Source organism: Amborella trichopoda, chromosome 8 (genome assembly GCF_054954075.1).
Source record: "Amborella trichopoda isolate Santa Cruz 75 chromosome 8, AtrichopodaSantaCruz75HAP2 v2.0, whole genome shotgun sequence".
Taxonomy (NCBI): Eukaryota; Viridiplantae; Streptophyta; class Magnoliopsida; order Amborellales; family Amborellaceae; genus Amborella; species Amborella trichopoda.
The window spans coordinates 12,124,884-12,186,652 of NC_142343.1; the positions used below are offsets into that span (position 1 = coordinate 12,124,884).

General features: G+C 34.8%; 4 protein-coding genes and 1 long non-coding RNA gene across 9 annotated transcripts in view; 4 read left to right on the top strand and 1 right to left on the bottom strand.

Moving 5' to 3' along the window:
- The window catches only part of LOC18435984 (putative histone H2B.3), a 6,375-nt gene extending 155 nt beyond the window's left edge, over positions 1 to 6,220 (bottom strand). The window contains exons 1-2 of one of the 4 annotated variants that reach the window (XM_020668373.2): positions 5,551 to 6,220; positions 2,117 to 2,180 (exon numbers count right to left, since the gene is read on the bottom strand). In XM_020668373.2, coding sequence (XP_020524032.2) covers positions 5,555 to 5,974 — 420 coding nt within the window. In that variant the 5' untranslated portion in view covers positions 5,975 to 6,220 and the 3' untranslated portion in view covers positions 2,117 to 2,180; positions 5,551 to 5,554. Of the gene's footprint in view, positions 1 to 2,116; positions 2,181 to 4,259; positions 4,991 to 5,550 lie in introns of those variants that run through there. The other 3 variants (XM_006846016.4, XM_020668372.2, XM_088873566.1) reach the window with 3 other exon arrangements.
- Positions 6,221 to 13,345: 7,125 nt separating this feature from the next.
- MEE40 (Pentatricopeptide repeat (PPR) superfamily protein) lies at positions 13,346 to 16,535 on the top strand. The gene has a single exon (XM_006846015.4). It carries the CDS (start codon positions 13,544 to 13,546, stop codon positions 15,959 to 15,961), a length of 2,418 nt encoding a protein of 805 aa, XP_006846078.2. The 5' UTR covers positions 13,346 to 13,543; the 3' UTR covers positions 15,962 to 16,535.
- A 22,006-nt stretch (positions 16,536 to 38,541) lies between these two features.
- On the top strand, positions 38,542 to 40,651 carry LOC105420783 (uncharacterized). Of its 2 annotated transcripts, none has more exons than XR_016060551.1 (3): positions 38,542 to 38,751; positions 38,901 to 38,991; positions 39,972 to 40,651. It is a non-coding gene; the product is annotated as an uncharacterized LOC105420783 (long non-coding RNA). The 2 variants fall into 2 exon arrangements; XR_016060552.1 differs by having other exon boundaries at positions 38,587 to 38,751; positions 38,901 to 38,954.
- Positions 40,652 to 42,745: 2,094 nt separating this feature from the next.
- LOC148780792 (histone H2B-like) lies at positions 42,746 to 43,480 on the top strand. The gene has a single exon (XM_088873567.1). It carries the CDS (start codon positions 42,779 to 42,781, stop codon positions 43,223 to 43,225), a length of 447 nt encoding a protein of 148 aa, XP_088729693.1. The 5' UTR covers positions 42,746 to 42,778; the 3' UTR covers positions 43,226 to 43,480.
- A 9,220-nt stretch (positions 43,481 to 52,700) lies between these two features.
- On the top strand, positions 52,701 to 53,438 carry LOC18435981 (putative histone H2B.3). Its single transcript, XM_006846013.4, has one exon. It carries the CDS (start codon positions 52,820 to 52,822, stop codon positions 53,237 to 53,239), a length of 420 nt encoding a protein of 139 aa, XP_006846076.3. The 5' UTR covers positions 52,701 to 52,819; the 3' UTR covers positions 53,240 to 53,438.
- Positions 53,439 to 61,769: the final 8,331 nt, after the last annotated feature.

Sequence of the window (61,769 nt, forward strand, 5' to 3'; positions counted from 1 at the left end):
TATACTTGGATCATGATTATCTTACCTCCTTCAGGTGCTATTGCTTTACTCGATTCCTCTGATCACCCTCTGGCTCTCTCAAATGCTTAGCATTTTCCTATTCCATTGTACTGCTGTTTTCAATATGGTCGGTGAATTATGAACATGCCTATGAAATTTTATGGCACCATGTTGGCGCTAGGTGTTCAAACATATAAGTTTCTTTTAAGTTTTGAAAGTATATCTTCAACATTTAAGCTGGCAATTAAGGAAGGTCGCTTTTTTGCGGAAAAGTTTATGATTGGCCTACAATAATCTGTGCTCATGTGTCTGTTACATATGATACAAATGGTCATTTATGCTTGATCTTGGTGCTTTGAAAAGGAGAAATTGGATGCAACTACTAGCAAGTTTGGTGTATTGATTTCTACTCACGAGGTTAAGGTGGGAAGGAAAAGTTAGTGTGCAAGTATGGTTTTAGCTTAAAACATGAGTCTACGCTCTTTATTTTAGGTTATCTTTAATCTTTATCATTCACTCACTTATCTTAGAGCTGAGGTTTTGTCCATCCCTTCATTTCGTTTGTAAACTTTCGACCGGTGATGTTGGAACGACACCCGATTGGGATTCCTGTACTTCTTATCTTAACCAATCCCATTTAGGAGTATTTTGATATCTGCTTTCATCCATCCCAGTGCCCAGTGTTGGCCTAGAAGTTAAAACTAGGTTACCCTTAGGCAGATTTTTGGTTCATTACTGGCTGGTTACAAACTGCCAAAAAAATGATAAAGCAGCCTGTATGCTCAACTCAACCCTCCTCCATGGATCTCCATTAGGGTAGGCTTTAAATCTAAAAACCATAAGAAACCTAAGGAAAATTTAAAGAATTTTTAAGTATTGGTGAGAGAAAATCTTTTAAAACTAAGAAACCATCAAGAAAATAAGAGTACGAAATATCATAAATAGAACACCCAATAGTCTAGATGAGGGTCTATAGGATGACGAGTCCTAACAGAGATTCGACAGGCAATCATCGGCCACTGACAAAGAGACGTTAGATTTCAACAAGTGGACAAAGAGATTCTAGTGATCTTCAAAATTGGGTGTGAAGAACGGGGGGATAAAATGATCTGAATAATATCGGGATGTATTTGTTTGTTCTTATGGTAAAAGAAATTTGAGACTTTGTTTCCTGAAGAACGGGATAAAATGATCGCATTCCTTAAATAATATTAGGATGTTGTCTTAGAGCGAAATATTAGGGCTAGACCCTAGTCTAGGAGACGATCATCCAATTCTAACTAGTGAAAGAGGACCGCGACTATAGAAAGCATTACTCGTACTATGAGACCATTTATTTTCATTATAAAGAGGTCACAATTAGTGCTAGCCATTACATATCAAATTTATTAGTTTGGGGTGAGTCACAAAATTTAAGAAGATTTTTTAAAATTTTGGGCCTAATCAATATGCACTCTTAGTCGTCAATTTAAAATCTGATGGACAAAAATGATTGACTTCCTTAGACCAACAGTAAATGGTTGCTTGGTATATATTTCCATTACTGTGCATACTTAATGTTGATGATCAATAAAGAATTGGGGTGGCAACTTGTCGGATCGGGATTGAGTTGACTATGACTCAACTAGGTTCTACATGGGCTTTAGACTTGATTCGAGTAGGTTCCACACAGACCTAGACAGGACCAAGTCGCGTCCAAGTGACTTGGTTTTGGACCTTACTTGGGCCCGGGTGTCCAGTCGAAGTCATTTGACCCTTGACTCGAGTTTAGAAATTAAAAAATAACAAGTAATTTTACATATATATATATGTTTCAGATCAAATCAAGTTGACCCATACCCAACCCACTAAGATCCAAGCCGGGCTTGGCCTCAACCGGCCAGGTGCAAAACATGGATTTGGACCTGCTTCGGGTCCTTGCAGGTTGACCCAACTTGATTGTCACCCCTAAAAAAGAAGTCAATAAGCTTATTATATCCATCATGTCAATTGATCATCTAGAATGACTAGCTAATATTGGTTATTTTGCACAAAAAGGACCAAAGAATTGCGCATCAAGTATATGAGTTTCAATAAGGTAAGTGTGAGGATCGACTTTCACTTAAAAAAAATTCCATCCTTCAAGAATTCGGGCGATTACTTATATTTTATCACCAAGAAATATTACAGAGATTAGAGGCCTGCAAAGAAGAATACAAGTCGTAAGGCATTTCAGTTGACTGGCAAGTTTGCTCCGCCCAATTACATACTTAAGAACACATCATTCATGTGGCACGTTAAATGTGAAGAAGCCTTTGATCAAATCAATAACTACTTGTGCCTACTTGGTAAACTCACAAGTTTTTAACCCTCCTTTCCCGGATAGGCTCACCTTCTTATACATGTTTGTTTAAGGAGAGAACCGTTCCAGCAATGCTGATGAATATGATGATCAAAGACAAGAGCAAACCACATATTATACCACGGTTGATTACAAAAATCGGTAGATGGCCATATAAAAGCATTATTTGACGCTTGTGTGAGTCATATAGACATTGAGATATTACATTCTAGCTCATTTCATTAGGATCAGATCCACTTCAGTTCGTAGTCGAGAAACCAGTCCTTATTAAACACCTAGCTAAGTGGAGAATGCTTATAGATGAGTGAAGATCGATTATGTTCCTTCATGCCCCCTTACATGCAGTATTTAGAGTTGAATTTTTCAAAAGTTGGGTATATGTATTGTACATACAATATTTGGAGTTGAATTTTTCAAAAGTCGGGTATTATGCATCGTGCTTCTTAGATTGCATAAGGACATCTTGCTCCAGCTTAATTTTGATGGATTACGGAAAGTTGGAAGGATAATTTCGGAGATTGTGAGGGTAGCTATTTTATGAGAGGTATGGTTGGAGAAGAATAGGAGAATGTTGGAAGAGACTATATTGAATTTGGAGTTGATAAGAAGTACAATAATTGATATGTTGTGGAGTTGGTGTTATTTCTTCTCAGTGAGCCTGCATTTTCGTTCGTTATGAGGTGCAAAAATAGTGGCGAATGTGGTGAGGATCGGCCCCTTTATGCATAGGTGGGTCTTTCTCGTGGCTTTCACATCTGTTGTGATTGCTGAGTTTTTAATAATCCTCTCTACATCTTTCGTCATGGCACGATCCATCCATATTAATGGTGTCAATCTATGGTTTAAAAAACAGATCGGTGATCCGGATCCGATACCTTAAAAATGGATTCGGATAGACGAACCGGCAATCCGGATCGGCAAATCGCCGATCCGGATCGGAGAATCGACGATCATGATAAAAAATCGGCTGAATCGGTTGGATTAATGCTTCAAAAAAATCCGAAAAAAGTATTAAAATTCATTATAAATGTTGTTTTTTAAGAATCCAATAAGAAATGAAGGTACTACATTAATAACTTTCATTTTTTTCACCAATTTGTGAATATTGAGATGCTCTTTCCTTGTATAAACTTAAGTATTAAATTTACATCACATAAAAGAAAAATCTTAAAATTATCATAGATAAAATATATAATTATACATGAACTATAATAAAAAGTAGACTAAATCAATGAAAGAATGGGCATTACAATCTCGTTTTAACGAAAAACCCTAATCTGCTAAAAAACCCCAAATTATTACAACCAAACTAACTATAATCCAAAATTATTAAAACTTAACTAATTATAATATTATATACTGAAATTATAATTATTAGTTTATATTTTATAATTATTTTATTAGGCAAATAACAAAAAATTTAAAATATTTTATAATATTATCTAATTTAAAATGTATTATTGACAACTGTAAGAAAAATAATACATTACATGATTTATAATGTAAAAATTAATAAATAAAATAACATATTTAGTTATCAATGTAAAAATTAATAAAATGAGTACAAATTTTGAAAATAACACTTCGATTTTTCAAAAATTTAATATTTTAAGTTTCTATAATAAATTTAGTGACAGAGATTATTAGATGAAAAAGGGAGATTTCAAATAGAATAAACTTTTTATTTTTTATTTTTTTATGCCTTTCATATTATTTACAAAAATAATTATACCACTATATATAACAAAAATTAACTACTATACAAAAAATTAACTTTTTTTTTTCATTTTTTTATGGCTTTTATATTATTTAAAAAAATATTTATACCACTCACTATATACAACGCCGAAAAGGATTCGACCTTGGGACATCAAAGCCAAAATCAAAGATCATAACCATCCCACCTTCCCACCATATGTGATTATTAATTCATGATTAATAAAATATATTTACATTCCTTTTTCATTTTATGATGTTTGAGAATTATCCCACATCGAAAGATGGGTATTCAACATTGCTATAGAAATACTTATATAATATGAAGTAAAGTATACTTGCAGAAACATTGGGGCAACTTCACACGTGGTATGTGGCACATGTTTGCTTGTCGCACGTGTCCGTGTGTTCTTGTCGGAGTGGTGACATCAGAACCATCGATTCGTGTCTGTGTGTTCGTGTCGAAGTGGTAATGTCAGAACCGCTGGTTGATGATGTTAGGGTGACGTGTCCGTGTCGAAGTGTGACGTCAGAACTGCCGGTTGATGATGTCCGGACGACTAGTCCATGTGTCGATGTCGAAGTGGTGACCAGAATCGCCGGTTGATGATGTCAAGGTGGTTAACTGTTTAAGAGGTTTCGGTTATGATGCCAGGGCATGTTCATGTCAGGGTGGTGATGTCAAAACCGCCGGTTGATGATGTTAGGGCGACATGTCCGTGTCGAAGTGTCGAAGTGGTGACATCAAAACCGCCGGTTGATGATGTCAGGGCAGTTTACTGTTTAAAACCGCCCTTGCAGCTCTAATGTCAGGACGGTTTACTGTTTAAAACCGCCCGTGCAGTTCTGATGTCAAGGCGGTTTACACATTAAAACCGCCCGATTGGCGGTTCCTGAATCGTGACTTAACAATGACAAGGCGTTGTGGAAATTCTTTGCAAATCGAAAATTAGTAGAATTAGTCAAGAGTCCTTATCCTAGCGAATCGTGACTTAGCAATGAAAAGGCGTTATGGGAATTCTTTGCAAATCGAAAATTAGTAGAATTAGTCAGAGTCCTTATCGTAGAGATGACTCGTGACTTAGTTCTGGAAATTCTTTGCAAATCGAAAATTAGTAGAATTAGGAAAATTGGTGGTGGGAGTCAATTAGGATGGGAGAGTTTATATTAGTTGGGGTCGTTGTCGAATTGAAGTATTGGATTCGACAAGGATGTAAAGTTTTCAAGGCCCTATTGTTGTTGATGATCAAAAAGCGAACCGTGATGAGGGGGAATCAGGAAATTTACAGCTGAAAGAAAGGCCGCTTTCTTTTCATTTATTTTCTACCTTGCTACTTTACTTTCTCTTATGCCTGGAGGACCCATTTGGTGAGAATTCAGATATTTGTCTCTAAAATTTCCTTGCTTCATTTTTTTTTCAAAATACACAAAAGAGTTCTATTTTTTAAGAAAAACCTTTGAGGTTCATTTTTTAGGTTACAGAGTTTACTTACATTCCTAAGAGCTGGTGAATTTGGTAACAGCCTTGGTCCCTTCTGAAACAGCATGCTTAGCAAGCTCACCAGGAAGAACCAAACGAACAGAAGTCTGAATCTCCCTGGAAGTGATGGTGGGCTTCTGGTTGTAGCGAGCAAGCCTGGAGGCCTCCTGAGCAAGCTTCTCAAAAATGTCATTGATGAAGCTGTTCATGATGCCCATGGCCTTAGAGGAGATACCAATATCAGGGTGAACCTGCTTCAAGACCTTGAAGATGTAGATCTTGTACGTCTCGATGCTCTTCTTCGACCTCTTCTTCTTCTTATCTGAAGCTCCTCCCTCTTTTGAAGGAAGGCGTTTCTCAGCCTTGGGCTTCTTCTCAGCGGGGGCTTTCTCTGCAACTTTCTTCTCAGCGGGCTTCTTCTCGGCTTTGGGCGCCATTGATGAATTTCGCAGAGCTTAAAGAGAGATAATGGACACTATAAAGAGAGAGAAAGTAGAAAGGAAAAGAATGGGCGAGGCGAAATTGCAGAGAGCGAAGAAACGATAATAAGAGGAAACGAATGCGCTTTCAATATATAGTTTCAATAGACGGGTTATTATTGGGCAGAAGGGAAGTGCGAGGATGGCTGACATGGAATGTTTTGAACCGTCGATTTGGAGAGCATATATCGGAGGTTGGATGGTGTGGATGGTTTTGTTGAAACTTTAAAGTACTGGGATTTCTTCGGTTTGGACTATGGAAGCATCTGTTATTTGGTTTTGGATCCGGTTTCGATGCGGCCAACCCGTATAATGTAGAAATATGTAGAAATGCGGACGTATAATGTAAAAATATGTAGAAATGCGGGCATGATAGTAAATATATTTTTTAAAATATAATTGATCATAATTTTTAGAAAATATATAATCATGAAGATCATGAATTTTTTTTAAAAAAAATTAATAAATAAAAAATTAATTATATTAAATAACAATTATTTTTAGATGGAACACCTAGATGCTTTATACCTTTAGACCCAGTATTGTAGAAATGTGATCCAGCCTGCATGAAACAATTTTCTTATGATTTTTGACCCGGTTTATACGGGCTATCATTGGTAAAGGATTAAGGACTATAATCCGAATTTTTTAAGGAGAAATTATAGATGACAAAAGATGTTCTACTCCATGGGAGTAGAAAGCGCATTTACTCCCTCGGATAAGGAAACCCAATTTTGGAGATTCAACCCATGGATTAATCTCAATAAAAATAAAATTTTCAATTGTATCATTTATGCACTCGAGATCCGTATCTATGACATGGCTCTATCTGATCCGTTCATAGGGAGTAGAACGAACGGGTATTTGTCAGTTGATATTTCGTGTTCCACTCATTCGAGTTAGATTTCCTACTATGATGCTTATTCTTGGAAGATACGCAGATCGAAATATGAATACCATATATTATTTGAAAATAATATTTTTAAAGTTTTGGTATTTTCTGAAAGTTTTTACCTCATATAGGAGAGAGAAAGGCAACCTATGTCCCTTGCTCACGCTCAAGGAAAACATGCTTATATTCGAGAAGATGGACGTTTTTGTTTTTTTTTTTTAAAAAAAAAAAAAAAAATTTTAATATATCGAAAAAATATACAATAAGGTTATTTATCTTTTGTACAAAGTTTATCACAATTAATTTGACTGTTAGATGTGAAATTGGGTGGCGTCATTTATTTCATCGACCAAACTCAAAGTTCAAACAAAATATTTCCCAAACTTTGTGATACACCCAAACTATTAAATGTTATATAAGATGTTTAGAAGTACTTCCAACCTCTTTGTATAATAGGTAAATGGTCTGATGGTATATAATCCTCTTTTTTTTTTTTTTTTGGTAAATCAAATGGGGAGGAGAAGATGATTTTTATGGGTGGCAATAGACCAGGACCCGCCGGGTATACCCGAAAGGGTCTGGATATAAGTCCAACATTTGGAGCCACACAAGCCGGGTTTGGGTCTAAAACCTGGACCCGAAGACTATTCGGGTCCTGATCCGGGTTCGGTTGGGCCTGACCCGTATTCGTGAACTGTTGAAGATAAAATACTTCAAGCCCTATTCGTTTTGGTGTATTAAGGATCATATACAATAAGAATTCATAAACATCTTTAGCTATTAAACGACAAATAAGACGGTTTGAAATCTAATGGCGAGTTGTAACCTCGCCAATAATTTGGGTATATGATGGTAAAGAAAGGGAAAAATAAAAATAAAAATAAAAATAAGAAGCTCATAATGAAGGTGGCAATGGACCTGACTAGACCCAAGACCTGACTGGTCGGATCTAGATCCAAAACCTCGACCCAAATACATTCAGGTATGGGTTCGGGTCTAGCCACACCCAACCCATACCCAACATTACCAACCCCTAACAACTTTGACACAATTGAACCAAGGAAAACAAGGCTTATGCTGATTAGGTGAAGCATGTCACATCTTCCACACTCAGTCATATATATAAAAATTTTATAATAATATTGAAAAAAACGTAATGCTTGCGCCAAATTTTAAATATTACCCTTTCTTCATTATGAAGAACGATCTCGGAAAAAAAAAATGGAATGACGACCTTGAAAAGAATTTCTCTAACCCAATAAATTATAGGTCATCCATATGATTAGGCGATTAGATCTAAGCCTTAGAGGGAAGATTTTTATCCCAGCCTTATCAGCAAGATGAACAACTGTAAAGAATAAAATTTTGAGTTTTGAACTATTAAAAGGTTAGATCTTAAAATCCACCAAATGGAGGATTTTGATTCATTGTCTAAGAGAGACTCATTTTGACCTTTGATGGGGTGCAAATTCAAATTTTTTTATCTTAAAAATAATTATTAGGATATAGAGAGTATTTGTAGAAATTTTAATTTCATACAAATGCCACAAACATAGTTTTTTAAAAGAGTAGTTTCAATATATTATAATGAAGGGTGCGGTTTCTATATTACATAGCCATTTCCCTTAGCACCTTAAAAATTTATCAACATGTAATTTATTGTAAAAAATTCTTAATATTATCTTAAAATATATTTTCATACCTAATTAGAAAATTTAAAATTCCAAAAATGGTTAAAATCAAGTAGATCTATAAATATATGAAAATATTGAAAATGGACGGTCTAGATAATGTGTTGTAAGATGCACTATTTTCGAGATTCAAATTTTTTTTTTTTCATATTCATAGATCTCGATGTTGAGATGATTGATTAGAAGGCTTTTTCAACATTAAAACAACATTTTCGATAGATTTTTGAAGTGCATCTGTGATTCTATATTTTAAGGTTGCAACCTTATATAAACTTTTCCCTATAATGAAACACACAAAGGCACATACATATAGGTTGACAGATATATAGAATAGATAGGAATAGCTTAAGATGGGTTGACCCCTACTCAGATGTAAGGACCCCAATTTTTTGGACTTAGATACTCACGGCAATAGAGACTAGGACACTCACGACAGTAGAGAGAAGGAAGCGCGTGCCCGGTGCTAAGGGAAAACGCTAACGTCGCGTGCGTAAGGATATCGCCGTGAATGAAAAAGAGGTAGCGTCATGCATGAATGGAGGCATCACCATGCGCGTGAATGGAGGCATTGCCATGAGCGTTAGGGGCATTGCCGCGAGTGTAAGGGATAACGTCGTGTACGAACAGGAAGAAGTGTCGTACGTGAACGAGAGGGAACGCCATGCGCATAAGAGTACCGCCGTGAGTGTTGTGACTAGACTGTCGGGACTGTTGGAGTAGGGTAGTCCATGAGGTACTTCCTTTTCTTTTCTCCTTTTTCTTTCTAACTCCAAATGTCACCCTCTTACTTACCACTTGGAGGTGGCTTGTTGCCACCTCACCCCTTTTGCTTGCCACTTAGAGGTGTCTTATTGCCACCTCTTCTCCCCTTCTCTCACTACCCATTCAACCACCTCAGCTGTCATCCTCCAGCTCTCTTTCTCTTCCCCACGTTTTTTGCCCTTTGAACATTTAGAAATTCCAGCCCTTTGTGCCCATTGTTGAGAGACTTTAAGAGTGAGCTGTGTGAAGGACTTGGGATCACCATTGAAGCACAAGGTAAGTAGAATATGTTATTATGTGTCCCTAGTATGAAGTATGATTCTTATGTATGAAAATATGAGATTTAAGTATAAATTTTCATGAATTAAGCATGAATAATGTGTGATTTAAGCATGAATAAAGCATGGATTAGGCTTGAAGTTAAGCATGTATGTTTGTGTTCTGTTTTTCCAAAAATTACGTATTTTTTGTATGATAAGTTGGGCACTGTTATCATTCTTGTGGATCCTGAAATTATGTGGAATGATGCTTGTGTGAGTCTAGTTTAAGATAGAAAAGATTTCATGTTGTTATCTTGTATGGATTTGAAGTTATGGAATAGTGTTTGGAAAGTGTCATGTTTGTAATGTGATTTTCCAGGGAATTTACATGCTACTGTGACGAGATTTTGATTAAGCAAATGATATCCAATTGGCCTCAAATTACCACCATTTGAAAGGGTTGTGTGTCTACTTTGAGTTTGGTGTTTATGACTAGTTGAGATCATTGATAGTTTGGAAGATATGTTTTGTTTTGTGTATATATGTTATTGTTAGCAAACTGTGATAATTTTCAAGAATGTTATTTCTATTGTACTAAAAGTTTGACTAAGCAATTGAAGTCCAAATGACACAACATCACCTCCATTTGAAACACTTTTGAGTTTATTTGAATGTTCATGTTCACATATTGCTCTAATTCTTTATTTATGTAAAGTTACACTTCAAAACATGCCAGTACATCGTTGTGGACAGTTTTGGTAAAAATACAGAGTGGATGTCTCTGATGTCAAGGGTTTTGACCAGCCAAATAAGGTCTATTTTCTTCCAAACCACTGCCATTTGAAATATTTTTTAGTAAGCATAAGACTACTTGTTTAGCACTTTTCAAAATTCTCCATAATTTGAGAAATGTATAATTAATTGTAACAATATGACACTGTGGACAGCTTTATAAAACTCAAAATTTATGCCTCTATCGCTATGTATTTTAACTAACAAAAAAGGGTCCATTTTGTTCCAAACTACTGTCATTTGAATGATTCATGAGAAATCTTACATTCACATGTTGAGCATTTTTTGAAATTTTTTCTTGATTGTGAGTTATGGAGTAAATTTTATAGATATGTCATTGCCTTCACTGCACAACAGATTTCAGATGAAATATCTCCATTCTTTTGAACTTTTGATAGTTCAAACTAGGTCTAATTATTTGCAAACCACCTCGATTTGAAAGATAGTTGTGTCTAGTGAAAAATTGATTTCGAAACCGACTTCAAATTCCAAACGAATCAAAAGTTATGACCCTATTTACAACTAAATGTCACGGCTTGAAATTACAGCTGTAACACACATTCTGTGATATGGACACCGTTATTGTGTGAATCTGATACTGCTATTCTGTGATATTAACATGACCATTATGTGACACTGATACTGTCTAATTCTGCTTTATAAATACTGTGATATGTGCTATGACCACTATGCAATGGGTCCTCCATTGGTAGTGGAGTATACTGTGCTGAAATATATGACTTCTGAGTGCACATGGGGTGATATGTAACTGTTGACATACTGTGAATGTGTGAGCAGATGTAATATTGACCATTACACAATGGGCCACCCATTGGCAGTCTGATACGGTGATATTGTGACTGTTATGTGATTACTTAACATGCTTTGAGCGTATCGCATGGCCATGACTGACACCAATGACGTGCGCACGAGGTGATATGTGACTTCCCGGCCATGCCTTGTGCAAGTCGCATCACCAGAGATGGGTAATCGCCTGAGTTATGTAATTGACTTGAGATGTATGGTTGACCGAAGTTATGAGATTGACCTGAGATATATAATTTACCTGAGTTATATGATCGATTTGCGAGATATGGGAGTGGCCTGATGAATAGGGCTAGAAAGTGGGTTGTGTCTGTTGATTTTGTTATGCTCTCTTGTTAGTACGGATATGTTGAAATCTGATAAATTGCTACTGTATATGATATCTTATATTTTATATTGTGTCTGCTCTACTATGAAAAGCATCATCCTATAATTGTGACATAATTGTTATGCATGACTTCTGTTTTATGAGCATAGCTTAAAACCTTGATCTGTGTTGTGCGATAATATTCATAAGCAGGGAAACATGATACTATGATCTACTTACTGGGCTTTTCAGCTCATTCATATGCTTCCACCCATATAGATTGACTGCTGCTGGTCGAAGACGGACGGGTGGTGATTGTGTTTGGTGGACTGAAGGCCCACGCGAGACTAGAAGATCTCCTTGTTTTTGTAGTTGTCAGCTGGCCGTCGGCTGTACTGTGTTGTTTGTAAAGCTTTGTAATTTTGTTAATAGGCTTTGGTGCCTTGGATGCATTGTAATATTCTGGATATTGTTGAAGACCTTGGAGACTGTTTATGGATAATTTAATGGTTTTAATTTATTTTAGTTTTTAGTGTTTGGTGGATGAGTTTTATTGATTTCTTATAGTTTGCTTTGATTCTACACTCTCAACACGTGTTGATGCCACTCCCACCTAAGTGACGTACGCGATCTTCGGTCACGATCCCACACTCTGTCGCCTTCTAGTTTGGGATGGCAGGGGTTAGGGGGTAGGGTGGTGATATCAGATCCGACCAAAACAGGTCCAGGTCCACTCCAAACCCAACCTGTCGCGTTTATTGTTTGGGTCCAAATCCAGGTTAGGTCGTATGATCACACCATTATATGTCTTCAATCAATTAGAAAATGATTTATCATTTGAGGAATGTTCTAGATTATCTCCCTATTTAATACCAATAATCTAAGGCTTCAAGCATTCAAAATCATTCATTATCATCATTCGAGCTTTATCTTAACTATTTAAGTCCGCTATATGAATCTTATTAGGATGCGGCTTGCATAGAGCCGAGGCTCTAAACAATCAAATTAAAGCACACCTTCAAATAGTATCAAGAAATGTGGTTTCAAAATTGGAAATCTTTGTGCAAGCCTTAAGATATATTTTCATCTTTAATTATAAAATTTAAAACTGAAAAAATAGTGTAGATCAAGTAAATCTGTGAAAACTTCAAAATCTTGAAGATTGATGACCCAAAAATAGGTTACAAAAAGTACTATTTTAAAACTTGAAATCTATTGTTTTCTCATGTCCATGCATCTTGATGTCGAGATGCTCAATTTGAGGATATTTGGACATCAAAACATCCTTTTATAATGAAAATTTTGAGGTAGGCTCTAATTTAATTATTTAGAACCTCGGCTCTATGTAAACTTTTTCCATCTTATTATGCCATTAACCTCATATTATACATAATTAAATTTTTTCTCACCACTTCCACCCATATCATATCTTTTGGAGCCTTGTCTTGTCTTTTTTTAAAGCTTTCTACTTGAACCAAATCACTTCTCTTAACCGACATTACTATAGGTTGACTAAAAATATTGTTGATAAAATATAATAATAATAATAATGCAAAAGCCTAAATATATGTCTCGGGCCTTAATAAAATATGATAACATGGTTCATAACAATCATGGCTTTATCACCGTCCACTAAAGTAATGGGGAAGTAGATGGAGAGAAAACGGCGACCTTTAAGTCCATTAAATTCAATTGCCTGTTAACACCACTCTCCTCCATCACCGTCAAAATGTTAATCAGACGGCGATAACCTTAGAAGATGCTATAAGGGGCCTTTTCCAAACCAGATATGTCATTTGTAACGCCTCCTGTTCTTGTTTTGCCTGCGCCTCTTCTCTCTCTCTCTCTCTACCTCACAGTCCAGGGTTTATCCTCATCACCACGCCATGGCCTAATCCTCTCTCTCTCTCTCTCTCTCTCTCTCTCTCTGCGTTTGAGGCTTGAACTTTTACTTTCATCAGAGCTTCTCTCCAAACCTCAATCTTCCTCTTCGTCGCCATGTCTCTTCCTCTCTTTCACTCTCTGCAATTTCACACCTCCCAAAACTTTCTCTCTCTAAATAACAAACCCAGTTGCAGTCATTCCCTCTCCTCCATCGAAAACCAAGAGCTCTCCTCCGTCTTTGCAAAACCCACTTCTCTCTCTTCCCCTGGAGCTCACCCTTTGCAATCCACTCCCCCCCAAAAGTTTCTCTCTCTAACAGAAAGACCCAACTTTTCACAGTGTCTTGCATCGAGCCAAAGCCAGGGCCTCTCCATCTCTTCAAAACCCAATTCTCTCTCCCCCTCTTCAATCCACCAAATCCCTCCTGATTTCACAACTGAGGACCTTCTCAGCATTCTGAATCGGCAGAAAGATGCAGAAGCCACTCTTCAAATCTTCAATTTTGCTTCGAAGCATCCAAGCTTCATCACTGAACCGTCTATTTATGAAGCTGTTCTCAAAAGCCTTGCGACTGAAGGAGCTTTCTGCCATGTCCAAACCCTTTTGAATGAGATGAAAGGGCTCCCATCCTGCAAAATTAGCCCAGGTACAATGCATATTTTACTAGAAAACTACTGCAGATTTAATCAGGTGGAGGAAGCAATTGATTTGTTTGAAGAAATGGGGGATTTTGGGCTTGAACAAGATACATACATGTTCAATTTCTTGTTAAATCTTCTTGTTGAAGAGAATAAGCTGACAAGGGTGGAAACTATGTATTCTGAGATGGGCAACAGAGGGGTTAGACCTGATGTTTCCACCTTCAATATTCTTATTAAGGCTCTCTGTAAGGCCCATCAGGTGAAGCCTGCTGTTGCCTTAATGGCAGAGATGCAGAGCTTGGGTCTTACCCCAAATGAAATAACCTTCACAACCATTATGCAGGGGTTCATAGAGGAGGGAGACATGGATGGGGCTATGAGAATCCTCACAAAAATGGAGGAATTTGATTGCACCATTGGCCCTGTGACAGTAAATCTATTGCTTCATGGCTTTTGTAAAGAGGGTAGGGTAGAAGAAGCTCTGAAACTCACAGAAGAGATGTGGGGCTCTGGTTTTCGACCTGATAAGTTCACCTTCAACACATTGATAAATGGCCTTTGTAGAGCTGGTCATGTGACTCATGCTCTGGAGGTCTTAGATTCAATGCTTCAAGAAGGCTTCGACCCCGATACATTCACCTATAATTCACTGATTTCAGGACTATGCAAATTTAGTGGAACCCAAGAAGCCATGGCTATTCTTAGAGAGATGGAGCTCAGAGGATGTGAACCCAACATTGTCACATTTAACACTCTCATAGGTTCACTATGTAAAGAGAAAAGGCTCGAAGAAGCCATGGAAATCGCAAGTGGGTTATCAGAAAAGGGCCTCTTACCAGATGCTTGCACCTTCAACTCTCTGATTCATGGGCTCTGCAAATCAAACAAGCTTGCAGAAGCCATGAAACTATTTGAAGAAATGCAGAGGCTTAAGATAGCACCCGATGAATTCACGTATAATATGTTGATAGATAGCCTCTGTTCTCGAGGAAAGCTAGATAAAGCTCTCAGTTTAGTGAGAGACATGGAAGCTGATAACTGCCCTCGAAGTGTCGTAACATATAATACTCTCATAGCTGGCCTCTCCAAGAACAAGAGAGTGGAGGATGCTGAAGAAATCTTTGAACAAATGGAAGAGAGAGGGATTTCTCGAAACTTGGTAACCTACAATTCTCTGATTGATGGCCTCTGCAAAATTGGAAGGCTCGAAGAAGCAGCTGAGCTAGTGGACCAGATGATAGTAGAAGGGCTCAAACCTGATAAGATAACCTACAATTCCTTGCTCACTTTCTTTTGCAGAGCTGGTAACATAAAGAAGGCAGCTGATGTTATGACCACAATGACCTCTAATGGATGTGAACCTGACATTGTAACTTATGGGACTCTAATCAGTGGTCTTTGCAAGGCTGGAAGGGTCGATCTTGCTAAAAGAATGCTCAGAACTATTCCTTCGAAAGGAATGGTTCCAAGCCCTCAGTGCTATAACCCAGTGATTCAAAATCTGTTTAGGCAGCAAAAGACCGGAGAAGCCATGAGATTGTTTAGAGAGATGATGCGTGAGGGTAATCCTCCTGATTCTCTAACTTTTGCAATAGTGTTTCGAGGCCTTTGTCGCGGGGGAGGACCTGTTGTAGAAGCTGTTGATTTCTTGAGAGAGATGCTGGATAAGGGGATTTTGCCTGAGGCTTTGTCCTTTTCGATGCTTGCTGAAGGGCTTGCTGCTCTTTCAATGGAGGAGACTTTGATGGAGCTTGTAGATAGAGTAATGGATACGGGGGACTTCTCGGAGAGAGAGATTGCCATGGTTAGGGGGTTTTTGAAAATTAGAAAGTTGCAGGATGCCATGGCCATTTTGGGTCGTGGCTTGAAGAGCCAGAGATTTTATAGATGAGCTTTGGTCGAATTTTAGATATTCTGGGATGGTTAATGAGAACTCTGCAAACAAAAATTTTGAATCATATACAGTCCAGGGATTGACCGACCAGTTTTGGTCCGGTGCTCACAAATTCCAGGTTCTTCAGTGTCCACCAAGAAGCACTATTGCTATATTGAGTTTTCGACTTTGGATGCTTGGGGAAACAGGGTGATAAATTTTAAACTACATGGCACTGGAGATCAAATAAACAGTTGCTTATCCCAAGTTTTAGAAATCAAAAAGCAGTATGCTGAGAATTCATCTTTTCAGTCAAGCAGATAGAAATTGCTCTGTCTTGTATTTCACATTATTGGTTATTCACACAGTTTCCCTTGCAGGTGGGATGAAGCTGCTGGCCTCATGGATGATCAAAATAGAACATGAACTGGTAGCCTTTTCTTTGACAGATTTCAAGAGAATCAGTAGGAATCTTTGATGAAAAAATTTACAAAGTGATACAAAAGGTAGCTTTGCAAATTTTTCTGAGAATGTACTCAGAACTCAAATTGTACTGATAAATTGTTCTAAATTTGTCGCTTTGTCGCAATAACTTGTTTGTTACAATCTAATACAGTAGAGTACACAAATAATATTCGAGAGCCTGTTACTAAACAGTAGAAGCCATTGTTGCTAGAACAGGCTATCACGACATAGAGCGTGTGGTTTACGTGAGGTTGCAACCTTAAACAATCAAAGTAAGGTGTACCACCATTAATTTTGCTGTAAAAACTTCTGAGGACGTCCTGAGAATCTTATCATTAATAATAAAATTTTAGACTTCAAAAATGTTTCAAATCAAGTAGATCTACAAGAGATATTGCCAAATAACAAATAATTCATTATCAGAATTAATTCTAGGGGTCTGTTATTTCAAAACTAGTTATTTTGGCTCATAAATCTCTGAGAAAAGAACTGCCCACTCAAAAAGCCCAATTTGGAGAACCATCAAAACTATAGAATCAGAATCAAAATTAGAATCCATAAAAAATTGACCTGAAGAATTGCATATTGGAGTTTTAAATTGAAAAACCAGTTTATTTGAAGAATCAACAAAAATCGCAGAAAAAATTGCATATTTGGAAATTCACAATAAAAAACTAGTTTGCCTTGTGGATTGTAGCTCGAAAGCTATTGCAAGAAATTGTAGAATAGTTTGAGTAATTTCTGTAGTGTTTTTATTGGTTTCTCTCTCTAGAAAACCTCACTTTACTAGTTTTTTTGGGATCTGGGAGGTAATGAAGTTTTTGGGCAGTTTTAGGGTGAATTTCTGTTAAAATACATTAAAGTGGATTCTTGGGGATGTTTTATATCAGAATTATAGTGTTTTTTTTTTCCCAGTGGAACGTATTGGACTTAAAGAGGGATGCAAATAGGTGGTCATCTAAAAATAATCGAAACAAATATTTTTTTAATATAATTGTTATTTTTAATTTTCAAAATTTATTTGTTTTTCATATTAATGATTTTCATGTTAGAGATTACATGTCCTTAAAAATTAAGTCCAAGAATCCATCTCAAAAATAGATTTTTAAGAGGTGATTCATTTCTACGTGGACTCGTAGAAACTTGTCCAAAGACCGAGAAGCATAAGTTTGAAAATATAAAAAAAAAAACGTGTTAAGGCCAAAAGTTCTAAAACTCCCTAGTTTTTATTCTTGCTTCGACCAAAATGCGTCTTTAATTTCCTTAGGGATTCCCTTTTCAAAGTATGGATAAGTTTGTATTAGGTTGTAACCTTACTGTTGAGGAAAGGTGCATCTCAAGAATCCTATGGTGGAGAATATTTTCACATAAGAGATAACTCTCCAATTGATCATCTCGACCTTGACATTAATGGACATGAATAAAAAAAAATATTTTAAGTTAAAAAATTAGTACATCTTGTAAAATGTTATCTAGGCAATCTGATTTCAAGATTTTCAAATACTTATTGCTCTGTTTGATCTGTAGTATTTTTTAAATTTCAAATTTTCTATCTGGATATAAAAACAGATTTTGAAGTCATCATAAAATTTTTGATGTCCAAATGACATCTCTACAGTATAAGGAGGCAACCTTTTACAAACCTCACCCTTGAAGTACCTATGAAATATCTACGTTTCCTCGCAAGGTGTAAAACGTATACTATACTCCCGTGGGAGTATATTGTGGGTCTACTCCCTCATGCAAGACAGCTATTTAGAAAGATTATTTTCGTCTAAAATTTTGGAAACCAAGTTAGAACCAATAGATAATTATTTTCAAAAGAAAAAAAATTTGAATTTTGAGTGTAGTTAGATCTAACTCGTCAAAAATTGGATGGTCTCTCTTCAATTTGATCATTCGAACTCAAAAGTATGGACAAGAGAAAAATAGATTTCAAATATTGAAAATAGTACATCTTGTAATGTATTAACCCATCAATTTTTAAGATTTTCAAGTGTTCATAGATTTGTTCAATCTACAGTATTTTTTAACTTTAAATTTTATATTCATACATGAAAATAAAATTTTCATCATAAAGATTTTTTTTATACTAAAACAACGTATTTCGATACTATTTGAAGATGCACTCCAGTTTGATTGTTTAAAGTCTCGGCCTTATACAAACCACACCCTTTTAAGGGACTGACCGGGGCTTGTTCGATCTAGAGAGAGACAGCCATGAGAACCAAGCGATTTGGTCACATATACTCATGCTCTGAGCCAGAGAATTGAACGATTCTCATAGAACTTAATTTTTAATATTTTAATTTTTTTAAAAAATTTGACCATGGAGAATTGGTCGATCTGAATCGCCACTCGAACTCATTTTCATTGGAGGGGCAAAGAACCGATTATGGATTTTGATGCACGCATTATGTATACATTATGCATTCATCCTTTTCTAATCTTTGAGACTAATTGGAGGGATATACTAATGTGCAATCTCATGCTTAATCTGAAGCCAAAATCGACATCAAACTATTATTTGAATGCGTAGATGTATGTAATCAAATCATGCATTTTTCTCAAAATTGTACATTTGATCTTGCCGTCAAAGCACCTAGTTATAGGATCTTATGACAAAATTTTCGGATCATCTTTTGTTCACTTTGTTATCGATTTCAAATAGGAAAGAGGGAACTTTGAGCTCTTGCGAATTTCATATTTTCCAAGACGAGCAATCCATATTCTATCTCAACAACGGATTCGGATTCGAGGCACTTGCACTTCCAAATTATTGTTATTTTTTAAATCGATCTCAGATGGAGACAATGAAAGTATAGGATTTTGTGGGTCCAATAATGCTCCATTACTCTGTGGGACCAATAATGACATAGGGAAGATGGGAAAAAAATAATAAAAATATTGATAATAAAAGGATGAAAAATTATATATCTCTCAAGTCTACCTTAAAAAATCTCTTCATAAAATTCGAACTTTTATTCGCTCTCTTCTATCAATTTGACATAAATCTCTCCCTTATCTATTAAAGTCAAATGTAGAATATCCTAACCAATCTAAGAATACTAATCCCTCTCCTTCATCTTTAAAAAATAAAAATAAACTTTCAATTCTACCTCTCAAATCTTTACAATTAAAAAAAAAAACAAAAATAACTTTATAAGAATATTAGATAAGCCAAAGCCTAAATTTCAATTTTATAAAAAAAAAAAAATTAAAAAATAAAATAAAAACATTGTCTGCATCACTAGGTCATTTTAACTAGGTCCAATATGGCTCTTGAGCCAATCTATGTTGGGTCTAAGGCAATTGCACACAGTCCTAATCCACCGAATCTAATATTGAAGTGAAGATGTGGACCCAGGTCCCACATGGTTGCCACCCTATCCCCATATACTAGCTTGTTAGCAATGCAATGTTTCCATTTTCATCTAACAAGCCATCTTTCGAACTTTACCAATAAATAATCAGAAGGAAATTTAGGTGAATCGCATCAATATTATTGAATTGTATCGATATTTATGAAATAATCAATTCAATACATTTGTTTTTACCCATAAAAGCGAGAGAAAATTTACATAAGTACAAGGCTCTAAACAATCGAATTAGAGCGCAGCTCAAAAATTTCACTAAAAGAGGTTGTTTTGATGCCCAAATTTCTTCAAATTGATTATCTCGACATCAAGATGCATGAACATGAGAAAAAAATACAATTCAAATTTGGGATATAGTGCATCCTTGTAATGCATTTTTGGACCCGTCAATTTTCAAGATTTTCATAGATATGCTCGATCTACACTATTTTTGAAGCTTTAAAATTTATAATTAGTGATGAAAATATATTTTAAGACTATCATAAAGATTTATAGTATTGAAACCACATTTCTCGACACTATTTGAAAGTGCATTTCACTTTAAATATTTAAAGCCTTAGCTCTGTACAAACTGCACCCTAAAAACAAACCCACTGTCCTTTCTCTATCATTGAGGGGGCAGGGGGAGGAAGTGATTGTGGTAAATATGTTCAAATATTAGCATGGAGAGAGAGAGAGAGAGGGGTGATGATGAGAAGAAGAGGACAACAGTGGGGGGTTTCTAGTTCTCTGTGTAGATAAACATCCTTAGAGAGACCCCAAAAGGTGTTTTGTTGTTGGTAGCTGGCTCTTTTTTCCTCCTTCAAATAATTTGTATGGCATTGGTATTTGGGCTAAGAGAGCCTGGGATTTATCTTATGAACCTATGGCTAAAACGTTTGGAGATAACATAATTGCTTTCTGCCTTAGATCCCATGATGAAACTAAAAAATCCTTAAAAAACATGCATTGGAGAGTTCATGGGAGATTGTTGCCTTTGAGGTGTTGATCTCCAAGTTCTCATGTCTCTTCTATTTTCAACGAGGGATGTTGGATGAGAATTTGAGGTATTCCTTTCCATGCTTGGAATTTGGGGATATTTCAAAGGTTGGTAATCTATGTGGAACTTTCAAAGACGTAGATTAGAGTTCGGTTAATGGTTCAAATTCATCCCTTGTTTGGATTAGGAAAAAAAGGAAGTACTTTCCCTCAATCCAAAGAAGATTTGGCATAAAATAGGCAATGATGATTTCGTTGTTGATGTCACTTTAGGGCATTAAGGTTGACAAAACATCTGATCAACCTCCCACTGTTATTCAACATAAAGAAGATTTGTTGATTGTTCGAGGAAAGCAAAGGAGTGGAGGTGTAGGTAATAACGTCCGTTATAGGGAGGAGAGAATGAGTCCACAAGGCTGCCCCTTCGTCCTCAGCAACATAATCCGCAGTACAATCTACTTGTTAGTTTTTTCAGTTGGACGTTTCAAAAAATTCTAAAAAAATCTGGCAAACTGTCAAACATCCTTCTTCAATTTCAAATTCCTCAAGGATTTTGACTTATAATATTTCTCCTTCTGGTTGTGTTTCGGCTAAGAAGGTCATATGTTTAGATGTTTCTAAATCTATGGAGTTTCATAATAAAATATTATACAGAACTCAAATATTTGAGGGGATTCGAATCGATTTAAGGAATTTGTTAGAGACGAACCTTTCTTTGGGACATCAACTTTTGGGGACTTGCAGCTATTTGTGGGCCCAGGGAAATTTAATTCATCTTTTGTGGATAAAGCAACTTCCCAATTGGGGTGTAAAGACCTAGAGGTACGGAGGAGTCGATTTGACTATTTAGAAGCACAAAATGAGATCCTTAAAAAGAATTATTCTATGAGAAAGGTCACTTGTATAGGAAGTCTTATTTTGAAGCACAAAACTATTGTTTTGTCCCTGACTTGGTGCATACTGCAATTTAACTTGAAAGTAATTTGGGTATTCTCTGCCTTTCTTGTTAGATTGTCGTCAAAGAGATTTCTTCCTTTCTGAACTATAGCGTGTAAGTTGTTCCCTGGTGGTTCTCAAGGCAAAGTTCCCCCAGAAGCTCAAGGTATACTCATTATTGTGTTTTTTATTTCTTAGTTCATCATGGTGTTTGGTCGTAGCTGAAGATAGCGGTTTGTTATGGGGGGTCTATTGTTTATTTTGTTCTGATGCTTGTTACGGTTGGTTGGGCTATGTAAATTGTCTTTGCTTCGCTATATAAATGTACTTTTTTCTTTTATTTCAAATAATAATGTTCTCCCAGCGTACTTTAGAGAGAGAATGATAGATAAAGCGATAGAAGGGCAGGGCCTTGTTGCCCTAAGAGAGACAGAGAGAGAAGGAGAGAGGAGTGCAGGGGCCTATTGCCCCTGAGAGAGAGCGGAAGCTAGAGAGAGAGGGATAGAAGGGCAGGGGGATTGAGAGAGAAAAAGAGAAGGGCATGGCCTTATTGCTCTTGAAAGAGAGGAAGCTAGTGAGAGAGAGAAGGGCATGGTCCAGTTTCCCTGCAAGAGAGAGAGGAGAGAGTTGATTGGCCAGGTTTTCTTTAACAGAAACAAGGTGGTTAGAAACTGCCCAAGAGGCCTACCGAAACTACTCAAGACCCTGGCAGTTGGAGTGTTAGACCCCATAACTGATCAAAACCCAGCTCGCCCAAATGGCAAGTCCGAGTAACCCGACCCATTCTGGTTCAACCTGGTCGATTTTGTTTTTTGTTTTGTCCTTCAAATAGCTTACTATTGCAGTATCTCCATTGTCATATTGCTGCTTCATATCCCAGTCAAGCACCTACACCTGCTGATCGTGTACCTCATGTGCACCATAGTACGGGTGTCTCTGTTTTGCCTTCTCAATTTGCTAATTATAAAGCCTGCTTACCTCGGCATTAAGCCTTTCTTACCTCTAATCATTCTTATTCTGAGCCACAAACCTACAAAGAAGCTGCCAACCAGGTGGAATGGCAGCAGGCAATGATAGAGGAACTAAATGCTCTTGATCGGATGCACACTTGGGATCTGGTCTCTCTTCCAAAAGAAAAAAATGTGATTGGTTCTCGGTGGGTCTATAACATCAAAACAAAAGCAGATGGTAGCCTTGAAAGATATAAAGCCCGTTTAGTTGCAAAAGGATACAATCAACAATATGGAATTGACTTTGTTGAAACCTCTTCGGCCTAGTAGCTCATATGATAACTGTTCGAACACTTATTTATGTTGCTTCCATCCGACAATGGCCTTTTTATTAGCTAGATGTCAAAAATGCATTTCTTCAATATGATCTAGACGAAGAAGTATATATGAAGCTACCTCCTAGAGTTACAAATTCTCAGAATCCGGTATGTCGGCTGCGCCACGCCCTATATGGACTCAAACAAGCACCCCGTGCTTTGATTGAAAAATTTCATCATGTAGTCGTGTCAGCAGGATTTTGACAAAGCCATCATGATCCAGCTCTATTTGTGTCTGACACTACTACTGGCCGAACACTTACGTTACTTTATGTGGATGATATGATAATATCTGATGATAATAAGGGCACCATTCATAAAATTAAACAGAAACTCAATCAAGTATTTGAAATGAATGACTTGGGGCTCTTGCGATATGTTCGTGGCCAAGAGGTTGCTTATTCTCCTCGAGGCTATCTGTTATCTCAACACAAATATGTCACAGAAATTGTCTCCCAAGCTTGCCTCATGGATGATTCTAAGAGAGTTGATACTCCCATTGAATTGAATATCAAACTTCGTGCAACATATGGGGAACTACTCCATGATCCAACATTTTATCGACAATTGGTTGGTAAATTGATATATCTTACTATCTCTCCCCTAGATATTGCATATATTGTGCATCTAGTTAGCCAATTCTTAGTGCTCCTCGATCTGTTCACCTAGTCGCAATCTTATGAATCATTTGTTATAGAGATACTTGACACAAGGCTTTATTTTTCTCTTCATTTTCCTCTTTTGAACTTCGGGCATATACATATTCAGATTTTGCAAGAAACCCAAGTGATCGCAAATCAACTAAAGGATTCTGCATTTTTCTTGGTGACTCACTTTTATCTTAGAAATGTAAGAAGCAAAAATGTATTGCCCTATCTACAACAGAAGCAGAATATAGAGCAATGACGCAAACTACAACTGGAATCATTTGGCTTCGATGGTTGCTTGCTGGTATGAGTGTTATTGTTTTCACTTTCACACTACTTACTATGATAATAAGAGCGTCATCTACATTTTTAAAAAGAACGCACCAAGCATACTGAACTTGATTGTCACCTTGTCCGGCAAGAATTTTTGGCAGACACCATTTCCCCTCCATATATTGCATCCTTCGAACAACTTGCTGATTTCTTCACCAAAACACATACTGCACCTCAATTCTCTCGGTTTCTCTCCAAACTCTCCATGATTTATATCAAACCATCTAGAGTTTGAGGGGGAGCGTGAAATTATAGTAGCATGTTTTGTGCAATATGTTCTTTGTATTTTTTTTCAAATTATGTATACTCATATTAAGAAGGTTATTGATTCTACATTGCATTGTAACCTTATAAATTAAGGGTCTTCTACACAATATTGGATTTATAGAAATATAGAATACATCAAAATATTATCTTCTCTACAACTTAAACACCTTTAAAACACTTCTTATGATCCATAATCAATAACAAAATCAACCTACAATAGTTTACAAAAGGAACTAGGAAGATCTGATTAGAATCAAGCAAGGTAGAGCAAAAATATGTACCTTGAATGTTGAGTATAATAAATGGATTGCATGTAAAAGTGTGAACTTTAGATGATTCAAAGAGGTAATAGATCTCTGGAATTTGAATGTTGAGTATAATAAATGCATCAGAAACATCATGTAGAGAAAATCGAAGTTAAACTATGCGCACTGAAATGATCATCAAGGTATGAAGCTTGTAGTCAAATGGATAACTACCCTATAAAAGGCAATCATAAAGATCATATGAAGCAAGGGGTAAAAGGTTTACAAAGATATTGTAACTAAGAATTTACAGCAAGCTTTGAAGTAAAAGAGGATAAATAACAATAGAGAAAACTTGATGGAGGGTTATCTTGATGATTGCTTAAAATGAACTTAATCTCATACAGTGAAGGACCACCTTTAAACTTCAAATATGATCAATAGAATAAATTTTACAATGGCTGGTACATGGAGCTCATGGGAGTTCTTGCTCTCTCTCTACGTTCCTTTTGCTTGTAAAATTCACTTTTTTTAAAGATAGGGCTATGTTGAACCTAAAAATTGTATTTATATGAAGTGTTTAAGTAAAATTAGATCTCAACCCTTGATGCATCTCATCAATGACACATGAGAGGTTAATGTTTTTAGTCATTCATCCACATCCACTACCAAGATGAATGGATGAGATTTTCCACCATTATCACTCACTAAAACCCTAGGTCAAAGCCACATTTACCTTCTTATTCTTAGTTCCATACTTTTATTCAAACATGTCCAAGTGTACTTATAAAAATGCCATTAACATTTCTTTAATTTAAGAGAACTGAGAATGTTCAAAGGCAAGAGGAAAAAAATTAAATGATGCCATTGCATGGGAAAGGCAAAAATGAGGGTTATGACACCACTAATGAGATCAACTCTACTAACACCCTTCACATGCACCCCACACCTTCACATGGGCCACACCAATGAGATGCATCCTCATGAATTATTTACATGCAATATAACCTATGTGGATATTAATTTTAACAATAATTTTTATCTCAAAAATTTCCTTGACTTCACACAAGCTAAGTGTGTCACACGTATGACAACAACCTATGTGATTAAAATGTAACTTTAAGTTATAGCAATATAACATAAGGTTTGGAAATCAATTAGATAATTAAATATCAAAAGGGTCTATGCTCAAGATAGAAGTGGGTCCAATGTGAGGGGCTCATGGTACCACGTGGCCACCCTATGGGCACTCGGGTTCCACGTGGCATCTGCATGGATGTCTTCATTTTGAATTAAGGTCAAACAATTTTGAAACACGTTTTTGTGCTTTAAAAGTTCGAAAAAAAAAACTTAAAAAATCCAAATAAATATTTGAAATATGTTTGCATATTTTTTACATCATTTCTTATCATAATTAAATCGGACTAAAGATACATGTGAGATCTCAAGGTTTTGACTTAGTAACGTGAGTACTCCATTGGGCTAGTCTCGAAGGATGTTCCCCCCGCGTCTCAAGTTGATCCAACGGACATGGACACATAATTGATCATATAAAAATCACTGAGCTGGAGCTTCCCACCATCTGACTTCTTAATAAATTACAAGTGTACCACTGTGGGACATATTACTACTCTATTACAAGGGTCATCTCAAAGCACATATGTATAAGCTCTTTTTATGTCAAAAAATACATATGAAAGAGTGGCTTCCCATGCGAATGTATGTGCACATGCCATGGAACGATCTCGTTTTAGGATACATACTCATGTCCCTTAAGTCTTAACCATTTCATACATGGTCAGCTCTCATCGCAAGACACTCAGGTTCTTTTACACTCGATTGGTAACTCCAAGCCCTAGCTAATCATATCAATTATGAGGCATTCTAACTTATATGGTCCTGACTCTGAGGTAACCCTCATACCTTCTAGAGAGATTACTCTCTTAAAGTGTAAACTCTCAATGCCTCATACGTACTTGAGGTATTAGAACCTGGGCCCCAGTTCGCAAAGCACCTTGATTCTATCTCTCGCTGAATCCCACTGAGCGAGAGACGTTTTGCATTAAGGCCCTGAAATGTCATATTACCAACATACATCTCATCGAATAGAGATGATTAGATAATTTAAGAAAAGAAAAATAATGGTGTTTTCTCGGTGAAATCAGCTTATAGACTCACTTATCATGACAGATTGAGATAAACTTAGTCGAGCTTGAAGTATATTTGGAAAATTACCATCCCACATAAAATTCAAGCTTTTATGTGGATTCTGCTACAAGGTAAATCACTAACTTTTGATAACTTCATAAAAAGGGATAAAGTGCTGGTAAATGTTGTTTATTGTACAAAGAAGATGAGGAAAATGGTGATCATCTCCTTTTGCAAATTAATGGGAATCCATTTATTGTTGCCTAGAGGACACGAAGAAATTTTTATGCACATGGAATTATCTTGCTTACCAAAATCTGGGCATAATATTTGGCGGATATTTAGAGCGGCAATATTGTGGGCGATTTGGAAGGAGAGAAATATGACTTTTAAAGGTATGCTTAATAATTAGGAGGCAGTTAGAGAGAGGATTGTGCATGACTTATGAATTAATTTTTGGCTTCAAGGGAGGGGCCTAGCATTTCTAAGATGGATATTAGGTTGAATCCCAGTAAATTGTCAAGCATACCTCTATCTATCTAAAGCCTAAGAGTAGATAGATTCGACCTATGCCTGGAAGTATTTACTTAAATTTCGATGGTAGTTCGGCTAGGAATCCAGGCCGTGCAGGGATAAGAGGTGTGGTGCGAAACTCGGAAGGAAAAGTATTACTTTCTTTTGCTGGTCCTTGTGGCTTAATATTATGAATAAGGTGGAATTTTGTGCGGTATGGCAAGGCTTTAAGTTGATAAGGCATAGGAATCATGGGAGCTTTTGTATTGTAGAAGGTAACTCTCGATATGTGATAGATATATGAAGACTGTTGCCACTTTGGGTTGAGGTGTTAGATATATGTAGAAGATGGAAGTCTCATATCAGCATGTGTGTCGAGCTGCTAATGAAATTGCCAATGCTTTGGCAAAGAGGGTATTTCTTTGAATTCTTAAGAGGTTTTTGGTGTAATTGCTGTTTGATCTTGTTTTCCTCAATTTTATGAATAAAGATACATAAGATTACGAAAAAAACAAAGATCTAAGTGACAAAAAAATTTTATCGTGAGCACTATCACCGTAGTGGTGAGGGATTGGGACCTGCTCTGATCGAAACAGGAGGCTTGGAATCCACTGGACCCCAACATTTATCATATCGTGTGTTTAAGATCGCTATCTCTCCATCACCGTTCTTATACCATTTTGATGTTTTTTTTTAATGAAAAACAAAACTTGAATTTGGTATTTCATGAATCACACATATCATAGTTTATTTCTCCTTACGAAACCCTTTAATCATTTAATGCTGGCTACTCCTAATTTGATAAAATTTCAAAATCCAACCCTAAAAATTCAAAATTTGAACTTATGGAAGGAAAAGTACCATGTGTGTTGGGGGACACATAATTACATTTTTATCCCTGAGTTATATTATCATCATCAAAGCTTTTTTTCAACTATTTGGGGACAACTACATGAATCTTGATCTGTCATTTTGCTCTATTAAGGGCCATACTATCAATAAGGCCACAAGTCCCTAGATCTTTTCTCGCAACATCTTAAATATGGATGTAGAGTGGTTGTCATTTCCAAAAAGATAAAAACTAAGGGATTGTATACTATAAGACCATTTACTTTTAGGGCGTGTTTGATAACAGGAAGACACCTCCTGGAAGTTGAGAAATTCTCAGTACTGTTCAACTTCTGTGTTTGATAAAAAAAAGAACTTCATATGAAAAGTTTCTGTTTCCCATCTCGCATTAAAAAATAGTTCCGACCTTTCTCAAAATAGGAAGTTTGATACTTCCTACCTTTTCGATAACCCTAGCCGCTGAGCACCCCTTCGCCTCTGAGCACCTTTGCCGATGAGCACCCCTTCGTCAAGCACCCATCTCTTTGTGGCATGCCCCTCAAAAAAGCTCGTATTATCTTCTTCATCACTTAGATCCGGCATAACAGATCGAGGTAAGTGGTCACTGATCTCATCTTCTTCATCTCTCAGATCCGACATAACAGATCAAGGTAATCAAATAAATATCTTGGAGAATAACTCTAAAATGGTGTTTTGTTCTCTGTGAGAGTTTGGATTTTGGCTATTTGTGAAAAAAATTTGTTGTATGGCATTTATGCATCAAATCTCTTGAAAACCATGGCTAAAATGCTTGGATTTTCACTTTGTGCTTAATGTTATTGCTTCTCTGTCACTGCAATATTTCTTTTGTAAAGAATTATTAAATCTAGGTTTGAAATAACATCTTATGAGGTCTATGGCACCTTCTCACCTTTGACTGTTCACATGTCATTGTAGTTTAGCACAACAGGCTCTTGAAAACTATAGGTCTAAACAGTGATTTGTTCTCTCTAGGAACTCAATTTTGAATCATTTGTACTAAAATTACATATGTTTTGTTTTCATGTGAAATCTTTCACAAATGAGCTCTAAAATTGGTGTCATGCTCTTCTTAGGGTTGGGATTTCCTTTGAAATTGTGGCTATTTTTTTTTATGAATTAGAGTTTTCCATCAAATTATCTTCTATGACAAAATCAAAATTGTGGTTTATGTTCCGTAAGGTTTAAATAATTGACTTGAAATTCGTGTAATTTTGTCAATGCATGCATCTGCAAAGTATCTTGGAAAAAGTGTTCTTAAATGGGTTTTGACTTGCATTATCGATATCTTGAGTGATGATATTTCTTTTGACTGCGTGATTTGAAAAATATCCTCATTTCTTAAATGGACTTGGTTTGAAATAGAAGGATGTGATGGCTAATATTTGGGTTTTTATGTATTTTATCGTATTCTATATGTACTATATAATTGAAACACAAGAATTCAACTACCATTTTTTACTGTAACTTAAATCTTTACATATCTTGATGCATATTGGTAAATCAAGATGAATATTCTTGTCCGATAGTTTTCCTTGAAGGTTGTGTGTAACAATCCTAAACTTTCAAAAAAATAAATAAATAAATAATTCTTTATAGTGCGATGGTCCATATAAGTATTATGGTCCTTAGGGACCATCACCACTTTTTTTTTTTAACTTTTTCCTTTCATATACCACGTCCTTAGTTGACGTGGACCTTAAACGTTTCACATATAATATTATTGTCATACCTCATGTATGAGGTGGAGCTTAATAAATAATATAATAATGTGTCTTAAGAATTTAAATAGGAGAGGTGATGACTCCCACCCAAGAAAACTTTTGTATAAGCTCTACCAACACATTGAGATCTTTCTCTCTCTAGTCGAAACGCGGTGAGCTCTTCCTCTCTCTAGCCAAATTTTACCGAAAGTCCCACTCACATACTCAAATATAATGGGTAAGTGACTTCATTATCTTGAAAAATAATCCGTTCTTTTTAAAAATGAAATGAAATAATTACTTCTGCTTATTATCATGAATTTTAGACGCGATAAATTTTATGCGCAAGCGACCTCATTATTTTGAAAAATATTCTTTTTAATAAAATTGTGATATTTTATCTATGTTAAAAATTTTAAATGCTGTAAATTCATATAAATAAATTTATTTATATTTTCTTGTCTGTTGTTAGAAAATTTTAGATACTGTACAATTATTAGAAATAAATGTGATATTTCTGCTTTTAGTAAAATTGTGAGATTTCTTTCTACTGTTTTTGAATATTTAGACATTGTAAAATTCATGTGCAAATGACTGCCTTATTATTTGAAAACTGATATTTTTGCAATTGATTATAGCATTGTCTGTGAAATGTTTATTTGCGAATTGACATCCCATAAATTGTGATAATTCCGTATTCTTGAATTTCTATAAGAGTTTTTTTATACATATTAGATTGGTAATTATGCTAAAATGTCTTTACGAACTACTACCTTTCTAAATTTGAGCCCAAAATATTTGACTGGTTATTTTTGAAATGTTATTGAAAGTGACTGTTATTAATGGTTTCAGTGAAATTCATATTAATAATTTCAGTGATATGTTGAGTACATGATATTGTTGCTTTTGAATGTTTAAAGAGATTTAGAAATACTTTAAGTATGCAAGTGGACTCATCCGGTGCCCCTGAGGTATACGTGGACCTATCCGGTATACCGGTAGGGATTAAGTGGACTCATCCGGTACGCCGGTGAGGTATAAGTGGACCTGCAGGGATTAAGTGGACCTATCTGAGACATCGATAGGGATTAAGTGGATCCATGGGGTATATAAGTGACCTACTTGGGATGTCAGTAGGGTATATCCATGTAGGTGACCTACTTGGGATGCCAGTAGGGTAATTTGTGAAATCCTTTGAATTATGCACTGCCGTTAAAATGTTATATGCATTTCAATTATTCGGATTATACTTAATTATGCATTTTTTAAAGTGAAATTGTTAATGCATTTATGTTAATAGATCTCCCTTTTGAAAATATTAATATCTTTCAACCATGATTATTTTTAGGATTATGATGATCACTTACTGAGTAGCCAAACTCATCAAATTTTGGTAAACATTTTTTCAAGATAAACGCGGTTTCATTTTGAGTGCTCGTCAGGATCAACTCTGGAAGATATTGACTTTCACATCTCAGGAATATTAGTATTTTAAATTCTTAGGGCGTGACAATTATGGTATCAGAGCAATAGGTTTAAGATTCTTTGAAAATTTAAAAAGAATGTACTTAAAATCACATTTATTGCGTGTACAGACCGGGACGAAGTCAAGATCCGTAATAGCTAAAGCTAATATGGAAGGAATTCAAAAAGCCTTGAAAAATATGGTTGCTCAAATGCAACATCAGATGGAAAACAACAATCCACCAACGCAGTCGGTTACGGGAAATGGTAGGAGTAATATCGAACAATTTAAGAAATTGAATCCACCTCTCTTTTAATGGTGTTGTAAACCCACTGGAAGCCGAGGGATGGATTATGCAATTGGAGAAAATATTCAAGGTAATGGAATGTCCTGATGATAGGAAGGTGGCCTTGGCAGTTTTTATGTTAGAAAGTGAAGCACAACATTGGTGGCGACTAGCAAAATGAGTATTGGTCAAAGAAAATAAACCATTGACTTGGGAAGTATTTATAGATGCATTTAATGAAAAGTATTTCCCAGATTTTATTCAAGACCAAAAAGAAATGAAATTTTTGGAATTAATCCAAGGAAACCGGACAGTAGCACAGTACGAGGCCAAGTTTACTGAATTGGCCAGGTTTGTACCACATATGATTAACAATGAGGCAAGAAAGGTGAAAAAATTTGAAAGGGGTCTCAGACCAGCTATTAGAAACAGAATATCAGTCTTAAAATTGAGAACTTATGCTGAAATAGTAGATCAAGCCCAAATTGTTGAAAAAGATTTCGAAGATTACCAAAAGATGAAAAATCAGAAAAGTCAGGTTAGACCCACACCATCTAATCGACAACAGTTTGAAAGGGCAAACAAAAAGTCAAGGCCCTTAGCACTTCAAAGCCCAATAGAACCACGTAAAAAATGTGGAAAAAAGCATGGATCGAGCGCTTGTTATTGGAATACTGGAGCCTGTTTTAAATGTGGAAAATTGGGGCACCAGATTAGAGAATGTCCTAGCTTACAAATGCAACAGCTTCCAAAGCAGAGAGAGATAGCTCAAAAACCTCAAATGAAGGGAAGAGTATTTGCGATCACCCAGCGAGACGCTCTGGCCTCAAAATCAATGATCCAAGGTATTCTTATTGTCTTCCAAAAAGTAGTTCATGTTTTGATTGATCCTGGATCTACTCATTCATTTGTGTCACCACACTTTACATGCCACTTAAAGGTAGAACCAGAACAATTATAATACATTCTATAGGTAGCCACACCGATGGGAAATTCAAGTGACACCAATATAGTGTATAAATCTTGTGTAATAAAGATAGAAGAAAAGGAACTGTTGGTTGATTTCATACTCCTAGAAATTCAAGATTTTGATGTAATCTTAGGCATGGATTGGCTTTCTGTATACCATGCAAGTATTGATTGTTACAAGAAAATGGTTACCTTTAGTATTCCGAATCAACCAGTATTTTACTTCAATGGTATTAAAGAAGACTCCCCATCATATTTAATCTCCTGTATTCGAGCTAATCGCCTCCTTCGAAAAGGGTGTCAAGGCTTTCTTGCCTATATCAAAGAAGATAGGAAGGAAGAGATAAATTTGGATACCACTCTGATTATTCAAGAATTTCTTGACATTTTCCCTGAAGAATTGCCAGGATTACCACCTGACAGGGAAATTGAAAACTCTATTGAATTACTGTTAGGGGTAGCCCCGATTTTAAGGCACCTGCAAAACTTAAGGAACTTAAACAACAATTGGAAGAATTATTAGATAAAGGTTTTATCAGGCCCAGTGTGTCACCTTGGGGTGCTCCGGTACTGTTTGTTAAAAAGAAAGATGAGATCATGAGATTGTGTATCGATTATAGACAGTTGAACCAAGTGACAGTGAAAAGTAAGTATCCATTACCAAGAATTGATGATTTATTTGATCAATTACAAGGATCACAACTGTTTTAAAAAATTAACCTTAGATCTGGAAACCATCAGCTTAAAATTAAAAGTGAAAAAGTTCCCAAGACAACTTTCAGAAAAAGGTATGGCCATTATGAGTTTTTAGCCATGCCTTTTGGATAAACTCATGCATCGGCTGCATATATGGATTTAATGAATCAGATCTTTAAGCCCTTTTTGGATAAATTTATTGTGGTATTCATCGAGGATATTTTAATTTATTCCAAGAATCAGACAGAACATGAGCAGCATGTAAGAATGGTATTGCAAATATTAAGAAAAAAGAAATTGTATGCCAAACTTAGTAAATGTGAATTTTGGCTTGAACAAGTGACATTTTTAGAACATGTCATATCAAAGGAAGGTCTATCAGTTGATCCTTCAAAGGTTGAAGCCGTTGTTAATTGGAAACAACCAAGTAATGTGACTGAAGTTCGAAGCTTTTTGGAATTGACAGGATATTACAGAAAATTTGTAGAAGGATTTTCTCGAATCGCAACCCCATTGACTCATTTGATACAGAAAAATGTCAAATTTGAGTGGACAAGTGAATGTGATGAGAGTTTTCAAGAACTAAAAGTTCGATTAACTTCAACACCTATTTTAATTATTCCTGAGGGGAGTGGGGGATTTGTGATTTATAGTGATGCTTCACATAAATGCTTGGGTTGTGTATTAATGTAATATGGGAGAGTAGTGGCATATGCATCCAGATAGTTGAAAGAATATGAGAAAAAAATATCCAATTCATGACTTAGAGCTTGATGCAATAATATTCGCTTTGAAAATGTGGAGGCATTAGCTATATGGGATCATAAGAGCTTGAAAAACCTCTTCTCTCAGAAGGATTTAAACATACGACAGATAAGATGGATGGATTTCTTAAAAGATTATGATTGTATAATCCATTATCATTCAAGAAAGGCTAACATTGTGGCCGACGCTCTAAGTAGAAAATCTACGGGTGTCTTAGCTCATCTAATGATCCAAGAAATGAGATTGTTAGAGGAAATAGTGGATTGACATCCAGCTCCGTCCATTAATGGTGTGGTAAGTATGATTGCCAACATTAAGGCAGAATCCTAATTAATCCAACAGATTCGATCGACACAAAAGAAAGACCATCAACTTATAACAATTATAGAAGAGGTGAAGCTGGGAACGAGAGACGAGTTCTCTATATGTAGTGAGGATTTGCTAAGATTCAAAGGTCGGGTTTGTGTCCCGAATGATGAGAGTGTGAAGAAAGCTATCTTGGAAGGAAGCACATCACTCTCGTTATACGATACATCCCGGAAGTATTAAAATGTATCAGGACCTGAAGCAAACCTTTTGGTGGAATAACATGAAAAAAGAGGTAGCACTATTTGTGTTTAAGTGCCTAACATGCTAGCAAGTAAAAGCTGAGCAACAGAGGCCCGCTGGGTTGTTGCAGCCTTTACCCGTGCTAGAGTGAAAGTAGGAGCACATCTTTATGGATTTTGTCTCTGGCTTGCCTAAAACAAATTCAGGACATGATAGCATTTGGGTCATTGTGGACCGGCTGACCAAAACTGCCCATTTTCTACTGATTTGCACGACGCACAGTTTGGATCGACTGGCCTAAGTGTACATTAAGGAAATAGTGCAGTTGCATGGAGTTCTGTCAGTATTGTATCAGATAGGAATACTCGGTTTACTTCTAAATTTTGGGCTAGGCTACAGTTAGCCATGGGAACGAGACTCACATTTAGCATTGCCTTTCACCCCCAAATTGATGGACAATCGGAGAGGACCATCCAAACCTTGGAAGATATGTTGAGGGCATGTGTCATTGACTTTACAAATGGTGCCATCTCAATCAGGAGTAAATGACCATCCCAGCTTCTTGTAAAGTCAATGAAGCTCTATATGGAAGTATTCAGATGGCACCATATGAAGCTCTATATGGAAGGAAATGCAGGTCACCCATCTGTTGAGAAGAGGTTGGTGAAAGAAAGCTTTTGGGGCCAGAAATTATCCAGATATAAGATAGCATTAATTCTAGAAAGGCTCAAGACAGCTCAGAGTCGGCAAAAGAGTTATGCCGATAACCGACATAGAGATTTTGAATTTGAGGAAGGTGATCGAGTTTTCCTAAATATCTCACCAATAAAAGGCATTATGAGATTCGATAAGAAAGGAAAGCTGAGCCCACGTTACATCGAACAATTTGAAATCTTGGAAAGAATTGGAGGTGTCACTTATAGACTTGCCTTACCACCCGAATTGGCAAACATCCATAATGTCTTCCATGTAACATCACTACGAAAATATCAGCCCGACCCATCCCATATCTTGAAATATGAAACTTTACTGATCAGGAAGGACCTATCCTTCATTGAGTAGCCAATTTTGATACTGGATAGAAGGGTACAAGTGTTGCACAACAAGGAGATTCATTTGGTCTGTATATTATGGCAGTACCATTCAAGAGAGGAGTCGCCTTTGGAACGAGAAGACGATATCAGAGAAAAATATTCCTATCTTTTTCAGTAATCAGGTACATAAATTTAGAGGACTAAACTTCTTTAAGGGGAGAAGAATGTAACAATCCTAAACTTTCAAAAAAAAATAAAAAATAAATAATTCTTTATAGTGTGATGGTCCATATAAGTATTATGGTCCTTAGGGACCATCACCACTTTTGTTAACTTTTTCCTTTCATATACTACGTCTTTAGTTGACGTGGGCCTTAAACGTTTCACGTATAATATTATTGTCACACCTCGTGTATGATGTGGAGCTTAATAAATAATATAATAATGTGTCTTAAGAATTTAAATAGGAGAAATGAGGACTCCCACCCTAGAAAACTTTTGTATAAGCTCTCCCAATACACTGAGATCTTTCTCTCTCTAGTCGAAACGCAGTGAGCTCTTTCTCTCTCTAGCCAAATTTTACCGAAAGTCCCACTCAAACACTCAAATATTATGGGTAAGTGACTTCATTATCTTGAAAAATAATCCGTTCTTTTTAAAAATGAAATGAAATAATTACTTCTGCTTATTATCATGAATTTAAGACGCGATAAATTTTATGCGCAAACGACCTCATTATTTTGAAAAATATTCTTTTTAATAAAATTGCAATATTTTATCTATGTTAGAAATTCTAAATGCTGTAAATTCTTAGAAATAAATTTATTTATATTTTCTTGTCTATTGTTAGAAAATTTTAGATATTGTAAAATTATTAGAAATAAATGTGATATGTATGCTTTTAGTAAAATTGTGAGATTTCTTTCTACTGTTTTTGAATATTTAGACATTGTAAAATTCATGCGCAAATGACTGCCTTATTATTTGAAAACTGATATTTTTGCAATTGATTATAGCATTGTCTGTGAAATATTTATTTACGAATTGACATCCCATAAATTGTAATAATTTTGTATTCTTGAATTTCTATAAGAGTTTTTCTATACATATTAGATTGACAATTATGTTAAAATGTCTTTACGAACTGCTACCTTTTTAAATTTGAGCCTAAAATATTTGACTGGTTATTTTTGAAATGTTATTGAAAGTGACTGTTATTAATGGTTTCAGTGAAATTCATATTAATAATTTCAGTGATATGTTGAGTACATGATATTGCCGCTTTTGAATGTTTAAAGAGATTTAGAAATACTTTAAGTATGCAAGTGGACTCATCCGGTATACCGGTGAGGTATAAGTGGACCTGCAAGGATTAAGTGGACCTATCTGGGATGCCGATAGGGATTAAGTGGACCCATCAGGACGCCGGTGGGATATATAGGTGACCTACTTGGGACGCCAGTAGGTTAATTTGTGAAATCCTTTGAATTATGCACTGCCGTTAAAATGTTATATGCATTTTAATTATTCAGATTATACTTAATTATGCATTTTTGAAAGTGAAATTATTAATGCATTTATGTTAATAGATCTCGTTTTTGAAACTATTGATATCTTTCAACCATGATTATTTTTACGATTATGATGATCACTTACTGAGTAGCCAAACTCAACAAATTATGGTAAATATTTTTTCAGAAATAACCGCGGTTTCATTTTGAGTGCTCATCAAGATCAACTCTGGAAGATATTGTAGTTGTGCTTAAACTTTCTTTTGTTACTTTGTAAGAATTCGCCATTGTAAATTTGTCTTAAAAAGAGATGTATATATGTTTTGACTGTCACATCTCAGGAATATCAGTATTGTAAATTCTTGGGGCGTGACATTGTGTGCAAAAATCCATTTTGATGAGTATTTTGATACACTAGACATGGATAACTAGATAATCTTGTTGAAGATTGTAAATGCTCGTTATCCTTTGGAGTGTTAAAGAAATTTTCTTTGTAAATTTATTGAAATTGATGTTTCGGTCAATCTGGGTGTTCATGCATATACATAGCACAATATTGGTACTGGTATGATGGAATTTTCTGAATATTGGTTATATTTGTTTCTTACACTTGGTGTGGCATTAATATCTTATGCATTTGTATAATTACTGAATGTGGCTTTATCATCCTTTTGAAGTCTTTTGTTTCATACATTGATACATCATGCGTGTAAATTGGTCATGATTATCTCTCCTTTCATAACTACTCTTTGATTTCTCGTTGTTGATTTGGTGATTTACTTCTCCATTTTGAAAGGATCTATTATTTGATATCCGTTGTGGATAGAATATCATCGCATTGTAAGTGAATTTTAGTCATGCGCCTCTATAATTGTGAATATTTGTAAAATCCTCTGGTTTCTTTGGTATGGACAATAGGCCGGTTTGGAAACCAAAATACTTTTTTCTCATGTGGTGTTAGTGGTGGACATATGGAAAATATAACTCTTGCCAATGGGATGAAAACCAGTCTTTTCTCTAATCCAATACAGATACCCAGTTCTTATTTAACTTTCCAAGAGGTTATCAATCACAGAAATCATGAACTTTTAAACTTTCCAGGAGCTTATCAAACACATCAACTAGGAACTTCTTAACTTCCTAGAGAGGTTATCAAACACAGAAACTTACAGTTCATGAACTTGCTTCCGGTTATCAAACAAACCCTTAGTATACGAGGTCGTAATTGTTTATAACCATTGGATGTAAAATCCAATAGATTGATGTGACAACATTCGAGAAAATTTATTTTAGATTTTGTGCCCAATCAATGATACATCTTCAACCATCCAATTTTATATTTAATGGTTAATAATGATTGTCATCTCCTTATATCAAAAAAAAATAGTCACTACTCTTTCCAAAAAACAATGGTGCTTGATAACATGAAGTTGCTTCCCAAATGTTAGAACTTACCTGTTACTGTTCATCTTTTGTGTTTGATAAAAAACAGTAAGATAAGTAAATAACTTCCACTTACTGTTCATGTTCTGAGCTTTATATATACAAAAGGTTCCATAAAAAAGGTCGGAACTCGAAAATGGAACTTTATATCAAAGCTCCTCCGGATAAAATTGTGCCCTAAATACAAAACTGTCATTCTCCTCTCTTCGCACTCAGTTGCTCAGCCGGACCCCTCTATTCGCATTCAGCCTCTCTCTAGCAACCACAACCATTTGTGCTACCAGGTAACTCTCTCCTTTCTCTCTCTATCTTTAAGAAAGAAGCATCAGAAAGAAAACCAGAAAACGAGAAAAGTTTGCCCTTTCGTCATATTTCTCTTTCTAAATCACCATCTTTGGTTCTCTCTCTCACTTGCTCCTCTTTTCCTTCAAAGGAGCCAAGAGTCCAAGAAGATGGAGGAGGAAGCAAAGAGCAGAGATGGCAAGAGGTATGCTAGTGAGCTCTAATTCTATGTTCTTCTCGAGGTATGTTAGTGAGCTCTGATTCCATGTTCTTGATCTCTCTCTCTTTCCCCTGGATCTCTTCGTTTATCCTTTTATGAACTGATTCTTTTTCTATATCTAATTTTCTCTAAAGGACCCAATGCTTTTCCCCCTGGTTTACATTCCTTGGGTTTCCATACGAGAGAGGGGTTCAAGGTGGTTTACTTCCGATTTTGAACCGATTATTTGTGATACCTCCTTAAGTCTTGAACTGATTTAAGAATTTTGTGTTGGAATCTTATGATTGGATATTTTGTATCAGAAGAAAGGGCCATAGTTAATTGAGATTTGGCAAATTGTATCTTGAGTTTAATTTTTGATTTTTTGAGTAGATTTATGAGTGATATGGGGCTTAAAGGGGTTTTACATGTGGATCAAAAGGAATTTTCCATAGGGATCCCTGTACTGATGGTTCTCTAACAACTTGTTTAACACCAGGATGAATTATCCCTTCATGTTTTTTTGGTTCCTGATGGATTTCCATCATTAGATTATCTCGTGTTTGTGGATTTTTTTATTTCAATTAGAATCTGAACATCGCCTGGAAAAATATTACTTGTTTTTACAATACTAGTAATTGTAATTGATCATCCTTTGTCTCTGACAAATTGTCTTACAAGTTTGTATTTCAGTGATGAGAACAAAATTTTTTATAGTTGTATGCAAAAATTAACTTAGGTTATTTAGGGCTTCGTGTCCCGGTTCGGACCTTGGATTCTCTTGTTGTAAATTTTCTGATTCTTTATTTTTTTGTTTTGAATGGTGGATTGAAACTTTGTTTTTTTGTTTTGATGCGTCTATTTCTCTTTTATGTCAACCTTCCTTTTTAGTTCTGCAAAAGACTTCAAACATATAATAGCTTTTTTTATCTTTTTCCAGTGATTGTTATGTATTCATGCTAGAGGTTTAGGATTTGGTGATGTATGTGGATTAAACATAACAACTTTTGTAAAATATTGCAGGATGAATAATTATCAAAATTCTCTTGAGAAGTAATACAGTATCCTTTGGGAATACAGGTTGATGTAGTTGTTGCCTATGCAATATTGCACAACTATATCATGATGACACAAGGAGTTGATAGCAATAGAGAGTTGCATTTTCGAAGGAGGGTTGAAAGACGACTAGTAGTTGAAGGAGACAATTTCTTGCGATTGACTCAGGGGCAAGCTCATGATGATGGTGTCAGTCTACCAAATGCCATGACGACACAGCTGTGGGGGCCTACCCAAATCGCTAGAAGTTTTTTGGCACATTTCTTATGTTGAAATTGGTTTACTTGCATTAAGTAGTTGAGCTATTCAAGTTTTGTAAAAAGCTCTATGACATTTGGTGAGCATTAGATGTGCTACCTTATTGTCGTTTTGAGAGAAAGTTTGGATTATCTGAGAACCATATTGTTGTTTTGATGAGAGTTTGGATTATCTAAGAAGGTCTATTTGGTGTGTTATGTGTGAGAATTGTATGACATTTCATTTTCAGTGTATGTATTGTTTTAGTGGCTGTGTGCATGACTTGTTAGTGTATGTATTGTTTTAGTGGTTGTGTGCATGACTTGTTAGTGTATGTATTGTTTTAGTGGTTGTGTGCATGACTTGTGAGATTCAAAATAAAATGTCTTTGATGTTGTATTCTTGTTCAATTGGTTACACTCTTTCTTGACTATTGAGTCTATTGGATTTGATGGCTAATAACTTGGCGTATCTTTTTTCTGTTTAACTGTTAACATGGTGTCTTTTTTATTGTTGGAGACCAGACAATTGTGGTTCCCTATCCAAAATCTAACGCTTCTCTGTCTAAGAAGCCTCTCTCACTTATCAATTAAATTCTCTCTCTCCCTCAATTCAGCTTATTGTATTTCAATTGATATTTTATTTTAAAAAATAATTTTTTTAAAAATTAATAAAAAATAAAAAATATTTAATTCTCAATCTTAAAATTTCAGATGATACCTATAACTTCTATGGCTAATCAAACACATATACCTAAAATTTTATAATCTTCCAACACATTATCAAATGCACTTGATTAGAATTTACTTAACATTTCGGTAAGTTATCAAACACAAAAACCCAAAATTTTTTGAGCATTCCGGTAGATGGAATATGAAACGTAAAAACCCATCTAAGTACGAATCTAAGATTAGAGCTCATTGATGAAACCAGCGTTTTAAAAAACGCCGAGTCGAACCGGACTCGCCCGGTTCGACTCGGAAATAGTGAAAAAGGAACCGGATCGCCCCGAAAATCGGAAATCGTCCGGTTCTAGAGAGAACCGGACGATTCTGTACAGTGAATCGCCGATTCACTGTACGGAATCGGCGAGTCCGAACAGTGAATCGGCGATTCCGTAAGGATTTTTTTTTTTTTTTTTTTTTTTTTTTTTTTTTTTTTTTTTTTTTTTTTTTTTGGTAATCCATGATAGATTTTTTTTGTAATCCATGATCGACTTTTTTGGTTTTTTGTAACCCATAATAGAATTTTTTGTAATCCATGATCGAAATGTTTGTTTTCTTTTCTTGTAATCCATGATCGATTTTTTTGTTTTTTTTTTTTTTTTTGTAACCCATGATAGAATTTTTTGTAATCCATGATCGAATGTTTTGTAATATATGATCGAAATGTTTGTTTTTTTTTTGTAATCCATGATTGAAATGTTTGTTTGTTTTTTTTTAATCCATGATTGAATTTTTTGTTTTTTGCTTTTTTTGTAACCCATGATAGAGTTTTTTGTAATCCATGATTGAATTTTTTGTAATCCATGATCGAACTATTTTTTTCTTTTTTTGTAATCCACGATTGAATTTTTTGTTTTTTTTGTTTGTTTTTTTTTGTAATCCATGATCGAATTTTATGTAATCCATGATCGAATTTTATGTAATCCATGATTGAATTTTTTGAAAATTTGTGATTTTTTTTGTTTAATCCATGATCGAATTTTTTTTTGTAATCCATGATAGAATTTTTTGAAAATTTGTGATTTTTTTTTTAATCCATGATAGATTTTTTTGAAAATTTGTTTTTTTTTTTTTTTAATCCATATTATTCAAAGAGAAAACGAGAGAGATGATGATTCTGAGGCCACCCTATCCCAACCATATTATTCACATATCGAGTCCCAACAGCAACAGTGTAGGGATGAGCACGAAATACTGTAAATTAAATGCTGAATGGCGGTTCATGCAGGGAAAGAACATATCAATATTTGCATATTCATTCAAAAACATGAAAATTCTTAATGGAGTACCCTCATTTTTTATTGAATTCCTAAAAACCAATATTTATAATGAATTTTAATAATTTTTTCGGATTTTTTTAAAGCTTTATTCTGACCGATTCACCCGATTTCGATCCGGATCACCGATTCGCCGATCCGGATCTGTTTTTGAAAAGCCCGATCCGGGTCACCGATCCGGTTTTTAAACCATTGGATGAAACATATCCAAGTAGGAACAGGGGTGAGTCCTAGGTCCTACGAAAAGTATCCTTCCCGTAATTCGAAACGTCAGTCATGAGAACGAACCCGCCAAGTTCGATGATGGATCCGAACCAAAAAAGCACCGGTGGGATTCACCGACGAAATCGGTGCCGTCCAAATCTCATTCCGAGCTTGTCTTATCAACGGTCCAATCTAGGCCATGTCATCGATCCCGGCCCACTCCCATCATCGAATAATACCACCTTTCGAAAATATATATAACCAAAACACGCTTTCAACTTTCCTTCACCGTTTCTTTGGTACTTTCTCTCTCCTTGAACTGAAATCATCGATGGCGCCGAGGGCAGAGAAGAAGCCAGCAGAGAAGAAGCCAGCCTCCGATAAAGAGGAGAAGAAAGTTGCAGAGAAGGCCCCTGCCGAGAAGAAGCCCAAGGCCGAGAAACGCCTCCCTTCAAAAGAGGGAGGAGCTTCAGATAAGAAGAAGAAGAGGTCAAAGAAGAGCATCGAGACCTACAAGATCTACATCTTCAAGGTCCTGAAGCAGGTTCATCCTGATATTGGCATCTCCTCTAAGGCCATGGGCATCATGAATAGCTTCATCAATGACATTTTCGAGAAGCTCGCCCAGGAGTCCTCGAAGCTTGCTCGCTACAACAAGAAGCCCACCATCACTTCGAGGGAGATCCAGACCTCTGTGCGTTTGGTTCTTCCTGGTGAGCTTGCTAAGCATGCAGTTTCAGAGGGGACCAAGGCTGTCACCAAATTCACCAGCTCTTAGGATGTAATTGATTTCTAGGGTTTCTCTTTCTCTCTCTCTCTCTCTCTCTCTACATATATATATATATCCTTCTCTCTGTTTCTCTTGCTAAGGGATGTTTTTGGATGGCCATACGGTGTGTTTGGGGTTCTCTGTAATTTGCCCATGGAGACCATGTTTTACCTTTTATTTTTGAGAGGGATGTAAGGTACTGATGAATATCTCTTTTTGATCATTAAGATGATGAAATTGTTCTATAAACTTATTTTGGGCGAATTTTTTCTATTGAGGTGCATTGTTTTCATTTATTTTTTGTTTTTATTTTGTTGATTTCTGTTATTTGGGGGCTATTATCATGTTCTTTCCATCTCATGAAGGGACTTTCTGATTGGATTTATTTAACGTTTTCATGTGTTGTTAAATGCTAGTGCCTTCTTTTTTCCTTGAAGTTAAAAATGTAATGGGAAGACTAGAGAGAAAAGTAGCAGACAGGGCGAAGCTAGAGAGAACTTGCAGAGGAGAGCCAAGAGAGAACCCCTGGGAGGAGGGGCGAGAGACTGTGAAATGGGAAAGAGTTGGAAACCTAGAGAGAGAAAATGGAGAGGGGAACATGGAGAGACAGAGGTAGAGAACTTGCAGAGGGGAATATAAGAATCTACGAAAATCGATGGTGAAGAAATGAATTCAAAAAATTACTTTTTATATTTTTTGAAAAAGAATTTCCGTATTTAAATTATTGAACTCTAAAAATTTGGATCCAAAATATTTTTGGAGTATGTTTTGTAGGTATGCAGCACAAGAATAGTGTAGATTTGGCCAACTTTTCCTTTTAAGAATCTTCACTTTATTTAAAGGGTGTGGTTTTTGTACCTTCTGCAAAGAAAGGTAAACCATCCAATTAAGGCGAACTTCTAAATTTTATCGTGAGATGTAATTTTAGTGTAAAATATTTTGAGGATTATTGAAAAGTTATTTTTATATCTAATTACAAAATTTTAAATTTCAAAAGTAGTTAAAATCAAGTAGATCTATTAACGTATGAAAATATTGAAGAGTTATGGTAAGGGGTTTATAGTGTAATTTAGTAAGGTACTCAATAAAATTAGACCCTTACATATTTTTGTATATGGAGTTTTTTTTAATAAGAGGTGTGACTTATTCTTTTATGGGTTAACATTTTTTACATTAAACTATTTTTTTAGTAAAGGTATTTTGATTATTAGGATGGATGTGATGTTATTTATTTTTAATGATTAAAAATATCATCGAAAATATTTTTATTAAAAAATGATCAATGTAATGAAGGTGATTTCACATCCATCTGGATAACATCAAATCACTTAAATAAAAAATATCTTTATTAAAAAATTGGTCAATATACAAAACAAGAAGATGGACGGTGTGGATAATGTGTTGCAAAATAAATTATTTTTTTATGACTCAAAATCTATTTTTTTTTTCATATATTCATATATCACATCTAAGATGATCTATTTGAGGTGAACCTTTAATTCTATTTCAAGGTTGCAATCTTAGGTAAACTTTTTTCGTTACGTGAATCTTACATTCCTACGCAATTTTTTTTCTTCTCTTTTGTTCCAAAACTGCCCTTGCTTTTTGGACATTCAGTCTGAAATTTTTTTGGTATCCCTAAAAGGAAAACCCAAAATTTTTTAAACTTTAGGATATTGAAAATATTTTGCCTCAACATTTGTCCGGGACCCATGGATTCCAAAAGAATTTTTGGACCTTCACTGTTTGATTTTTTTAAAACTTTATTATTTTGAAAATCCAAAAATGTGGGCCCAAAGCACAATTTGAGAACAATGGATTCCATAAGAACTTTTGCAATTTTCAATATCCACATATTTTCTAAATTTTTAAATATTGAAAATTGAAAATATTTTTGGCGCAGGGCACAAAAATTTTTGGACTTTCACGATCCAAAATTAAAAAAAGAACTAAATAATACAAATGTTTTATTTTAGATCTTGAAGATTGGAAATATGGGCATAATTATTTAAAAAAATTACAAAAAAAAAAGAAAAAGGTTTGAATGTAATAGTAGATTAGAAAAATTGAAGTAAATTTTAAATAACGTAAATTATAAGGTATATGTGCATAATTTTCTCTAATAAATACTGTAATGTGGTGGTTGATCTTTTAGGTTGTCAGATTTTAACATGTGGATATACCACTGTTTGAAAAGTCGACCGACTAACTCGGACTCAGGGATTGGCAGAACTCGAGTATGCCCGATTGCTTAGGCCATGCAGTGGGTAATTTCTTTACTAATCGCTTGATTTATTGTAAAAATCAACCAATTTATACACTAATCGATACTAAGGCGATTTATTAAAAAAATCGGTGGATTTTTCATTATTGTATTACAATCTCTCTCTTGGGCTGGGGCTACTTCGCCAACCTCCCTCTCTCTCCCCTACTATTCTCTCGCCCCCTCTTTCTCTCGTTTTCCCCCCTCTCTTGGTTTCCCTCTCATAGACTCTCTCCCTTTCTCTCTCTATTTTCTTCTCAAATTAAATGTTCTAGACCAAAAATATAAATATGCTTTTATTCTTAAATTACTAAAGCACGATGTGAATTTAATAATTTATAAAGCTGCTTTTATTTTTAAACTAGTTTTTTAGTATAAAAATTTTCTAGTTCATTGTAAAAGTATTGTTTAAATTTTGTCATGAAACCCAATTTTTCTTATAATTGTTTTGGGATTTTTTACCCCCATTTTTTTAATTATAAACCTCAGCACTATTCGGCCGACAAACTCGGAGGTAGTCCAATTAATTGGCATATATATATATATATATATATGGAAAACATTATACAATGCTTATAACCGAAAATGAACAATGATTTCTCCTACCCCCATTACCGTCCAAAGTTCATCGTGCGGTCACGATTATTCGGTAGCGTTTTATTTTTTATTTTTTTTATATAAATCGAAATGACCTAAAATTTGGAGTGTTTATTCATAAAAAATAAAAAAATATTTTAAAAATATAAAAAAAATATTTTACATGTCCGAATCGACCGACACACCAAATCACTTTATTTTTCTTACCAAACCGAAAAACACTCTAAAGCGAAAATAACAAGATTGGCTTTCCTACTCCTACCTTGTCCTAGTACCGCACACTAGGATTTAAGCAATCCAACTTATGAATCATTCTGATCCCTCGGTGTCCTACCTTATCCTAGTACCCGCCCACGATAGCGCCTTAAGCAATCCAACTTATGGGTCATTCTGATCCATGAGTATGCAAACTCAGGTTTTGCATGCTCAAGTAATCTGACAGAAAAAGCTCGTTGACAACTCTTTTTTCTCCAAAATCAGAAAAAGGTAGTTGGTGGGTTGGCATACTTAGAGAGTACAAATTGGGGTTAGGCCATGAATGTTGTGCTCCTTGGGGGAGTAGTGTATTCATGATAGGACTGGTCCTCAAATCGATGGACTGGTCCACTTAAAACTAGACCAATAGGCACTCCAACAGGTCAAACCTTTTTTATATATAAGTAATTAAAAAATTGATTTTAGCCCAAAATGTTGCGTGACATTGAAAATTTTGTAGACAGGTGCTACATTTGTCAAGCCTCCAAAGGAATTGAGCAAAAAACCATGCTTTATACTCCATTACGAGTACCAGCTACACCATAGGAAGATGTTAGTATGGATTTTGTATTGGGGTTACCAAGAACATAGAGAGGTATGGATTTAATGTGTACGTTGAATTAATTTCTAAGGCGGTGTTTTTATGAGGAGATAACAGTTGGGTTTATGTGGCCTTTAAAGGCTTTATGAGTGACTTTTAGGAGACGTTTGATATAGTGGATCATGAACTCAGTGAGAGTATGGTCCCTCATAGACCATATCATGCAAACAAGGCTTACAGATACCGGACTGTGCTTGACGGTCTAGGCAAATCGGTTGAGAAAAACCATATTGCCTGGGCATAGAAAATAAACCGAGAAGGGTTCTAGTGGGTTATCCCTTGATGAGGTCGGAGTATGCGATGAAAGAGCGGAGGGACTGTGTGACCCTTGTGTGTGATGGTGGCCTACAAAGTCGGGGGCCAAAACCTCATCCATGTACCATCATACGGCACGCATATTGATAAATTGTTCAAGAAAGCGAGCGATCCACCTTTTAAGGTGAAATGTATGCATGTGCGAGAGATACTCTTCTGCACCATAGATGTGTGGTCGCATAGGGCCTAAGTGATATTGACTCGCCTTTAGGGGAGAACTTGGAATCCACAGACTGAAATTGCGATCCCTTGACTTATCGACAAGACTTTAGTGACCCACTAACAAGCCCCTGCTTGGGCTGTTGGTCATGGGTAATGTTGGGTCCACATGATAAAGTAAGCGTGATTTGTAGTCCACAATTGAAGGTGGAGTGCCCTATTAATGATTTAATTCTTTGACCATATAGATCATTTTCCCATCAAATTAATTTAATTATATTTTTTTATGGTAGATATTATTTTAGAATTATTATTTGAATTTTTATAAATTTCTGGATATTTTATTTATGAAATTCGGGTTTATAAAATGAAAGATATTGATTTTTAATGATTTAAATATTTAAATAATATTTTAAAATTTATTTTTAAATATATGAAATTTTATGGGGCCCCATTCTGTACATGGGCCCACCATATTCTAGAAGGTGGGGCCCATAAGCCCCTAGGGTGGCACGCCACCTTTTGAGAGTTGATTAGGTGTTATGGGTGGCACTTCTCTCTCTTTATAGGATTTGTTGATATATTTTATCTAAAATTGGTTTGAATTGATAAAGTGTTTTATGATTTGAGTAAATCTTTTAGAAGGCCTATAAGGCTTATGGATATATATTTTTGTCAGACCCCAAGGTTCTTAAGATTCTCAATGTGCGACTGACTATTCTTATACTCTCTATATATAGAACAAATTTAAATTTCTTCTAGTATATTCGCACTAAAACAAGTTTTTTCTATTTCTTTTAATCTCTACAAAATCTGCTCACAACTGATATTATACATGAAGGCTAGGTATATACATTTCTTGATGGGACAAAAATTACAATAGTGCATTTGATCAAAATTTACAAGAGGAAGGTCAATCATGCCTACAAATTCTTCCAAGATGGTCCTGCTGCAATCGAACGATGAGATTGCAATTACCCTGAAAAAAACATTTACCATAGTTTTATGAGTTGACTACTCAGTAAGTGATCATCATGGTCCTAAAAAATAATCATGGTTGGAAGATATCAGTACTTTCAAATGGAAAATCTATTAAAAAATAATGCGAGCAAAAATAATAATTTTATTAAAAGTTTTATTTTTCAAGACAATGAGGTCACTTACACATAAAATTTATAAAATAAAGATGCTCGACATAAATATCACTATTTTATTAAAAATAGATTATTTTTCAGGAAGATGATGTCCCTTACCTTTATATCTCACTTTGAGATGAGAGAAAATTTAAAAATAGTCAGTTTGATTTTAAATATGACATAGATTACTTATCATATCGCATCATTGAGGCCAGAAAGGTTCTTTGGCTCCGAACATGCTCATGCGTGGACCGAATTTAAAAATTCATCATTAACTGCATGATGCCGTAAGATGGTCATCAAACCGTCCATGCTTAACATAGATGTTCCTCGTCCTTTGGAACCCTTGTCGCCCAATTGAAAGAAGCTTCAGTGAGAGATTACTAATGCTACACCACCAACAATTGACAGAAGCAGCTCAGAGAGTAGGCAGCTCAGCACTTTTCATGGGAGAGCTGCCTACTTTTCTATAAGAAAAAAAACAGAAGAAAAGAATAGGCAGCTCAAAGGACAGACAACTGAGAAGAATGGTTTGATTGTGTGGGTAAAGAGAACGCTCATATTAATGAAAAGAAAAGGTTGCCCAATGTATGAGCAGCAGGCAGAGGTAAGATTGCATTGCAATGAACTGATATTGGGCTTCTTGTATAGACCAGTTGAACACATGAGATAGACCCGTTGACCACATGATAGGAACGATTGGGAAGGGAAAGACATTCACGACCGGTTTGTTATATGTTGAAATATATACCAAACGAATACTAGAGCCCAAGCAGAGCTAATCAACCTATTGGAACTCGATTTTGAATGGGCAAGTGCTAGCCCTAACCCTAACCCTAAAATCAGGCCCTTCAAAGAGTGAGTTTTTCATAGAAGGGGAAACTCCATTACCAAAACAAGAGGTCATTTGCTTAAGAAGAGCAGGCAGGGCCAGTATTAGGTCTAAGGTGAAACCCTTTTTGGTGTGGGTTGATCTAGGCCATGACTGAATCTTGGGGGAAGTCTGTAAGTGGGTTTGCATGGGCTTTTGGGCTTCAAGAATGGGTTGTAAGAAGAGAGAGAGAAATTGGAGTGAGTGGGTGGAGAGTACAAAGTGTCCGTGAACATGCCTTGTATAAAATCATCAAGGACATACATAGAGATAGAGAGTTTCGTTGCTGTTTATGGTGTTAAAGAGTTCCTTCCTCATCTCTCCTGTGGTTCAGGCTTGCCTGCTCGCAGAGCTGTTTCATCTTGATTCCTAGAGAGAGAAAGTGGCTGCCTTCAGATGAACTTTATCTCTATGTCTCACCTGCACACATTATCTGTGGCGAGGATGGATTCGTGAAGGTGGCGATGCGATTTGTTTGTGAAATCTGCTGCCTCTTCCAGAATGGGGAGAAACCAGCAGCCATTCCTCTTCTTGAGCTATGAATTCGTTACTCTAAGAGAGAGGTGGAGAGGGTTAAAATGGGAGGCTAATAAAATTATAGCACCCAATACTATGTCCATGTCCATGACACATTGAAATAGGATGGCAACAAAACACTTCACATACTCATCTTAAGGCAACGTCACATCTTAATTCATGTGTCCTTAAGGCAAAACAAAACGCTTAGGGCAACCTCAAAGAGAGGAACGAGTGGTCCTCTTGGGCCATATAATAAAAGTGGTCTACTTTAGAAATGGTTCACAAAACATCCAAAATGAAATTACTGTAAGAAAACTAACCCTCCTAACCTAAATGAAAGGATGCGTAAATTAATGGACCCCCCCATGGTGCATTTTGACACAGTGAACTATCGTTCTAAAATATTTTTTTATTCGAAGTATTTTATTAAATTTATTTTATATTTATATTTATCAACACTATTATTATTATTTTTTAGTTCCACAAATTTAGGGTCGTTACAATTTTAGATAGAGCACAATAGTTTTTTCATTAATTTTTATTTGATGGGATAATGATCAAAGGAAAGGGGAAATAATGGTTCCGTACATTCCGTAAATTGATGATCCATCTATGGAATAAATGGCTTAGATCTCTCACCCTACAAGTCACCTTTGATCGACGGTTCAGATTCAATCTAGTGAGACAAGCAATGAAAACCCTAGACCACTCTCTCATTTTCTCATGCACCTCTCTCTCTCCTCTCTCATGCCCCATTCTCTCTCTCTCCCTCATTTTTAATGGGATTTGGCTTTACCTCGAGCTGAATTTGCATTCAATAGGTTCCATAATCAAACTACGAACAATGATGATAGTCTTTATCATCTATTGTTTCACTATGTGTTCTTACAGGGTGTATAGAGGTCTGTTGCAAGGCGGTATGGCAAGCGTTTCACCCTGGTATTTTTGTTGGTATTTTGGTCATATTATATTAAGAAGCTGATTGGTCTTTTTAATATTTAGACTTCTATTTTCTTCACAATAATTTGATTTTTATGGGAGAAACGAAATAGGATAATCTTTAAATCCAAGGTCTACCATAAAGGAATAAATTGTTAAGCAGATTTCTTCTCATATTAAGGAGATGACATATACGAAAAGTGAGCTTTTCATTTGTCAGAGAGCAATGATCGATAATCTCGAGATAACATGGTGTTAGCAGAAACCCAGATCCACTATTCCGATGGCTTGGTCTTATCTTGAGCCCCAACATTTCAAGTTGAATATCGATGGAGCGTCTTGCCAGAGCCCAAGTTTAGCCGGTACTGGTGGTGTTATCAAAAATAGTAATAGTGCTTTTGTCACTGCCTTTGCAATCTATTTGATATTGCCTCGAACAATTACGTAGAGTTTCTTGCTTTTGAAGATGAACTTCATCTGTATACCCAGAAGGATTGCTTTCCGATTCATCCTTACTGATGAATATCATTCATGATCATTGTCGTTTCCTGTGAAAGTTACAGATGGTTGGAACTTATTGTCAGATGAGACTTTCGAATCATACACGGTCAATTTCCCATATTTTTTGTGGGGCCAACATTGTAGCCAATGCCCCTACTAAGAAAGTTTCTTTTAGTTATGAAGCTACTATTTGGTGCTCTCGACCGTCAGACTTTATTTGTCTGCCTTTACATTGAAAACTTGATTAAAAATATGGGACTTTTCAGTAATAATTATAAAAATTTGAACTTACACAAAAATTAAACATTCAAGGAATTTATTAGGAAATTACATGATTCTATTGCAAAACCGATATAAGTATGATATCATTATTTTAAAGTTGAAGTGCGTCGGTGAAGAAGAATCAGGTGCATCGTGTTCCCCATTAGAGAGAGAAAGCAAACGGTTCCAAAGAGAGGGAAAGAAAATTTTTAAATAAAAAAAATGCAGCAAAAAAGCGAAGAATGCATGTCAAGAAAAGCTTCTCATTTAGGGTGACGATTTTTGTCAAAATCTTGAGATCGTTTAGATTAAAGAATTTGGGAAGATTTTGAAAATAAAATATCAAGTGTGGTCAAAATTGAAAAGAGAAGGAAAAGAGGAAGAAAGAATCACGCCAAAGAATAGCAAGATTGAAAACTATACTTGGGAGGATTGAAAACTATACTAGGGAGCATAATTTATTTCTACTCCCTTCATTAGAAGACCAACTTGGGAGGATTTTTTTAATCTGAAATTTTGTAAACTACTTAAAAATTATTATTATATTTTTAAAAAAAATGAAATTTGAGTTTTTCTAACACTTAGATCTCACCATCTAAAAAAAGTACTATTATTCTAAAAAAAAAAAATTGAAATTTGAGTTTTTTTAACACTTAGATCTCACCATCTTAAAAATTGAATGGTATTTATTCAATCTCGAGACTTTTTTTTTTTCAAGTACATGGAAGGTACAATTTGGAAAATTAATTTTTATATTAAGAGTAATATATGGGTTGAAGAGGTTAATCCCCAAGATTGGGGTTCCTAAAACTAATTATAAGTGAGATTTTAGGCGAGGCTTTCTACTCCAATATTTTGTCATATATAATTTTTCCTCTAGTGTTTGGACTCGTCTACCAACGAGAAGAGATCCCCACGTTTGAACGCAACATCGCGCACCCTCCAATCTCCTTTACCTCCTCTCCGAATCTACGGTTCAGAACCATCCATGTCAGCCATCCTCGCACTTCCCTTCCAGCCAATGATAACCCGTCTACTGAAAGTATATATTCAAAACGCATTCGCTTCCTCTTACTATCGTTTCTTCTTCTTCTCTCTGCAATAACGCCCTCGCCCTCTTTTTCACTTTCTACTTTCTCTCTTTATAGTATTCATTTTCTCTCTCTAAGCACTGCCAAAATCATCAATGGCGCCCAAAGCTGAGAAGAAGCCCGCTGAGAAGAAAGTTGCAGAGAAAGCCCCCGCTGAGAAGAAGCCCAAGGCCGAGAAACACCTTCCTTCGAAAGAGGGAGGAGCTTCCGATAAGAAGAAGAAGAGGTCGAAGAAGAGCATCGAGACCTACAAGATCTACATCTTCAAGGTCTTGAAGCAGGTTCACCCTGATATCGGTATCTCCTCTAAGGCCATGGGCATCATGAACAGTTTCATCAATGACATTTTTGAGAAGCTAGCTCAGGAGGCCTCGAAGCTTGCTCGATACAACAAGAAGCCCACCATCACTTCTAGGGAGATTCAGACCTCTGTGCGTTTGGTTCTTCCTGGTGAGCTTGCTAAGCATGCAGTTTCAGAGGGTACCAAGTCTGTCACCAAGTTCACCAGCTCTTGAATGTATAGCTTGAATTTGAATTCTAGGGTTTCTCTGTCTCTAGGTTTCTTTTTTGGGTTCACGATATGGCGTTTCTAGGGTTTGTTTAGTTCATCACTGATCTATCCTTGAAGATCAAAGTTTTTCATTTAATTGATGGAATGTAAAGTAGTAATGGCACATTTTGGGAATTATAATGATGATCAGTGAATTTCTTTCTTATTTTGTGTTTTTTGCATTGTTCAACTGCAGTTCTTATTTATTTTTTATCTTCAATTTAAGTGCCTTATGGAATATTGTTATAAGTTCCTCGTGTTTCGCTTTAATTTCCATTGTGTTTCTCTCTCTAATTGTTCTTCTTTTCTATCTTCATTTTGCTTTGCTATCTTTGTTTTCCACATGCATTGAAGAGAAGCAGAACAGATCCCATAACCACATGTGCTTGAACAATCTTCTGTTAGTTTCTGTTGGTTTCTGTTAGTTTCCGATCTGAGTCCCTTTTTGTTTTTCATTTTATTCCTCGTACATTATAATTTTTCTGTTTTTTTGGCACTTTTCTTTTTAGTTTCCTGTTTATTTTGCTTCAAATCAGTGGAAGAGATCGTCTCATGTTGAATTATAAATTATACATATTTTATTTATACGTATGAAATACCTGTTTTTCATTTTATACATATAAAATAAAATGCGAGAAAATACCTGGTGAAAATACCTATTTCGAACCCCCCATTGTACGTATCTCAAAACATATTATTCTCCTGCGCATTGTTCATTTACTCTCTCAGATAAAATTCCATTTATAATTAATTTTAGGATTCCCGATTTTGGAAATGTAAGCTTTTTGAATTATTGATTCTTTCAATTTTTTTTGTTTGAGAATAATCATTTATTGGTTCTTAAGTGGTTCCTAAACTTTCAGTTTGAAGAAAAATCTTTCCCAATTAGGTCTTTGAGTGAGGGAGTAGATGTACACTATGGTCCAGTGTATGTGCTCTGTACTCATATAGAAGGAACAAAAGTGAGAAATCAAATTAAGGAGATGATTGTACGTCTTCTTAAATTACAGCAAGATGTACTTTCAAATATTATCAAAGATGTCATTTCAGTGCCAAAAATCCTTGTTATGGTTTGAAAATTTATTTTAATATTAAATTATAAAATTTAAAATCCAAGAAAATGGACTTTCAGATTGGAAGAAGCACAAATTTCTTGTTTTTGAAAATGGACTTTCATATTGGAAGAAGACTAATTTCTTGAATTTGAAATCATTTTTTATTCGTACCCATATTATAATATCTGCAGCAAAATGAACTTTCAGATTGGAAGAAAAATTCTTGAGTGTACTTGTTAAATAAAATAAAAGCGTGGGTTGGGAGAATAAGGTCATCTTATTTTATAGTAGACCTCTTGCTGGTTTATTATGAATCTATATTTCACCAACTAACTCATCTAATTTCATGGCCACCTTCTCCTTTCAGCAGAGTCCCCTATAAGCTTCTTTCACTTCTCTTTCATCCCTCTTCTTAAACTCCATAACTTTCTCAAACTCTCTCTTTAACTCTTCCTCTTCATCATCCTTTCTCTCCCTCCATTCTCTCTCTCCCCTCTTAATTTTTTCTTCCTCTCTCTATCCCACCCACATTTCTCTCTCTTCCCCTCCCCCCCTCCATATGCATGCAAATACATTAACTCTCCTCTCTCTCTTCCTTGTTGAGTGCAGTTTGTATAGAGCCGAGGCTCTAAACATTCAAAGTAAAGTGCACTTTTAAATAATGTCGAGAAATGTGGTTTCAATATTGAAAATATTTATGATAGCCTTAAAATATATTTTCATTTCGAAATATAACATTTAAAGCTTAAAAAATAGTGTAGATCAAACAAATCTATGAAAATTCGAAAAATATTGAAAATTGACTATCAAAAAATGCATTACAAGATGCAATATTTCTAAAATCTTGAAAATTGATGGTCCATGTATCTTGATGTCAAGATGATCAGTTTGAAGATGTTTGGGCATCAAAACGTCTTTTAGTGAAATTTTTGAAGTGGGCTCTAATTTGATTGTTTAGAGCTCTATACAAACTTTTTCGTTCTTAATAAAAAGCATATTTATAATAATTTTACATTATAAATAACACCTTTTTTGCATTTTAAATTATACTTATTTTCCATTATACCTATTTTACATTATAATCATAGTTAGAAACATGAAAATAAGTGTAATCCAAAATAGGTATAAAAATCGTACTTATTTTGATAATTGTAAGTTATAATTATCAATTTAAATTCATTTATTTTTATTAATAGATTTTTTAAAATTTGACTTTTTAAAACTAGTAAAACAAAGTTATTCTAAATATGATTTATACTTGATGAGAATTTTTATTTTTAATATATATTTTTTAGCTTTTTAAATAAATGTTTGGAAATACTATAAATGCAAAAGAAAAAGCATACAATGAGATCATTTATCTTTAGTATAAAATGACCACAATTAATCTTGTCCATTGGATGTGAAATTAGATGGCTAAGCTCAAACATCGAAAGAAATTTTTTCGAATTTGTAACACACCCAAGCCATCATCATATTTCACATGGGACGGTTGTAAGAGATTGTGACTTATTTATATTAAAGGTAAATGGTCTCATTGTATACAATCCCAATTAAATAACTTACTAAATTGGATATGATTTTTCAATACATATTATTTTTATTAGATACTCCTTTTTAGCCACGGATGTGGTTTGCATAAGATTGTAACCTTAATCAATCAACCTAACGTACACCTAATCATAAGATGAAATTTTAGTATTAAAACTTCTTAAGATGGTTGGAGAATCCATTTTCATCCCTAATTATAAAATTTTAAAATTTAAAAACAGATCAAATCAATTAGATCTATAAACACATAAAAATCTTGAAAATGGACTGTCCAAATAAGCTGTTGCAAGATGCACTATTTTTGTAAATCAAAATCTTTTTTGTTTTTTATATTCATACATCTTGATGTCGAGATGATTTATTGGAGGGTTTTGCTACATGAAAGCAACCTTTTCCAATGAATTTTTTCGCATTTAATTTAATGAATGAAGGACTCAATTGTTATTTTTTCTAAAGAAAATGGTCATTTTATAAAAATTCTCAAGTAATTATTGTTACTTTTGCCACATGCTTCAGTTATTTTGTCTTGGAAATTTGTACGACGTGCTCGTGTAAGAGTATATTGTACACGGGTGCAGTTGGCATACAGATGCATATGTAGGCGTAGAGGTAAGGTGCACCTTGAAATTTTATCACGGTGTATAATTGTGATGTAAAATGTTCTTAGGATTATCTAAAAATCTATTTTTATATCTAATTATAAAATTTGAAATTTAAAAAATGGTTAAAATCAAGTGGATCTATAAACATATGAAAATCTTGAAAATGGACGGTGTAGATAATATGTTGTAAAATGCATTATTTATAAGACTTAAAATCTTTTTATTTTTCATACATACATCTCGATGTCAAGATGATCGATCAAAGGGTTTTTCAACATTAAAACTACCTTTTATGATTGATTTTTTAGGGGCATCCGTAGTTCTACATTATAAGGTAGCATCTATATAAACTTTTTCCATTATACAATTACTCTATCAAAAATGGAAAATGTTTATATAAGGGTGAGGCCCTAAATATCAAATTAAGGTGCACATCAAAAATTCATTATAAAAGGTTGCTTTAATGCCCCAAAATCCCCAAATTGATAATCTCAATCTCAAGATGTATAAACACGAGAAAAAATGGATTTTAAGTATTGAAAATAGTACACATTGTAATGAATTTCTAGATTCGTCAATTTTCAAGACTTTCAAGTGTTTTATAGATATGTTTGATCCATAGTATTTTTGAAGCTTTAAATTTTATAATTAGATACATAAGTAAATTTTGAAACTATCACGAATATTTTCAGCTTTGAAACAATATCTTTCGATAATATTTAAAGTTGCGCCATTGTTTGGAACGTCAGCATTATACAAACTACACCCAGTAGAAAGCAATAAGTATTTTTGAGATCTAATATTTAGAAATTCACTTTTAATCACAAATAAATACTTTTAGTACCGAAAATTAAACTTTTCATTTTCTAAAAATTGTATATATTATATATATATTTTTTATTCAAAGTAAATATACCCAGGGATACGTTTTTGCCACGTGACATAGGAATGAATGCTATAGGTTTTTTTCTTTGGAAATTTTGTACAACATGCTTCTATGAGAGTATACTGTACAATTACTCTACCAGAAAGTGATGATTATTTTTGAGATGTAATATTTAGAAATCCGCTTTTAGTAAAAAATATAAATTTTAGTACGAAAATTTAAATTCTTTATTTTTTTAAATTCTATGTATATTTTCAATCCAAATCGGGTGTAACCTAAAGAACACAACTAACTTGATAGTTGTATATACACTTACAATATGGTCCGTATGATAGTTTAACATGCGTATTATTTATCCTACCCAATATTCAAACCATTTTTTTGAATGCGACGTGTTGTCCAACAACTCTAAGCGGTAATTTTCGGATTAGATCGGAACTGACGAGTTTCAGTTTTCGGTGGTTTTGGTGATAAGATGGTATTAAAAAAAATAAAAAATTAATATATATATATATATATATATATATAAATTTTAAAAGTAAAAAATTTAATTTATAATATATTTTTGAATATTATTTACAGTATGGTAAAGATTAAAAATTGTTTTAATCATTAATACTCTTATATTTTCCAATCTTTTTAAAACTACTTCTAGACACAAATGGATTCTTTAAAATCATTTTTTTATATTAATTTTCAATTTCATTTGAATGTGTTTTGTTTTAATCTATTTGTATGTTTTTCATATTTTAGTAAATTTTTTTCAAGACTTTTTTGACCGCCCAGGATTTGTCCGATCAGAGTAGTTGAATTGGACGGTTTACCGATTAAGCCAGTTAAACCGCTTCCAAAGTCATGTCCAGTCAACCGTTCTGGTTCGATTTTGTGAACATTCACCCAAACCAGATAGCATTTTATATAAAGAAGATATTTGAGTGCTGAGCAATGGGATTATAACCTAGTTAAATTTTGGGCTTGGGCTTGGGACTCAAACCTTGCTAGAGCTGCATCAGTGGAATCGCGCAAGTAATACAATTGCCCAAAAAAAGGCTAAATTTATTTAAATGAAATTTAGATAAAAATAAAAAAGCACAAGGTAAACTGAACTATAAAAGAAGTTAAAAGTCCAAAAACGAAGGAAAAAATATATAAAAGATGAAATTTGAAAAGAGTGGTTTATAGCTGAAAACACTGCAAAAAGAAGGAAAACGTAAAAACGTGGTTTAGGATCTCATTAATTATCGTAAAAAACAACAAAATTACGTATAAAATATTTGTATGTAAAATTATAAGTTTCATGATTTTTATATATTTTTTTTATAAAACCATGTTTGTACCTTGAAATTAACTCAGTACTTAACTAATTCGAGTTACTTGGCGGATTCTGAGTTGACTTGAGTTTTAAAAACGTGGACTCTGAAGCAAGAGTTAGGAGGCGGGCAGGCACTTGGGGGTTTTGCATTTTTGAAAGAGATGAATAAGCAAAATGTAGAATTTGCGTAAGCCATAAACCATGTCTAAGAATTTGCACCAGCCAAATCCAAATTTAAATTTCTTTTTGGGAACTATTTTAAAATCACAACAGGATTATATTTAAAAGAAGAATTGAAAGTATTTTAATAAATAGATATTTTGGTTCACCATTCCTAATAAGTAATGAAAAATTTTTATGTTTGCTGCTTACCGAATACAACCTAGCTTTATCTATTATCATCATCATCATTATTATTTTAAGCACATAAATAATGAAATTTGAAATTTTTTTGATTGAGTATAATAACATATGGTTTGAAAGGTTATATTCCCAAAATTTGTGTTCCTAAATTGGGTTTTGCCCGAGGTAGTAAAAAGACAGCATGCTCCCTCAGGAGCATAACAGGATTTGGATGGAGAGATTTTATTCGGAAACCATGGAAATCTCCAAATTCCATCGTCTATAAATAATCCTGGATGTACAAAGGAATGGGCTATTCATCACCATCAATGGACGGATTTACAAAATAGATAAATAAGTAAGGGTGCGGTTTCTACAAGGTTGTAACCTTAAGCAATCTAATTAAGACGCAACTCAAAATTTTATCATAACATGTAATTTTATTGTAAATTTTTTTTAGCATTATCTTAAAATTTTCATATTTAATTAGAAAATTTTAAATTTTAAAAATGATTAAAATGAAGTAGATCTATAAATATATGAAAATCTTGAAAATTAACGGTTTAGTTAATGTCTTGCAAGATGCACTATTTTTGGGATTCAATTTTTTTTTTTTTTTTTTCATATTCATATATCTCGATGTCGAAATGATCTATTAGAGGGTTTTTCAACATTAAAATAGCATTTCTGATAGATTTTTGATGTGCATCCGTGATTCTACCCAATAAGAGAATGTGCATGCATATTGTGCTCCCATCGGTCCAAGTTGTACATTTGATTATGCAGCCAAAAGACCTAGTTAGAGGGATTTATGTGATCTAATAATATTTGCTGCATCTTAAGATCAGTTTAAAGGAAACTAATTTTGAGCTTAGAATCCCTTTTATTTGACATTAATATAGGACTGGTCTATAATCTAGATTAATATATGCATAGAGCTTTGATTTGGGCCCCTTTTAATTTTGTTTTATTTCTTTAAATTAATCTTAGCTTTATAAACATGATTTGAGAGTTTTGAGGTCCTACAAATACTACAAAAATTGAGTCATCGGTTCAACAATTAACGGACCAGATTCAATCGGGAAAATAGTTTTCTTCTTTCTCTTGCGTGAGAGCAAATTGCACATTTTTTTTAGTTTCAAATCATATTGTATACTTCAAATTGATTCTGTTTAAACTATTGTTTAGGAAATGCGCATCACTCGTTAAACCCAAATGGACCTGGCCGTGTCTTTTACAAGGTTAAAAACCCTAGATAAATTAAAAAAATATTTAAAAATAACAAAAAAGTTATCAAGACATAAATACCCCAACAACAACCTTTAAAACTCCAAAAAAGGTTTAAAAAAGCAAAGTATAAAAAAACAGATTTAAGAAATTGACTTAGTTGGAGATATTTTTTTTAAAAGGGTGCCATTTGTATAGAGCCGAGGCTCTAAACAATCAAATTACATCCTATCTTCAAATAGTATCTAGAAATGTGATTTCAATACTTGTGATAGCCTTAAAATATATTTCATCTTTAATTATAAAATAGATTGAACAGATTTATGAAAACTTAAAAATCTTGAAAATGAACGGTCCAAAAATACATTACAAGATGCAAAAAAATACATTACAAGATGCGCTATTTCCAAAACTTGAAATCCATTTTGTTTTTCTCATGTCCATATATCTTGAGGTTGAGATGATCAATTTAAGGATATTTGGGCACTAAAACAACCTCTTTTAATGAAAATTTTGAGGTGGGCTCTAATTTGATTATTTAGAGCCTCGGCTCTATATAAATGTTTCCTTTTTAAAATCCAAAAAAAAACTATAAAATAGGGGTTATCCCAAAAAAAAAACTCACCATCTGCCAAAAAAACCGAAATTATATATAATAATTTATAAAAGAATCCTATACATTTTACAAATTCTTTCATATTTTTCTGAAAATTTTTTATTTACCCAAGTTATACACATAACCCAGGGTAACGCTATAGTGTTCCTCGCTCGAGTCCGAGTGGACTCGTGCGAATCCCCTAACATTGGTTTGAGCAGAGAAATTCAAATCTTCAATCTCAAAACAAATCGAACCCCCAAAAAGTGGCCCAATCCAACATTGCTATGAGCGGTCAATGTGATGGCCATACATTCCAAATACTCAAAATCGTCTTTTTTAATGAAAGGTCACAAGCACTCGTCCGATGTCAAATCCGGTGGTTCGGGTGCACTATTAACCATGATCAAAGTTTGAGAAGAATTTTCAATGGATTTTGCTATGACATGACCATATTTGTTCAATTTGACATTGAGGGCTTGGGATATTTGCAATCTTTGTGTACCAAAAGAATTGTTTGCAAAATCGCCGGATCTAAGTGCTAACTGCTCGGTTAGATCGGAACCGGCTCGTTCCAGTTTTAGCGGTTAGATCGGAACCGGCTCGTTCCAGTTTTAGCTGTTAGATCGAAACCGGCTCGTTCCAGTTTTAGGCGGTTAGGGTGATCAACCGGTATTTAAAAAAAAATTAAAAAAAATGTATACAAATTCTCAAAAATAAGGAAGATTTGTAATGTATCTTTAAATACCCTTTACATTATAGTAAAGATTAAAAATTGTTTTGGTCATTAATACTCACTTTTATATTTTCGTATCTTTTTAAATTTTTTTTAAAAATAGCTCTTGGAAAATATAAAATAGGTTAAAATCTATTTTTTAATTAATTTTCAACTTCATTTGAATGTGTTTTATTTTAATCATTCTTT

Excerpts from the sequence above, each read along its gene's own strand:
- MEE40 (XM_006846015.4), top strand. The coding sequence starts at position 13,544 with ATGTCTCTTCCTCTCTTTCACTCTCTGCAATTTCACACCTCCCAAAAC.
- LOC148780792 (XM_088873567.1), top strand. The coding sequence starts at position 42,779 with ATGGCGCCGAGGGCAGAGAAGAAGCCAGCAGAGAAGAAGCCAGCCTCC.
- LOC18435981 (XM_006846013.4), top strand. The coding sequence starts at position 52,820 with ATGGCGCCCAAAGCTGAGAAGAAGCCCGCTGAGAAGAAAGTTGCAGAG.